General features: G+C 41.5%; 1 protein-coding gene across 7 annotated transcripts; it reads left to right on the plus strand.

The window, feature by feature from the left end:
* The first annotated feature begins 17,591 nt into the window (after nucleotides 1–17,591).
* On the plus strand, nucleotides 17,592–48,235 carry FoxP (forkhead box P). 7 transcript variants are annotated; one of them, XM_065219339.1, is made up of 5 exons: nucleotides 17,592–18,620; nucleotides 18,674–18,768; nucleotides 18,833–18,934; nucleotides 19,203–19,286; nucleotides 19,344–19,797. In XM_065219339.1, exons 1-5 carry the CDS (start codon nucleotides 18,005–18,007, stop codon nucleotides 19,560–19,562), a joined length of 1,116 nt encoding a protein of 371 aa, XP_065075411.1. In that variant the 5' UTR covers nucleotides 17,592–18,004; the 3' UTR covers nucleotides 19,563–19,797. The 7 variants fall into 7 exon arrangements, with proteins under 7 accessions (XP_065075411.1, XP_065075410.1, XP_065075405.1 ...); XM_065219338.1 differs by lacking the exons at nucleotides 19,203–19,286; nucleotides 19,344–19,797 and adding an exon at nucleotides 47,638–48,235 and having other exon boundaries at nucleotides 17,592–18,632; nucleotides 18,692–18,768; XM_065219333.1 differs by lacking the exons at nucleotides 19,203–19,286; nucleotides 19,344–19,797 and adding an exon at nucleotides 47,638–48,235 and having other exon boundaries at nucleotides 18,833–18,943.
* Nucleotides 48,236–72,089: the final 23,854 nt, after the last annotated feature.

A 72,089-nucleotide genomic window follows, 5' to 3' on the forward strand; every position in this document is an offset into this window, starting at 1 on the left:
GCAGGAGTCCCGCAAGGCAGTCTGCTGGGCCCCTTGCTTTACAGCATTTACACTTCCGACATTCCTCCCCTTGGAGACGGTTGCGTGTTTTTCCTGTTCGCAGATGATACCGCAATAGCCGTCAAAGGAAGGATGCCTCGCGAAATAACGAACAAACTTCAAAGATGCCTTAACGCCTTTGCTGATTATGCCACCACGTGGAAAATCAAAATCAATGCTTCCAAAACACAAACAATCATGTTCCTCCATCGACAATCACCCAAACTAAAACCGGCTCCCTCTTGTACTGTAATCATGGATGGCACAAGGGTTGAGTGGTCCGCCGAAGTAACCTATCTCGGGATGTTGTTTGACGAAAAGCTCCTATTCCGCTCGCATGTGGAGAAAACCGTAGTCAAGTGTTCCGCCTTGGTTAGGTGTCTGTTTCCGCTGATTTGCCGCAGATCCCGCCTCTCAAGGGTGAACAAACTGGCCGTCTACAAACAAATCATAGCACCTGCGATCCTCTACGCAGCTCCGGTGTGGGAATCATGTGCAAAGACTCACAGGAACAAAATTCAGGTAGCTCAGAATAGAGTGCTGAGGATGGTTCTTGATCGTCCTTTCGACACTAGAATAACAAATTTACATGAAGAGGCAGGCATTGCCAAAATAGATTCCAAAATTAACGAAATTAAGACTAAATTTACACAAAAATGTAATTTATCAGAACATGCTTTGATAAGCAATTTGTATATAGTAGGTTAGGTGTACATAGTAGTTGTAGGTTAGTTGTAGTTGTAAATAGTAGTTATAAGTAGTCTCCTTTTTCCAATTCAAATTAAACCAATCCCACCAAGGTGGTCATACTATAAAATAGGCCTGATAGGACTAGGAACTGTAAATAATAATTAAAATCTCAAATGTACTAAAGTTGAAAAGACGCATCTGTGTCACTTGAAAATTCATACATGTAAACCACACAATCACAAGAAATAAAGATCATTTAAATGGCAAATGCTTCGGCTTATTGATTCTTTGATCGACTGTCGAGCTGTTCAGTCCGTATTTTCGCTCGAGTTCTCGATTCGATTTTGTTTCGTTTTGTGCTGTCGCGTTGCGCCGTGAAAGTGTCGCCACCTTCTCGTGTTCTGGCAAGTTTAATTGAACTTGCAAACACGAAACAAATGGTGCGTAAACGTGCCAATGAGTCAGCAGCGGGCCCTTCAAAGAAGGTGCTAATCAGGCCCAGTGCGTCGCAGGATGACGCCGGAAAACCAGTATGCAGTACTTCCGGAAGAAAATGGCGATGGTGACGCCGTTCCCATTGCAAGACGAGAGCGGATTCCCCCGCTTTTCACGCCGGTGAAGGATGTTGCCAAGCTGGGTGCTGGACTGGCAAAACACAAGCTGCTGCCTCGCTTCAAGCTTTGCAGCATCGGTATCAAAATCATGTGCTCCAACCTGGAGGAGTACAAACAAATAGGAAGTTTCCTGAAGAACAACAACGTGGACTTATTCACACATGATCTGCCATCGAGCAAGCCACTGAAGGTGGTTTTGCGTGGATTACCGTCGTTCGAGGCGACTGCGGTGAAATCCGAGCTGGAGCGGTTCGGGCTCAAGCCTGAGGCAGTGTACCCGATGAACCGGCGTCCCAACCAAAACACCAGCTTCCGTGATCAGTTGTTCCTGGTGCATTTCACGAAGGGATCCACCAGTCTTGCGGCTCTGAGATCCAGGTCATCATCAGTTGGGAGCATTACAAAAACCAACATCGTGATGTTACGCAGTGTATGAAATGCCTCTCATATTATTATTATTATTTAGCTTTATTTAGGAGGCTTTCAGCCTTAGGCTGGTTCGCCTCCAATGCCTCTCATATGGCAATGGCACCAAAAACTGCCACATGAAGACAAACTGCGGCAAGTGTGCTGGAACTCACTCAACTGCGTCCTGTGAGCAAGTCGATGACATCGAGCCAACGTGTGTCAACCAGGGCGTCACAATATCAGCTTCAATCGACCAAATCGATGCGACGAAGAGGCTGCTGGCTTTCTTTTTCTATTAAAGTCGAACAGCTTCGCAGCATTCTAGAACCTCAGTCGGCGTGCACAAACAAATGTTCAATCGCTTCTCTCTCTCTCTCCCGTCGCTCCATTGGTCTTCCTTTCAAGCTTCGGTGAAACGGATGAGCGACTTTGATAGTTTTCTCTTTCATGAAACACATCAACAGAGGTTTCATGACGTATATGACGGAAAATTAATTTACACATTTAAAGCATTTCTCACGTGAAAACACTTGAAGATTACACGTAATATGTTTTATTTATCTTCCATCCACATATTTATCTAAAAAAAAATTAACGAAAACGGGACATAACGCGTTTTAAGCAAATTGAAAGAGCGGTGATAGAGTATTCGTGAAAGGGGATTGAAAGCCATAATGAGGTTTCGTTTAACTAGAAAATCGACGTTACTTACATTGAAAGCGATGAGCAAAGCAACGACGAGAAGATCCACAGCCAGCGTTTCCTTCTAAGCGTTCTACTTTTTCATTATCATTTCTTGCTAGGCGTTATAGAAATGAACACGTTTGTATGAGAGAAACAAAACTCGAGTTCATTTTAGAGATTCGAAAATGTAGAGCCCAGCTCAGATCATAACGTATGACTCGCCCCCTCCCCCCAAACTATTGTGGATGAAAACGAGAACCGAATCTCTCGCGAGCTGCAATGCAAAAGATATCAATAACAAACTAATTTAGAAATGGGCTTCAACATATAACATTTTCTAAGACTGATCATGTTTAAAATATTGAATATAAATAATGAGAAATGTATGAAGAAAAGACGATCCCGAAAGAACGTTCCCTAGCAATAAAACTATTACTCAATGCTAATCTGAGCTATTTCAAAATGGGAATTCACAAACAACATGCTCAGAAACTATACCCGATCTCAACAAACTCTACCGAAATCAGAATAGCTGAACTACTCGGTAAGATTTTGACATTTATATTTAATTTTTTAAGCTACTTTATATCGAGCTCTTTTCTAGAATTGCAACATGTGATTCAACATGATGCAATAGTTGAAGTTATTACACTATTAAATATTCTAGGTACTTTTGTTGATTATATATGAAAAACCTAAATTTGTCCAATGTCCGCTGAAAATAAATAAATCTATTTTATGACTTAAAGTGCAATGAATGAGTATTAGTTTCGGGATCATTTTAGTGTTAGAGTTATGTTAGTCAGCCCTGCCGGCCCCTCCAGCATTAGTTTCAGGCAGTGGTTGTTAGATCATGCGACACTGTAACAACTACTGTCAACGGGCATTCAACCGTCTACCTCGGCTAAATTGGCTGACAATGGTGGATCTTCGGGTTCAGTGGGTTTGCCAGCGGACCAAGGATTGCGACGATCGAAGCGGTCGATCAAACCTCCAGAGAAGCTCAACCTTTAATGTATGAATGCAGTTTATTTTGCGGGGAAGAGTTGTCATATACAAGCAGTGGTTTGGGCAGCACTGCAAGCTGCCAACAACGACACTTGTGCCAACATAAAACAACAACTTCGGTTTCCGCACGGTATGAGTAATTGCGTCGTAGCGTACGTATCACTTTTATACGAACACATATTATATTCGGCACGGTAGAGGAATAAACACGTTAAGAAGTTGTTCCTTGTGTTATTATTGTTGCGTCTCGAGGTTCCGGATTTAATTCCCGGTATTGATCCTGTCTAATTCATAATAACTACTATGTTAGATGTATGATTAGTCAAGTTTATACAACTCAATATTTCAATTGAGATAAATTATTTATCTTATAATTACAAAAGCAAACTAAAAATTACAATTATATTATAATGCAAACTAAAACTTGACAAATCATCGTCAATCCCCTTATTCTTGGGCAGGGCCTGACGATGTGATCAGTGAACGGGCACCATATGGTACATTCTCTCACTATGAACCTGTCATTTCTAGCCTATTTGAACTATTTCTTAAATGGAAACCATAACATGGGTTACTATTACGCAGTAGTCAGTTGGACGGGTGAATAGAGACTGATTTTATTCATTAAGCTAGGTAAATACATAGTGAAGGTAATTTCATCAAAGCCAAGCTATGTTTAGGATGATAGGTTTAAGCATTTCCAGAACATCTCCCTTTTCATCTTCTTTAAGAAAGTTAGAACATCTCGAAATCTTCAAATCTCTTCGGAACCTGTATGACGCGCCATGGTCGTGTGAACCTCTCAACGGTTGGTGGAGGTCTTGGTGATTACTGCTGGTTCAAAGATGATTCCTCCTTGATACGATGCGACGAGCCTTCCATCCATCGTTTGGGTGCGTTGGTTTAATCAATGTATTATCGCGGCGATACTCCCTGTCTCCAACAGCAACTATTGATTCACGGTCGGTTCAATCACTGTTGCATTTTTCCCCTCCTTGTCATCTGGTCTTAGCTTCACATATACTGGCTGTCCGATTTCGAACGATGGAAGTTTCCTTTCTTATCGTAATACAGCTTTGCTTCCTGACGGTTTATCGGTATCTTCTCCTCAACAGCTTCTTCGATTCTCGGGATATACTTCTTTTTGGCCATGGGTACACCAAATCGTGTTCTTATGTTCAGTAAGCGTTGGACAGGAGAACTGTCAAACTTGTTCGGAGTGTTCCACAATTGTAGAAGCAGGTCCCAAAAATCCTTCTGCGACTCGTGCGCTTTCTTGAGCAACAGCTTTGCTATTTTGACGGCGGACTCAGCTTTGCCATTAGCTTGCTGGTGATACGGTGCTGACACAGTCTACTGCAAACCGCTGAAATTCTTCGCTGATACACTGCACTCCGTTATCCGTCGAAACAATCTGTGGTCTTCCAAATCTGGAGAAGTTTTTCTTGCAGGCTTTGATGATCGTTGCAGAGTGCAACGATGTTAGATCATCAATATCAAAATAGTCGGAGTAATGGTCAACCATGATGAGATATACGGTTTCCTTTCCTCCTAACTCAACACCACAAATGTCCATACTCAACTTCTGGAACGGATAGCTTGGTATCTGGTGGCTATGCATTGATTGTTGCTGTTGACTAGGCGAGAACTTGGTACAAATGTCACACTATTGCACCTTTTGACGAATTTGGTCGTTGATGCCAGGTGCTAATTTCGAAATTGCTTCAATTCCAGAATGTGACTGATGCAAACGTTCTAGAATATCTCCTCGAAGGCTTCTCGGAATATGGATTCGATCGTTTCTGAAGACTAGTCCGTTATGAGTTCTGAACTCTTCTTGAGACGGCCAATAGACATGTAGTGACTCTAGTACTTCTGATCCACTCGGGCAACCGTCGATCACGAATTGGATGATAGTTTGTATCTCTGCATCTAGCTTTGATTCCATTTTGATGTGTTAAATTCTATCATCGGAGATTGGTATGTACTCCAAAGCGTAGACGTCATGGATTTCCTTGCTTGTATCATCGCCGTCGGCGATTGCCGCTCGACAAAGCATATCGGCTATGATGACTTCCTTACCAGGTGTAAATCGTAGGGTATAGTATCATATCGCTGAAGTGCTGGAAGCATTCGTTGGATTCTAAGAGGAGCTTCAACTAATGGCTTCTGAAAAATTCTGATCAGTGGTTGTTGATCTGTCTGAACGATCACTGGCTTACGGATAATGTACATTTCAAATTTTCGACAAGCGAAGAGAATGGCCAGCGTCTCCTTCTCTATTTGTGCATACTTCCGCTCCATTGCACTCAGAGTCTTGGAAGCCTACACTACTGGATGTCCGTCTTGCAGGAGTACAGGGCCGAGTCTAACGGTACTGCTGTCGCATTGGATAACATCGTCTTTCTGCATATCAATGTATCGTAGAATGGGTGCGGACGTAACCATTAGACTGATGCAAAATTTGAAATTTTCGATCCACATTGCTCAAACGGTTCCAAATCAGGTCCTTATTAGTCTCACAAAATTTAAACTATTTTGGTAAGAAACTGACGTGGCACAAACCATTTGAAGTTTATATGGAAATTACTATGGGAAAACCAAACTATTTCCATATTGTACTGTTAACAAGAACTATCGCTATTCTTATGGGAAATTTTCTAAGCTACAACTTTGCAAAAGTTTGTTGTTTCAGCCAAACGTCAAATTAAATAATTATTAATTGTTTAAGAGATTGATAACCTTATGGCAAGATTAAGCAACTGTATTGTGGGCAACACTGTATTCTGCAGTGCGACATAGTAGCCATGATTTTTTTCCTCTATTCTACGCGCCATAAACACCAATGTTGCCTGCTGAACAGTTGATTGAGCATAATCATAAGACTTCAGTGACTTGAATAATTAATAACTTTTGTTCCTTATATTTGAAACTAATGTTCTGCCCGACAACAACTCAGCAGCACGAGACTTCTTGAACTGTGTCTCAGAGTCAGCGCACTACCCGAGCAAAGTCGGTTAACAAAATGAAAGCAATTCGATATTAAAATTTGCAGTTTCTATCATAATGAAAACTCATTTTGATTTCAATTGTCGCGACATAAGTCTGATATCATATTGTGATTTCATTATGCAGTCAAAACTTTTTAAATGAAAGCAACTTAACTTGAAGTTCTGCTCTTAACGTCTTGTTTAAAATTTAATTTAAGTTCATCGTTTGTTGAACTAATGATTATTGTTTATTTGTTTTGTTTAACACATTTTAGATTATTCCTGACTTGCCCGGGGTGAGATTTGACTTATTCAACTTTTCAGTCTTTCAGCGTGAGAAGCATGGATGCTAACCATTTATGCCAGGCCCGTATTCAGTTAAACATTATGAATGCAAAATGAGTAATCAAATTGATTTCATTGAAAGCAGGATTAGTTTTCCGTTTGCTTCAACAGTGTAAAATTTTGCTCTCATTTTTGCTGTGTTAACCGTTAAGTCAACCAAAATGAGATCAACTAGAGTATTCAAAACAAGTTACATCATAACAGCAAATTTTGATTTCAATTTGATCTTCAGCTTTGCTCGGGTACTGGGCAAACTTGAGGGGCTACGCGGATGAAAAGGCACTCAAGCTTTCAATTAAACTAAAACACAACGCGGATCAATTTAAACACTGTATTTTCTCCAATTACCGATAGTGTGGATTGTGTGGTGTTGTGTTCGATTTTCTTGGCACATACCCTTGATGACGATGGCGACTACGACGACTGCAGACCAGCGAGCGCTCGCTGTGGTTCCGGAATGATCCTTAAAGGCCGATCTTGTCGGCAAGATAGCGGTACCACCGCTCGGTGAAATTCCGGTACAACTCCGACAATGGCGGACGAAGCGAGGCTGACCGAACGTCGGCTGTAGTGCGACGGCGGGTTGGTATAGCGGTTTGTAGAGATGGTTCCGATGCACAGGCGCTTCCTTCTGATGAAGCCGATCGACGACAGCAAGGCCGCTCTCTGTTGAACCGGGAAGAATTCTCCTTGGCGTTTAGGGCCTTCAGCCCGAGAACGATGTCCTTTACGGTTAGGCCAAGGTAACTAAATGTCACATAGACCGTAGCGTGCAATGGCGGTCTTTGACTCGCCAACCAGAAAACCATTTGATTGTCCTGAATTAGCTGAATTGGTGATTTACACTTCACCTTGATTCACTGCTCGCACTGTATTCTGTTAAATGTATTCCACAGACACTTCTGGTCTACACGCTCGCCTGAGATAAAGTGAACGATGGCCGTTCTCTAAGCATCGCAGAACCCTTCAGCTCATCACCCGTGACTCCGTGTGACCATTTTGCCGCGGCCATGCGCGCCTTACTCAGCAGTCGGCCGTTAAGCATGGCAGTATCGTCTGCTCAGTGGGTTTCACCGCAAAAGTTACACCAATTTATTTGAATGCTCGATCACATGGTGCATATTTAAAATATTGTATTGGACCTTTGTAACAGAACGGTTACATATTTGATTGAAAAGTGATCTTGAAAAAAGTTGTTACTGAGAAAATTTTCAACAAACACAGCTATCATTTTCTAAACCAGAGTGAACTGGTGAATTTTGAGATAGATATGAACAAAAATTTTGGTTTTCCCATATTTGTTTCCATATAAACTTCAAATGGTTTTTTGCCAAGTCAGTCTCTTACTAAATGGATTCTAATTTTGGGAGGCTAATCAGGACCCAATTCGGAACCGTTTGAGCCCTGTGGAGCGAAAATTTCAAATTTTGCATCAATCTAGTAACTATACACACTTAGAAAAAAATCATGTAAATTTAGGTGCTCTGAGACTGACGTATACGAGCGTCAATTTTGACTTAAAATTGAGTCATAACAGACGCGACATTCAGCTCAATCAACCGTACATTTGGACGAGTAACGAATGTTTCAGTCTCGGAGCACTTAATTTTACATGAAATGATTGTTTACGTCTCACCCTTTAGGTCAAAGATGGATTCCGTCACGTGTAAAATTATTTATTTCTAAGTGTGAACGCTTCAGTTGTTGGTAGGATTCATATTGTTCATGAGTCCAATCCCACGGTTCATCCTTGTTAGTTAGACGACGTAGAGGTTCTGCATCGCTAAACTAGGTAAATAGTTGGTCAAATATGTAATCATCCCAATGAAACGAAGAAGGATCCATTTTCAAAATACTGTTAACTTTTTCTGGATCCACTTTTACCCCTTCTGAGGTAATAATGTGCCCAACAACTTCACATGATCTTGGCACAACTTAACTTTGCGCCATTTAATTTCACTACTCGTTCGTTCATTCGCTGAAGGAAAGCCTTCAGGTTATTATTGTGATCACGCATTGCTTCTTGAACTGTTTCGCCGCAACCGTAGATTAGCACATCATCTGCAAGTGCTCGAACATTGCGTAGACCATGAAGTTTCTTTTGGAATATTTCCGGCGCTGGTGATATCCCGAAAGGCATACGCAACATCTGTACCGTCCAAACGGCGTCCAAAAAGTGGTTAGTCTAGAGCTATCATCATCCAAACTCACTTGCCAGAAACCGTTCTTCGCGTCCACGGTTGTAAACACTTTGGCTTTGGACAGCTCTGGCAACAACTCGTCCATTGTTGGCATTTGATAATGGGGACGTTGCAATGCTTAATTGAGGATGATTGGATCGATACATATCCGACGATTATTGTTTCGCTTCACTATTGTGCAACTTATCTTGTGAAGAGCTTGTCCGAAAGTGAGTGGAGAGTTGCCCGTGTGTGTTTATGATGCGTTGCCATAGATACCTCTGTTTACCAGCACACATGGCTTGCTGACTCGTTAAGCGTCAAGTTAAGACCTGCTTACACTAGCGCTAATATATGCCACACATCCGGAGTGATTTGAGATTTGGGCGTAATTGTATTTGTAAACAAACAGGTCAATCGCCGATTCCTCGTGAATTGAAGCTCAATTTTATAAACAAGCTATACAAAATGAAAGAGGAATCATACCTCTACCTCATAGTGTTATTAGTTTTAAAAATTGAGCTTTTATTCGCGATAAATCGCCGATTGACGTGTTTGTTTACAAATACAATTACGCCCAAATCTCAAATCACTCCGGACATGTCCCTCTCTCCTCATAAACAAAAGAATTTTACCCGGTTTTCCTTTTCAGCCGTGACTGCACCATTGCTATGACATCATTATCATCATCATGAAGATCAATGGGAACGCTGGTAGGGAGCTTAGGAATCTCTCGTTCGGAAATCGAAATGGATGATTTTTCAATTAATCTCATAGTTGCTCGGAAAAAAATTGACCCGATTGGATTCTGGGACTTCTGGGGCGCAATGTGGGATGTTTGCCGTATAACAAAATGTTGGTAGACTGTGTACTGGTGAACTGAAGTCGCTGTGTCACGAAAATGAAAAGTGGACGCAGGCCTTGTTTTCTCTGCTGAGATCCCTCTAGTTGGAGCAGCTAGAGTGTGTTTCGTGGTTGATAGGGGTTAACGCTGCTGTGAGGAACGAAAGGCGAGAGTGCTGTTTTTAACACCTGTTGAAGATATAGTGGCAGCATATCTATGGAGCTCTTAGAAATCTGCGTGATTAACGTGATATCATGGATTTCTTGGTAACATACCGGGTGATATCATTCCTTTATTTTTCTTAACTTTCATTCAATTATTATATGAAACATTAAATGTTGTGGACAGGACGGACCACCAGGACACCCGATTGACGCAAAATGGATGGGGAGAGTCGAAATGCCAACTCCCTGTCGTTTACATTTCGTGAAAAGAAGGTGGGCTCTTCTCCCCCACTCATTGGGACATCCTCCTGTTGGATGGCCTGTTTTTTGACCGGTTGTATGATCCTGTTGTTGGAAGGAGATTCTCATTTATTCCGTGGATGCAAGTGGGCGATGTTGCTCACGGATTCACATAAACCGTTTTTGGCCCTTCATACAATGGCAGGTTGAATACAATTAGAAGCTTCGGTATTCTTCAGCTGCTAGATGGACGAAGGCAGTGCAAAGCGGCTGCTTTTCAACTTCGCCAGCTGACCAGCTTCACGGCGGATCTTCTGCGAGGACACCGGTGTGGAGAACATTAAGTTGGCCAGATGGTCGTTCACCAGCATTTTGTCGTTGGATAGCGAACGGACCTTCAGGGCACCCTTGATGGGGGAGGTTGCCTTCCGTTTTTTTTTTGAGTGCCACTGTCCATGACGTCGATTTCCTGTGTCAAACGGTCCTGTTGGTGCATACGTACTGATATGCATTAGATAATGCTGGTAAAATGTAAAGTATGCGTTATTTTTTGTTTTGTAATAGGGATTGTGGCGTCATTTTCAAGCAATTGAGGCCAATTGATTTTTTTTTTGCAAAAGCGTCGCTTTGAAACGATTAAGGCTTTTTTTTATTTTATGGCGTCGTTTTGAAACGATTGAGGCAGATTTAGCAGTTTATTTATTTTAGTTTTTTTCGCGGTGGCATCGTTTTGAAACGATTTGAGCAGATTTTGTGTTTTATGTAATGGCGTCGTTTTGAAACGATTAAGGCAGGCTTGGTAGTTTTTTTCTCGTAATGGCGTCGTCTTGAGACGAATAAGGCAGATTTGACGTCGTTTATAAACGAATCAACCGGTTCTAGCAGTTTCCATTATTATTATTTTTTCCGGTGCGTGAAGGCTACGGTTATTCTAAACCGATTGATATTAGCGTGGCCTCTTTATGATAGAAAACCAAATGAGCTTATGGAAGATTCCATATGGCTTAGTTAAATCTGGCAGGATCGCCAATGTGCAACTTACCTTGTGAAGAGCTTGTCCGAAAGTGAGTGGAGAGTTGCCCGTGTGTGTTTATGATGCGTTGCAATAGATACCTCTGTTTACCACACACTTAGAAAAAATCATGTAAATTTAGGTGCTCTGAGAGTGACATATACGAGCGTCAATTTTGACATAAGTCATAACATAACAGACACGAAATATAGTCCAATCAAACGCACTTTTCGTCGACCAACGAAATTTTCAGTCTCGGAGCACCTAATTTTACATGACATGTTTGTTTACGTCTCATCTTTTATGTCAAAGACGGATTCCGTCACGTGTAAAATTAGTTATTTTTAAGTGTGCAGCACACATGGCTTGCTGACTCGTTAAGCGTCAAGTTAAGACCTGCTTACACTAGCGCTAATATATGCCACACAACTATTACCAGGTTGCTCACGCAGTCTGTGTGTTCCTTCTATTCTGCGATTATACCTTGCTGTTCCATCTGCTCCAAAACTTGACGAAGTTCCTCACGAAGTGTAATTGTAATTTATCAGCACACACCCTGGTCGACCACTGTAAACCAATCTGCCGTTAAGCGAGTGTGTACCTACTGAAACCTGGCCGTAGGCCTATGCTAGACCGTATAGCATAACGACCTTCTTCCACTAGCAGGCCTGTTTCTGTTTGCACAGACAGTCCCACTAGTTTCCGATACATTTATAGGGGGTAGTAGGAGATTAAAAGAATGGAGAAGAGTTATAAGAGGTTTTTTTGTTATTGTTTTGCTGAAAAGAGAGAAACAGAACTAAACGAAATTACACTTGCTGAAAAAGATAAGTCTATTATTTTGGTTAGTGATCGTTTAGATTTTGGTCACCCCACGTTGTGTTTAGGTTAGTATAAATAAATAATACTATATAGTCATATAAATCACCACAGCTAAATATAAATATAAATCAGAGTATATAATTAATAATATAATTAATAATAAGTAATGTGAGTATTATTGTACAAATTACAATACAGTGTAGTAGTTACCTCATCATCTTCAGCGCCATCAGTTTTGTTTTTGGATCTTTAGTTGCCTCTGTGATATACTTACTTGCGGGATGCTATTTTGGGAGTGTATATGAGCGTGTACCATGTACGGTAGCTCATCTCTCATCGTGATGGTGGGACATAGTAGACAAATTAGAGAGAAAACAAGGAGGTATTAGTATTAATTATATGTAAACAAACAAAACAAAAGAAGATAAGAGGAAAGAAGAGCAGAGAAATAAAAAGGGGATAAAGTAGATAACAAAGAAAAGAAACGTAGGCAGATTATTAGAAAAGGCATTATCCGAGACTCAGCAATCAAATGTCACTCCCGCCGAGATCTCAGCGAAACCCTCCCCGCCGAGACCCGCACAACTGAGCTCGGTAGAAAAAAACTAAGTGTGTAGATAGATAGATTAGTAGGAAAATAAATAAAACTACTTTATGACTCAAAGTGCAATGAATGAGCGTTAGTTTCGGGATCATTTCAGTGTTAATGTTAGTTTTAATCCGTAATCAGCCCTGCTGGCCCCTCCCACATTAGTTGCAGGCAGTGGTTGTTAGATCATGCGGCACTGTAACTACTACTATTTTAGAGGTATGATTCGTCAAGTTTATACAACTCAATGTTTCAATTGAGGCAAACTATCTATCTTACAATTACAAAAGCAAACCTAAACTTACAATTATATGCAAATGCAAAATGAAACTTGACAAATCATCGTCAATCCTCTTATTCCAGGGCAGGGCCTGACGATTTGAATCTAATTTTTATCAGTGTACGTGCACCATATGGTAAATTTTCTCACCATGAACCTATCATTTCCAGCCTATCTGAACTATTTAATAAATGGAAGCCATAACATGGGTTACGCTCCCCCTAGGCTCCGCATCCTATCTCTGTCTTATCTCAAATACAAAATGCCAATGGTATGAATGTATCTATATATAACTTGGAAATGACGTACAATCAAATAAATCCGTAACCCATTCACTTGGCCAAGCTTCAGAATCGTCCAGCGGGCAGTGCGGTCTACACTCCAAGTTCCCTTTCTCTCAAATTTACCGAATATTTGAGTGTTGATTAATCACAATGAAACATTGTGACAGAGGTTGAGGTTACTAGTGTATTAAATAATCTAGGTCCTATTTAGGATTATATCTGAAAAATCCAAATCTGGCCAACGCCCACCCTAAACCTAAACCTGTTCTAATCCACCTGAAATGACTAACGAATGGAAGACTTTGACTACCCAGCCATGCAATAGCCTCATTCCGTGCCTTATGGCAACTTGATGATTATATTGCTTCTATTGCGCTCATCTTCTGGCACCACCCAGGGGAGACTTGGTCCTGTACCCAATGCTTAACTTATCTCCATTCCACTCAGCTACTCGCAATTTCTTGTGATATAGTGCGCGGAATATTATTATATGAGACAATTCAATGCAGACGTCTTTCCAAATTTGGCAGATCGACAGGTAATCGGTGAGTTACCACGACAGTTGCTATTCAACAACTCGACAACGTCCCATCGTCAACGCCTGCCATGAGAATTTCTCATTGCAGACGCCAACGAAACGACGTCATCGAGCTATCGACCAACTACCCTGGTTATCGCCTGGTACCTTATAGCACGATGCTAGGAGGCGAACCGGAAGAATCGATGAGCTACCTCACCCAACGAAGTTCCTCACGAAGTGTTACCGCAATTCTTCTCGCCTGCTGTATCACTGGCTTGATGCTGGTGTCGATCTCCAGATGCACGTCTCCCTCCAATCTACCGAGGCCTTCAAATACTGCCGGATATTCATTCAAAATCTGCCTAGCTGCATCCGGTGTTTGTTGTTTGCAGACGCTGTAGCAAACTTGAATCAACTTAAGCTGCATACACGTGTTCTTGGACAGGAGTGGAGGTTGGTCAAAATCAACAACGTGGAAAACTAGCTTGTATTGCCCACCGCTGTGAGTACACGCGGTGCCTTCCACCAAAGGCTTTAAGAACTGCTCGCTGAGTTGCAGTAGATTCGTTCCAAGAATTTTCATGGCGTTCTTCTTCCCGATGAGGTTGCATGATGCAGTTGACTTCGAACGGATGTTTCTCCAAATCGAAAAAAGTAATGATTCTCTTCAACATTGGATCTTCACTGTGCTTGATTCTGTACAGATATTGCACGATGATTACAGATTCGCTGCTGTCGTCGTTTACACTCTGCCTCTCACTGACAGTATGTACCTACTTTGCCCTCCGGCCCGACGACTTTGTGGTTGACCGCTGCTCGCTTTGATCCTCCTGCTTCTTCCGGCACACCACGGCGTAATGGTTTCTTTGCTTGGAGTAATTACAAACCACTCCACGGGCCGGACAGTCCGTCAGGTTTTGGTGATATGTCTTGCCACAAAATGAACATTTTTTTATTCGTTTCTTGATGCCACCTACCTTGTTTATGGATTGTGTTGATGGGCCCGGTTGGAGCAAATGTTGGCGCTCCATCTCTGCTTTAGTTGGTTCCTCTGTTCGACACTGGTTGATAACCATCGCTGGAGTAAGGTTTTGCTCTCGAATGAATCGCTTTTTCAAGTTCACGTCGAGGATTCCGGTGATAATTTTGTCTCGAAGCATTTCGTCCTCCAATGCACCGAAATTGCAATCTTTGACGAGCTCCCATGCTCTGTTGATAAAGTGCGACATACACCGGCGTCACTGTAGGACTGCTGTTGACATTGGTGAAATTCGTATTGTGCCAATTTCATATCTCTCTGTGGAACCATGTACCGTGACAAAGACGCAAGACAGGCTGCTACCGTATTTTGCTCTTCCTGCCTTGAAAGTTGCAATTTTTAGGCTGTGAACCATTTGCCGAGTTAAATTCAACTCGTGGTTAAAAGTGACATTTCGAAAGTTATTTTCTATGTTCGAAAATCCCCGTGCTGTCGATCGACCGGTTTTCGAGCCAAGGTTGTCAAAATTTAACTTCTTGTCGGTCAGAAATAAACATGCTTGGATAGCAGGGTTAATCGATAACTTTTCATCTGGCAAATTTTACCCAAATGTTAAAATAATCCACCAAATGGTTCAGAGCCTTAGGCTGTAGGATGATTGGTGTAAGCATTTCCATAACAGTTATGCTCCCCCTGAGTGGGCCCTCCACATTCTATTTCTACTGTCTTATCTTAAATACCAAATGCCAATTCTTCAATACACGACGTGTAAATATTTACATGATTGACAAATCTCAGGTAATCATGACATTTTGATCTTTGAAAACAATGCGCATGAGAAAAAGAGACCTACTGAGTCAGGATCTGTCATGATTACCTGAGTTTTGTCAAAAAATCGTAAATATTTACGCTGTGTGCAGCGAAGAATGGGTTGAATGTATCAATATACAAATTGGAAATGACTTTCAATCATATAAACCCATAACCCACTCAATTGGCCAGGCTTCAGAATCGTCCAGTGGGCAATGCTCCAAGTTCCCTTTCTTTCAAATTCACAACAAATTTGATATTTTACCCATTGAGTGTTGATTAATCACAATGAAACAATGTGACAGAGCACAGACTTGAGGTTACTAGAGTATTATATAATTTAGGTCCTATTTAGGATTATATCTGAAAAATCCAAATCTGGCCAACGCCCACCTATTGTATTATTGTGTTAGAGTAGAAGAATTCAAATATATGAAATTCTTACGGAACACAAATGTGATCAACCAGAGTTAGAAGATGCTAAGTTAGGCAAAACTTACATTATCGGCATAGAATAATATGTAATATTTTTTCTCTTTTCTTGAAATACATTTCCATGAATGAATGAGTGCACAAGCAGATAAAATCCCTTAAAAAACATAACATATTAAATTCAATGTAAGTAATCATACAGATTTAATTAGACACGTAAGGTTCATGTGATTTTGTGGTGTGATTTCCAATTATGAGATCACATGGAAGTTATGTGAAATGCACATGAATATTTTCCACTAGTTGTGATTTATTTTATGATTGTAAATGCAGCAAAACAATTAACCTCTCCAATTCCATAAATTGAATCAATTCACAGCACAATACAAAACAGTATCAAATTCAACCACTCCGGCAACTGGATCACACTGCATCCGAACTAATCAAATTTCAAAGGAAAATTTCTTGAAATAGCATCAAATGCAGGCCGAAATTGGTTCTCCGTCAACGGAAAAGGTGTCGTTTCTTTTCTTATTCCAAAGTGGGTGCCACCACAAATCGATAAAAATCAACACATTCAACAAGACACTCGAGATTCTTTCTTATTGTCCCATTCAACCAAGTGGTATTTCACCACAAAATACGCGCATTACGAAGGGAAACACTCCCCTGCAACCTACTTCTCTCACTCTCTATCGCTCGAACCGTGTTCCATTTTCCTCCACAAGCGACTAGTCCCATTGTTTGTGCTTCCATCCATCAGCTCGAGAATTGGTGTTATGTTCGGTAGCTACCGGTAGGTAGAAGGTTTTCCCATTCTCTTCACCGCTGTTGGCTGTTGGTTGTGCACAATAATTGACATCTAATTGGTGTGTCACCCTGCCACCGTTCAAGCATCCAAGGCATCCAAGTAAGCCAGCCTCAGCGGCATGCTGGCTGGGTGCACTAAATAAATGTGCTTTTAATGTGTTGCGAAGCAACGGACCCTCGAGAGACAGAGAGGGTGACTTGGATTGCAAAAATTATACACACACAATCTTTTTCTTTTGCTGTGTGACCCTCTCTCATCCTACTACTGGTGTTGATGATTGTTGATGGTGACGAATTAGGTTGGTGTTTCTATTATTCCATTGTGTGACATAATGACAAGCGAAAATAAACACATTGCTTGTCAGAAAACATGAGTGGTTTTTAATTGGATGCTTCTTCAGCTCGGTTGTGAAGTAGTCATTGTTATTTGATGGAGCTTTTAATAAACTGTCTAGGGTTTTGCTGTGGATTGAATGAAATGTTGGGCATTTTTTTTTCTGATACAAGGTCGATTGCTATCCATACAAATCATATAAACAGAGTCGAGCAATTTTGCAATAGGTAAAATCAGGAATAGGAACAGGTGGCGCCATCTTCGAACCGATTGAGCACGAAAGCTCGGAATCGATCCAGCAAAGCTCGCCATGAAGACCTTCCGTCATTTGATTCAGCAGAAACTGCATCCGCCGCACGCTTGCTACGATGGTTCCACCATCCATAGGAGAAAGCTAGGGCGCTAGCAGACGCGTGACTTGCGCAGAATGCACGTGGCAGCGGGAGTAGCGAGCAGGGGTGGAGATTTCTTCGCAACCAGTCTGCTGGTCAGAAGCTGCAAGGATTCCGTGACGATAGGATGCAATTTTCTGTTGTTTGCCAAAATTCTAAATTGGAGGAAATTTGCTGAAAAAAGTGTACTTTTGTGTTGATTGAATTGGTTGAAATTGGTGCCACAATTGTGCTGTTCGGTTCTAGTTCGCGGAAAAAGCCAATCGGTTGCCTGTTTTGAGATGGAAGCTAAGAATTGGTGTCTCTCTTTTCAGATTGGACCAACCCAGACACGCCATGATGCACTTCCGTCTACATTCAACATGGATGCACCCATTTTTCCTATAACTTTTTTTTTAAATTTTCTCTAATTTCAGCGATTCGAAGAAACGCAGTTTTGGCGAATATTTTATCTATATCTAAGTGACTCAGATGCAAGCCTTTATATATTTTAATCGTTAGGCACTTATTTTAGATGATTTTTCATTTACTAACATGATCTTTCTCCCCCACCCTCCAGAAGACATCGCTCCAAAATCGGTGGTTCACCCTCTGTTTGGCGGAGGTGCCTGCCGTTGGCCTGGCTGTGAGCGGATTTTCGACGATTTTGACGAATTCTACAATCACCTTCAGTCGGATCATATCAACGGAGACTACTCGGCCGCGCAGGCTCGCATCCAGATGGAGGTAGTCTGCCAGTTGCACTTGCAGCTGCAGAAGGAACGCGATCGATTGCAGGCGATGATCCTTCATCTGAACAAGAAGAACGAGATGGCAGCACGGATTCCGATGGCCGGTGCCAATCCGTACGTACCGCAGATTCCACCGCCACCGCCACCGTACGATTTGATCGCAGGGCTGCGTTTTCCTCCGGCTGGGCCAGCCGATGGAGCGATGGTTGAAGCGGCGCTGCAGCTGACTAGCAAGCAACAGCAAGCCTTGCATCACCATCAGCAACAGCAGCACCACCATCAACAACAACAACAACAACAACAACATCAGCAGGCTGGCCGAGCGTCGAAGGGATCGATCCGGGCCAAGTACTTTCCACCATCGCAGGACGCCGATGCCGGTGGTTTCAAGGAGGTCCACTTCCCCGATGTGCAGGATGGTGAGTGTATGGGTGTGTGAATGTCCAGTGAACTAGTGTTGATTTATTTGAAGCCCGATTTGCGTTTGCAGATGTTCAGAAGAATCGGGAATTCTACCGCAGCCACGACGTGCGTCCACCGTTTACTTATGCATCGTTGATTAGACAGGTAGGTGCACAACGACGTAAATTTCCACGATCCAGGACTCATCCAAACATTCGATCCTTTTCAGTCAATAATTGAATCGCCGGAGAAACAGTTGACTCTGAACGAAATTTACAACTGGTTCCAGAATACATTTTGCTACTTCCGACGAAATGCAGCGACATGGAAGGTAAGGAAGGTAACTCCTCAAACTAGCTAAAACCTTTTAAATCTCATATTCTGCACTCGATTCGGGGCACCTTTGCCACCGGTAAAGAACCTAATAATTCTTTGCAGCCCATTTTTGCCCAAAAAAAAAAGCCTTATATCCAGATCACTGAGCTCGGATTCCCCTGGTCAGGAAAATTCGAGTTCAGCGATCGCACCCGTTGTCAAGCAATCCAAGTAACCCGATCGCCTTCCCTCTACCACGCCAAAAAAAAAAAAAAAAAACGAAGAACGCCGTCCGCCATAACCTGTCGCTGCACAAGTGCTTCATGCGGGTCGAGAACATCAAGGGAGCCGTCTGGACCGTAAACGAGGCAGAGTTTTGCAAGCGTCGCCCGCAGAAGCTGGGAATAATGCAGTTTAAATTTCAGAATGCCACCACCAGCGCCGGGATGCTGCAGTCAGGCGGCGGCGGTGGGAAGAAGAAAGCATCGCTGGGGGGAGTTGTCGGTCCGCCGCACCCTCCTCCTCCTCCTCATCATCCTCCCTCGTCGTCGGTTGCCGCCTCGACGATGGCTCTGAAGCATCCGCCGGTCGGGTTCTACTATAAACGGTTCGTAGTAGGCGTTTCCGCGTTGCCATGGCTTTAAACTTTGAACATCGTTTGCCTCATCTTCGTGTAGCGTGTTTTATCCAGTCCTTCTACTTTGAAACTTTCCTTCACATAATAAGTGCGATCAATATTGGATATGTTTTATACGGTTGTTTTTGAATAATCCTTTTGAATTCTGTTTTTTCTTCTATCTTATATGAATAACCACTGCCTGTAACATAGGGTTTGATTTTTCAAATGACAACTGGGATTTCCGCAGTTGATTTTCGGTACACCAATGGACGACTTATTCCAACTTCTTTTTTTTTTAGCACGGACTGATTTATAAACCATGACTTCAATCACCGATTTCTCGTGAATTAAAGCTCTATCTTGCAAACTAACAACACAATCAGGTTGGTTGTAGTTTGATTAAAAATTCGAGCTTTTATCTGCGAGAAATCGGTGATTGAAGTCATTGTTTGCGAAACCGGTTGCGCTCAAATCTCGAAAAGTGAGGATGTTTATGCAGAAAATCGGTTCACACTGTTTAAATCTAGCTGCTTAGGGTGCAAATGGCTTTGACATATTTTCGAAAAATTTAAACTCAGTTTTTTTCGGCGGATCTTTTTATAATGCAAAAGGATCAATAGCAAAAGGAATCAAATGCAAGATTAAATGATGCGTCGAGAAACATGGGTTTGAATTTTTGGACATCGCACCAAAGTATCTTGCATCTTAATATTTGAACAAATCAAACCTATTTCTAACCTTTTTATACTATGAAAGCTTACATACTGGAAATTGTTGAAAGCCTGCTTAGTAATAGAAGTTTAGAATGGTTACACACAATCTTGAATGGTTTGATTGAACTTATTTTCAATATGATCCGGCTTAAGTAACGAAGCGAGCTATCGAATCTTATCAATTTATAGAATATCAAACCCTTCAAATTATTTGTAATTTTGGTACGATTGATGATTACTACATTAGGGTTCTTCATTTGTGGCGAAGAAGATACTTGATTGGTGTTAACATCAGACTCAAAGGGGAAACCTAATGCCCCGAAGAAAAAAAAACGTTTTGGTTTTTTCTAAATATAGAGCAGTTCCACGCGAAATGACGAATCGAACTTCTCCGATTTTGCTCCACCAGGCGTACATATTCAAATCGACGTATCTGAATTTGTAAACAAGCTACCAGTTGCCACAAATCGTCTATTGAAGTGAATGTTTACGTCGATTTGAATAGTTACGCTTGAATTGATTCTAATTCAGGTCCTAATCATTCTCCCAAAATTTGAGTTTGTTCTCGTCGTCGTCTTAGCACTACGCTTTTATCATTTACGGAAAAGTTTTCTATCTGCTCTTATGTGAAAATTAATCAGCTACAACTTTGCTCAGATCGCTTTTTGATCAGACTTCAAGGTTATTAGTTATTAATTGATTTCCAAGCCGATATCCTTCTGCTTTGATTAATCGACTGCTTTCAGGGCAACACTGCATCTTGCACTGATAACATAGGAGCCTGGATTGTTTGCCCTATTCTTCACGCCAAGCACACCAATGTTGCCTGCTGAGCAGTTTATGGAGCATGTCAGAAGAATGTCATCTTCCTCATTAATCAATAACTAATTATCCTGAATTGCAGCTGAGAAAATTTTCCATTAGTAAAGATAGCAAAGATTTTCGCAGATCATAACAGCGAAAGGCCTTTTCCGTAGTAGTTCCAATGGGTAATGGGTAAGTTGCATGAACTTCGGGTCACTTATGGAAATTTCAGGACAGTTCAATGGTTAGTTTCGGGAACTTCCTGGCAGTTCCATCAATTTCAGTAAAATAGCGGGAACCATCAAGAAGTTCCGAAAATTTAATGATAGTTCAAAACACTCTAGGGGAATTTTAATAACTTTGAATTAATAATAAAGCTTACTGGAAAAATATAAAAAAAAATCAAATCTCACCAAAGAATAAGATCACGCTTGATTTTCGTAGACAAAAATCAATTAGCAAACAACTGCATGCGGTTGATATTGCAAGCTGTGATGTTGCAGCACGGAATATCAGGCTAACAAAACTCACCAGATGTAAATCTAACCAAACTGTGGTGAGATTGAGTTTCATGAATTTTGCTTTATAGCCGAACGCAAACCGTACCTTCCATATCGGCTGGGAGCAGTCGCTTCTTGTCTGCCATCGGTGAAGAGAAAAAACTACAAGGGACAGCCCTATGGGCTGAAAGTACTCATTAATGAGTAAAAAAAGACCCATTTTGAAGAAAAGTGGCTTAACTCATTAATGATTAACAATTACTCATTAATGGGTAACAGATACTCATTAATGGGTAAAAAATTTACTCATTTAATGAGTTAAGCCACTTTTCTTCAAAATGGGTCTTTTTCAACCATTAATGGGTACTTTCAAGTTAGCGTGTATATGATAAATCTTATTTGTCAACTGCAGCAGGAGCTTGTGTTTTGTGTAGGAATAGGAATTTGAGCGGGGTTCTCTCTGTTTATGATCTTTAGTATGACGCGCTAGACATAGATGACTCACAGCGACTCACGTTGGGAAATACATATTACGAACGGCTTGAAAATAGAATCATAATGAGCATCTGCAACATTGATCAACATGGTTTTTTGCAACAATCAGGACTTATTTTGGAGCAGGATTTCATAGACATAGATTGTTAATAAACTGTTATTTAAAACGCTGGCTTGAGGAACACGCCAAAAACTTTAGCTGAAATTGTTGGAATTCCTTGAAATTGTAGAAATTTCCTTGAAATTGTTGGAATTCCTTGAAATTTGGTGGACTTCCTTACAATTCGTGAAATTTCCATAAAATTCGTTGGAAATTCTTTGAAGTACATAGGAATTTTATTGAAATTCGTAGGAATTTACTTGAAATTCGTAGGATTTTTTTGAAATTCATAGGAATTTCATTGTAATTCATAGGAATGTCATTGAAATTCGTAAAATTTGTTGGAATATCCATAATTTTCGTTAAAATTTCCTTGAAATTCGTTGGAGTTTCCTAGAAATGTCCTTTGAATTCGTTGGAATCTCCTTGAAATTCGATGGAATTTCCATAAAATTTGATGGAATTTCCTTGAAAATTGTATTAATTGTTATAAATTTCGTTGGAAATTGCTTGAAATTTTATGACATTGCATTAAAATTCTTATGAATTTCCTTTGAGTTCGTCGGAATTTCAATTAAATTTGATGGAACTTTGAATTTCTGGAAATTCTTAAGAATTTTCTATAAATTTTGTAGAATTTCTTTGAAATTCGGTGGAATTTTCTATAAATTTGTATGATTTTTTTTGAAATTCGTATGAATTTTCTTGAAATTTTTGTTGGGATGCCCTTGAAATAGTTGGAATTTGTTTGGATATGTTAGAATTTCATTGAATTCACTGGGGTTTTTTTTTAATTTGAAAGATTCATAGAAATTTCCTTACAATTCTTCGGACTTTCGTGAAATTCTTTGAAATTTCCTTGAAAATCGTTAAAATTTCTTTGAAATTCCTTAAAATTTTATAGATTTTTCCTGAAATTCGTAGCAATTTGCATTTTGTGGAATATATTTGAAATTCGGTGGAATTTTCTTGAAAGTCGTATGAATTTTCTTGAGATTGATGTAATTTCCTTTAAATTGTTGGAATTTCATTAAATTCGTTGGAATTTCGTTGAATTCGTTGGAGTTTTCTTTAATTTCCTTTATATTCGTAAAAATTTCCATGAAGTTGAAATTTGTTGGAATTTCCATTAAACTGCTGGAATTTCCTTGAATTTCAAAAGAATTTCCTTTGAAATTGTTCGAATTTTTTTCTATAACTCGTTACAAATTGCTTGAAAATCCAAGAAATTTCCTTAAAATTCTTAAGAATTTCCTTGAGGTTCGTTGAAATTTCTTTGAAAATTGATGGAACTTCCATAAAATTCTATTGAATTTTGATGAAGTTCTTAGTCTTTAAAGTTTGAGGAATTTCCTCGAAATTCAATGAAGTTTTCTAGAAATTCGTATGAATTTTCTTAAAATTTTTGTTGGGATGCCCTTGAAGTTGTTGGAATTTGGTTGAATATGTTAGAATTTCATTGAATTCATTGGGTTTTTTTTTTTTTTTTTCTAAATTTGAAAGATTCATAGAAATTTCCTTCAAATTCTTCGGACTTTCGTGAAATTCTTAGGAATTTCCTTGAAGTTCTTTGGAATTTCCTTGTAGATCGTTAACATTTCTTTGAAATTCCTTAGAATTTGATAGAATTTTCCTGAAATTCGTAGCAATTTGCATAAAATTTTGTGGAATATATTTGAAATTCGATGGAATTTTCTTGAAAGTCGTATGAATTTTCATGAGATTGAATTAATTTCATTAAATTCGTTGGAATTTCGTTGAATTCGTTGGAGTTTTTTTAATTTCCTTTAAATTCGTAAAAATTTCCATGAAGTTGAAATTTGTTGGAATTTCCATTAAACTGCTGGAATTTCCTTGAAATTGAAATTAAATTCCTTGAAATTCGTAAGAATGTTCTTGAAATTCATAGGAATCTCCTTGAAATTCGTTGGAATTTCCTTGAATTTCAAAAGAATTTCCTTTGAAATTGTTCGAATTTTTTCTATAACTTGTTGGAAATTGCTTAAAATTCCATGAAATTTCCTTAAAATTATTAAGGATTTCCTTGAGGTTCGTTGAAATTTATTTGCAAATTGATGGAACTTCCATAAAATTCGATTGAATTTTGTTGAAATTCTTAGTTATTTTCTATAAAGTTTGAGGAATTTCCTTGAAATTCAATGAAGTTTTCTTGAAATTCGTATGAATTTTCGTGAAATTCTTGAAATGTCCTTGCAATTGTTGCCATTTCCTTGACTTTGTGTGAATTGGGTTGAATACGTTAGAACTTCATTGAATTCATTGCAATTACCTTAAAATTCATTGGAAGTTCTTTGAAATTCGTTTGAATTTTCTTGAAATTCGTTGGACTTTTTTTTTTAATTTGTTCCCATTCCATGTTGTCATTCCCTGAAATTTGTAGGATTTTCCTTGAAATTCGTCGGAATTTCCTTAAAATTCGTTGGAATTTCCTTGAAATGAATTGGAATTTCCTTGAAATTAGATCGAATTTCCTTAAAACCCGTTGGTATTTTCTTGAAATGCGTTGAGATTTTCTTGAAATTCGTTGGAATTTCCTAAAATTTTTTGGAACCCCTCAAGTTTCTGCCCTGAAGTGCTAAGAACTTTCCTAATGCCGTATGATATTTTCTACAGATCTGTAAACTTATCAGAGCATTTCTCGGAGTTCAGATAATGTGCATAGACTTTTATTTAAAACGCTGGCTTGGGGAACATGGCAACAACTTTGGAGGCATTAAGAATTCTATCCACAAAAAAGTTACAAAATTGTTTTTATTCGCATTTTTAATAGAAACTTGGCGATCGATTTAATCACTCATTGTGAATAGGAATACGTCAAAAAGAGTGTTGTGAGCAGACATTTATGCCGTGAGACATAGGAAGCGAAACAATTTGACGATGACAATCATTCTTTTTTGTTTTACAAATCATATGCTTCTGGTTCTGTACTGCTCAAATACATACGACCAGTGTTGGCAAAATCAGAAATCAATTGATAGTTTGCCGCTCTCATGCGCTCGCAATATCACGCGTGCTATTGGAACAAAATATCATGCTTGATATTGATTTTACAAGCTCCTTTGATATTGCGAGACTATTCACAATGTGCAAAAATCATTCCATTGTACATCGTTTTTTTAGAAAGAGAAAGCATAGTTTGCTATCTCTTTTTAATCTTCACCGATGGCAGACGCGAAGGGACTGCTGCAAGCCGTTATGGAAGTTTCGGTTGCATTCGGGTGTAAAGCAAAAATCTTTAACCTCAATCTCACCACAGTTTGGTGAGATTTGCAGTTGTTGAGTTTTGTTAGCTTGATATTCCGAGCTGCGATACCACAGCTTGCAATATCAACCGCAGTAGTTGGCTTGTTGATTTTTGTCTACGAAAATCAAGCGTGATCTTGGGCGATGGTGAGATTTGATTTTTTGATATTTTCCCAACACCGCATACGACACACGAAATAAAAAAAAAGTTTCATAAACTGATTATGTACTGTACATACTACTGAGAATCAAACCGATATCAGTCGCTTGGATCACTGGAGTTTCTATGTCGTTAATACTAGTTTTGTCGTTGGACGTCGCGTGTCCGGTTTGGCGGGCGTGCGATAATAAGATGCATTTTAAACTTTAATTTTATTTGCAGTACATCATTTCCGAATTCGCCCTATTCAGATAACACTTCTGAAATTTGTGAGTTTGACAGAACCACCAGCACCAAATTTTCGGGGTACAATGGCAATATACTGGAGTTGTCAAGTTGCCCCCGAGTTGGCTGCTAGTGACATTTCTTTTGATTCAAAAGATTTTTCTAGTTTTGTAACAAGCGTGTGAAGAGCTGTTACTGTTGATTTACCAGCTTAATATGCAAACTGATATTTACTCAAAGGAATTGTAATCGTGTACGTTGATTTTATATGCTGATCTATAATTTTCTCCATTATTTTTACAAAATGGATGATAAACTGATCGGTCTGAAGGATTTATCCTTTTTCATCCTTTTTATTAGCCTTCGGAATAAATATAACCTTTACTTGACACCAAGTTATCAGAATATAACTTAATCTTAAGCTTGCTCTAAACAAGCCTGTTATAATGGGTGTCAAAGCTCCTTTTCCTTTCTGAAGTAGTTTCTAAATCAGTTAGAAATGTTGATGTCAAAACCGCATAAGAATAATTCTCATGAGTGCTTGATCATTTAAAAAAGACAAGATAGCTAATGATAGGTAGTTTCGTCTCGTGATAATGAGAGGACCTGTTTTCTCACTGTCACATGATGGCTGTGATCAGTGTTGGCAAAATCAGAAATCATTTGATATTTTTTCGCTCTCATGCGCTCGCAATATAACGCGTGATATTGAAACAAAATATCATGCTTGATATTGATTTTACAAGCTCCTTTGATATTGCGAGACTATTCATAACGTGCAAAAATCGAACTGAGATTTGACTCGAGACAAAAATGATTCCATTGCACATCGTTTCCTAAGAAAGGGAAAGCATAGTTTGCTATCTCTTTCTAATCTTCACCGATGGCAGACGCGAAGGGAGTGTTGCAAGCCGTTATGGAAGTTTCGATTGTTTTCGGGTTTAAAGCAGAAATCATTAAACTCAATCTCATCACAGTTTGGTGAGTTTTGTTAGCTTGATATTCCAAGTTGCGATAACACAGCTTGCAAAATCAACCGCAGTAGTTTGCTTGTTGATTTTTGTCTACGAAAATCAAGCGTGATCTTGGGCGTTGATGAGATTTGATTTTTTGATATTTTCCCAACACTGGCTGTGATATTCCCAGCTCTGGCTCCAACATCACTCATGATATTGAGAGCGTATGAGAGCAGAAAAATATCAATTTGCCAATGATTAAGCTACACAGAAGTTCACGGAAGTTCCATTAATTTAAGGACAATTCCAGAAACATCATCAGGAGAATAGCGGGGGAACATAAAGGAAGTTCCGTGATCTCCAGAAGAGTCTGAGCTTTAGGAAAACTGCAGGAACTTTCAATAAAATCTGAGAAATTGTGGGATGATGTTCAGAGAACTTTAAGTCAAAACACTTTCAGAGATGTGGAGATAACTTGAGGAAAATTGTGAACACTTTAAAGAAGTTCCAAGTACCTCAAACAAACTAGATCTAGAGAGCTTTAGGGAATTTCAGAGACCTTAAGGGCAGTTCCGAGAACTTAATGAAAGTTCAGACTTTCAGGGAAGTTTGAGGCTGTTCATAAACTACGTAGACAGTTAAGGGTGCGGGGGGTAGAGTAAGTTCCGATAAATTCTGGTTAATCCCATAAACTACAGAACAAAAACTTCGAGAACCCAGAAAAATTAAGAAGACTTCAAAAACATTTAGGGAACTACTTGACTAGCCTATTGGTCCCAAGCAAATCGATTAACGTACCGCATTTTATCCGAAATTCTATTGCCGTAAAACGGGGTAACATTGATAATTTTTTATAGTATATTCTAAATAATTTTTGCAGCAATGAATATTTTAATTTTTTTTTTTAAACAAGTAGTGAGGATCCAAGAGTTAATTCGTTAGTTATTTGTTGAACGGGAATTAAAGCATTTGCACTATTTTTTTTAGTTTTGTTACCGAACATCATTATTTTGATTTGGGGTTACTTTGATAATGTTCGATGAATGTAGAAAAAATGCGTGAAACTCAAACATTTTAGTTCTTCAAATATGAAACTTTGAATGAGTATATAATCAGAAAACATCATAGGCAATAAGATTACAACATTGAAACACTGAAATACATAGTCAAAGAGCACGTAATATTGTCATCAACTTCAATGACAGTTGTCCAGCAGTGCTCCCATGTTATTTAATGAACAGCCCAATGCCTATGATATTGTGCCGAAGGTGTACCGAATCTACTTTCGGAACACTGTGCTGAGTGCAGGCAGGACAATCATTTACATTCATTTACATTCATTTACTTCATTTGTCTCTAACTTTTTTCATCAACAGCTTTCCGCAAAATGATGTACACTGAAGTCGCTTTTTACGCGGGTGATACGTCCCGCGTAAAAAAAAGCCGCGTAAATTCCGGAATCTGCGTAAAAAAAATCGCGTAAATTCCGAAATCTGCGTAAAAAAAAAACCGTGTAAAATCCGAAATCCGCGTAAAAAAAACCGCGTAAAAAGCGACTTCAGTGTATAGAGCTTTAGTAGGTTTTGTTATTAGCTAAAACTTTTGCCCTTAACTCAAATCTGCATCTCTTATGTATCACGAATTAGAGCGGGCAGAACTCGTTAATGTTGTTCAGTGAATGTAAAATACATTCACTGAAAAACAGTAGTGGATTCTGTTTGCTCTGGTTTGTCATGCATAACAGATATGGATTTGAGTTCTTAACGTTAACCTTAACCTACAAAAGCTCCATACATCATTTTGCGGAATTCTGTCGATGAAATAAGTTAGGGGCAAATGAATGTAAATGAATGCACGAAATGAATGCAAATGATTTTCCATGCCTGGCTGAGTGACTTACCCCTTGCATTAGACTACAGTCGTAAATTCTAGATTAATCGTAACAAGTGATTTCAAACAAATCGTGAAGAAGAAGAATCTTTTTTCGGATGTTTCGATTTTCACATTCGGATGATGCCAATTCATGTATGTAACTTTTCAACAAGTGATTTAAATGAAAATCGCGAGGCACTAGGATCTTTTATGGGAATTTACTACTTTTGTCGAAAAATCATTCCTGGCCGAGTTATTGATCTATTTATTTTACATTGCCGAGCAACACTAACACTTTTTGCTCGGGCACCCACGAATATTACCAAAGCCCAGCAGGGTAACAGCATTGCTCAGCTGTTATGATCCTGCTACGCCTTCCGTTGGATCGTGATGTAGGTACAGGATCTTTCTTCTTTTTGAATTTTTGGAGGCGAACCAGCCCCAGGCTGAAAGCCTCCCTAATAAAGATAAATTAATGAATTAATTCTTTTTGAATCCTTGAATTTTCAGCAGCTTCCGAATGACGGTAGTTCACTCAACGGTGATGGAAGCTGCCAATTCCTTATAATTGATTGCTTCCAACAGGCAAAATAAACAATATTTTGGGTTCCTCGTTCACAAGTAAAAGCTAATTTTACTAGGTACCGATCCGAGTTTCAAACCTCTACTTGATCCACCATGACAAATTTTTCGGTTTGGAGTTGGAAAACAAAAACAACAACGAGTACAGTCACTGTTTATGAGCAGTCTCACTAACACTTGTGCTTCAAAATTTCACCTTTGATTGACAGAGGCGCTGTTATCAGTGACGTTTGAAATTTGTAAGGGAGATGGGAACAGTTGCCAGTCTCCTTGATTTATAGTCTTCGATTTTAGTCAACATGGTCTAAATAGCAATGGAAGATTCATATTACTTCCTGTTGAAAACATAACGTTTAAATCGGAAAGATTTGCGTCAGATTTTAACTTTTTCAGGAAGATTTAAAGTGGAACTGCTCTATTGACATCTGACTACCATCCCGGAAAAAAACGTTTTGAATTTTCTAAAAATATTCTTATCTATTGTCTGAATATTCATAACAATATTTTGAATTTTTTTCTTCTAGAACCACAAGAAAAGTAGCCAAAATTTGTGCGTTTCATAAAAAAAGTCCAGTTTTGTGAAATCTGCTTAACGAAATGGTCCATTAATCGTACTGTCGAGCAGTTTTGAGAAGACCTTCTACCAGCGTTGTCTAGAAAGTGAAACATTGAATTACATATATTTTAGCTTAGCATTTTCTAGATAATTCTTTTGTTTTAAATATTGTTCCTCGGCAAACTTCGAGTAATAGGAAACCTAGATAGAGCTGGAATTAGGGCGTAACAGTTTTTGTAAACAATGACTTCTCTCGATGATTTCTCGGAAGTCATGGATCTCCCTGGCAAATCGACATCACATCTTGATTAGGATCTGGGATAGGATTCCACTGCTTGTGGTTTCGTTTCTTCAAAACAAAACATTTGAACTGTCAAATTAACCGGGTTGCCAAACATACCATTAAACAAGCAAACAAATTCAGTCTGATGACCGACACTCTCGGCACAGCTGACCACCCTTTGCTGATACCACAGGAATCCTTTTTAAGCAGTTGTGATCAGTATCTGTTTTTATCACACGCAAAGAGTAGCGCTTCAATTCACTCCAGTGTATTGCAATTGTTTTGAAAATCTTTGCTGTCACGTACGAGCGAAATGAACAAATGAGTTCATTATACATCAACGAATACGCGTTTGATGATATTACCCAGTGCTTTGTGCTGTAAGGCACAAATAAGAGAAAGCCTAACTGGTTTGATGGAGTAATGAACAACGACTGAAGATAATTTATGATTATAATGCTTGCTATGATTGAATGGATACTTATTCTAGGTTGCTTCGTTGTATGCAGTTTGAATCTGCACTCAACACTCCTCCTCAACGAAGTCAACGATTGCCTTCCAGATTTCCTTGGACGCCAATCGCATTTCGATGTCTTTCCAGCTTCACCCGGTCCAATGGTCTAGTCATCAGATCGGCTTCCATCTGAGCGGTTGGTAGATACCGCAAATCGATAATCCCTTGTAGACGTAGGTCTCTGGTAAACGCATGCTTCGTGTCAATGTGTTTCGACCTCCTTTCCATGCGATCGGACTCGACCATCTTGATGCAGGATTGGTTGTCCTCCCACACAACGATTGGATCAGCTTCCACCAATAAACTCGGCTTCTGTTGAAGAAACTGCAACTCAAGACTGCTTGTGAGTGCCCCAACTTATCAGCCGTCCACCGAATTTGAGCAGAAAACCAGAGTTGAATTTTCAAAAACATTCCAAGCCTTCATTTCCAGATCCCAGATGTAGGGAAAATCCTTGGTTGCCTTGAGATATGTCAGCACCCGTTTCGCCTCCGTCCGTCCCATGGATATGTTGGTTTGTGTAGGCGTGCCTTGAATTCCGAGAAATCAACAAAAGAAGTCATTGTTTCCAAAGGCTGTTACGCCCTAATTTCAGTTCTATCTAGAAACATCAATTTCATATTCGTGAACCACAGCCGGGAACCATAGTTCACGGTTTATATTTGAGAAAATTTTGTTCTCAATAGTTGGCCGTGATTTTTAGTTCACGGTCCGTTCCCTTTTTCGGGAATGGATTTTTTTCCAAGATCCATTTTCCAAAAATATCCTTCAGACCACGGTCTAGGATGCCCATTTTTTTTTACAAGCTCATATTTTCGGGTTAAATTAATCGAACTGGAAAAGGTCTGTTATGTTTGCGAACACTTTTTTCCCAAAATGAAGCATCTTATTATTTACATTCAACTTAAGGGGAAAGAGGACGTTATTATTTTGGAAATTCAAAAGCAATTTTTTCGTTTATGAATTTAAAAAATAATGCCGACTTCTTTCACCCCTTGTTCGATGGAGATGCAGGCTACCCAAGCAAAGTCCAGCATCATAATGACAGCAAATCAATATCAAATTTTGGTATCAACATCAAACTGAAATCATAATTTGATTTCAGTTTATGCGATTGACAAATTTGATCTCTGACTTTGCACGGGTACTTGATCCCTTCAAGACTTGAAATAAGAAAGATTGACTGTATACAGTTAATGGGAAATTTATCAATTTCATAGTTTTGTCATTATTGAAATCATCAATCAAACCCAAATCCAGTGCAGTGGTTATTCTTTTAACATTCAATTCTCCTACCAGGCATGAAAGCTAGATAGCATAAAATTGCACGCAAACCACCCCATGCAACACGACGATAACACGGCAAATGAATCTAACTCATATTTTAATGCCATTCACTTAAATTCGCAAAAGTGTAGCTCACTCATATTTGAGCAACAATTTACTCATTATATGAGTGACCAACGCTTTTGCGAATTTGAGTAAACGGGATTGAAATATTATTTAGATCATTTCAAGCAGAACATTGCATTAGGTCCTAAGTAACATTGACAGATTCTCTTTGTCAACCTTCTCTTTGCAGCCTCACGGCCAGGTGAAGACATTCTCAGCTATTTTCAGCTCACAGATCGTTGAAGGAAGCTACAAGAAACGGTTCTATACCCAAGTTATTAACGAAAGAGAAAGTCGATGAAGAGAATCGATCAATGTTACTTAGGACCTAATGCAATATTCAGCTTGATTTGCCGTGCAGCAAATGTGATAAACACGACCGTTGTATCCAACTCAAATTTAAGTTTTGCTTACTCGAACTCACAAATACGCATGTTACTCATAGACTGAGTAAATTTGCCTAGATTTTCCTCGAATATCTGTTCGAAAAATGAAGTAAATCGAGGATTTTTTTTTAGTAACAGAGTAAAATTTTTCTCGATTTTCCTTAATACCCCGTTCACATTACAGCGTATATCACGTGATATACGCTGTTTTGCAATGAGCACTCATACGTGCAACAAGTGTGGTTACTCTGTGAGTGAGTACAGTTTTTCTCACTTTTCCGGGAAAACCCGCTTGAATGTAAGGAAAATCGACCAACATTTTACCCAGTCCAGTAGTATATTACCGGTACAGTTGAAAACCGGAAAACCCCACACGCAAAAATCTTGTTCTGTACGTTGAACATAGTGTCGGACATAGTGCGCTATAATGCGGACTATGCCCGATGTTATGTTTAACGTGCAGAACGAGAGTAAACTCGAATGTCACGTGTGGGTTTTTCCGGTGTTCAAGTTGACCGACAGTACTAATAGCCTGAGTGAAATATCTCTCGATTTTCCTCATATTTTAGATATTCCTAGAAAATTGAGAAAATTTTTACTCACTCACTCAGAGTAACCCATCTTTTTGTATTTTTAGTCCAATTCTTAGTTGACTCAACTTTAAAATTTGAGTAAATGGAACTCAAATTAAAGTTGATCTTATCGGTCGTGTATACACATGAATCTTACTAATATTTGAGTACCTTTCACTAAAAATTCGCTAAATTGTAGGTCACTCATAGAATGAGTGCCATTTACTTATATTCCTAGCTGAACAATGCATTAGGTCCTAGATAGCATTGATCGATTCTCTTCGTCGCAGTGGTTAATGTCCACGACACGGGAACAAAAAAGAATCTGTCAATGTTTCTTAGGACCTAATGTAATGATCCGCTAGATTGGAGTAAAAATTTATTCATTCGATGAGTGACCAACGCTTTGGCGAATGAAACTCAAATTTGAGTTGTATTCAACGGCCATGTACAGAAGAACCGATGATGGTGGATGGTTTGCGTCTGTGCTGCTGTTCTAGCTTTCAGCACGTGACGCGTAGCACCAGCTTTGCATCTACAACTGCAAGAAGAATGCAAAGCTTGTTACCACCCTACACGCTATTTCTAAACAACCCAAATTTCAGTAGGATCTACTCATATTCGTCAAAAGTAAGGCTACCCAAAATTGAGTAAACAAAGCTGGGACTGACAAGATGACGAATAGACAACATTGACCTGAATCCGAACAATGTGGTTAATTTGTCATCTTGTCAGTTTCAACATTGTTTACCTTATTTTGGGTAGCCCTACTTTTGACGGATATGAGTAGCTCCTACTAAAATTTGAGTTGCTTAGAAATAGCGTGTAACGTGCAACACACAACATCGATTGCACGGTCGTTCAGACCGACACAATTTCGGCAAAAGTGAATTTACTCACAATTTTCTGGCCTTTTCTAGGGAAAACTCAGTTGATTATTTTCCTTCTAAACTCCTAACTAAAATTTTCATGGATGTTCCTCATACTCGAGAAGTTTTGTTTGGTTTTCCCACGGCCAATGACATCAATCCAATCGCAAAAAGTGCAGGAACTCAGCGAAGAGTAAATTTGTCTCATGTTTTCCTGTGGAAAACCTTAAAAATCTGCCGGACAATGCGGAAAATTGACGAAAATTGGACGCAGTCTAGGAGTAATACCAATAGACTGAGTGAATCCAATCTTTACTTTTTTCGTAGTCGGGATTTTTTTTCCTGAAAAAACATGAGGGAAATTTACTCATCGCTGAGTTCCTGCACTTTTTTGTGATTATGAGTAAATTGAACTCAAATTTGGGTTGATCTCATTGGCCGTGCACGGCTTTTTCCCAGAAAATTCAACTCACTTTTGAGTAAATCCACTTTTGCCGAAATTGAGTAGACTGGACTCAATTTTGAATTGGTCAGTTGTAGCTGTCGCGCTACAAAGCATAGTAGGCTTCGTGCCGGTTTCGTTGAATGTGTGTTGCATGTCAACCAAGTGCCAAGTTGAAATTCGTGAAACGTGGGTTTGAATCGTTGTCACGAATTTCAATTGAAGGTTTCACTTTTTGGAACGATACCAACGAACTTTGAATCAATACAGAATGAAAACATTACCGTATGTTTAAAAAAAAAAAGAAACCTGTAGATTGCTTCTTTTCAAGATCTATTTGCTTATATCTCGAATAAATCATGAGAGGTTGACCCTTCAACTGGTTTACTTTGTAAATGATAAGTGTTTTTTGGTGGATTGTAAATTTTTGTTTGCAGCAAACGTGCAACAACGTTTGAATGATGTTTCTTTTAATCAGCTCATAACTATTTTCTACTTTATGTATGCATTATATATAATATCCCGTACAGACTATGGCTTATATCATGTAATATAGGCTGTCTTACAATAAGCACTCATACATAGGATTTTAGGTGCTCATTGCAAGACAACCTATATTACATGATATAAGCCATAGCGCTAATCAATTCATATAAAATCATTAGTTTTCAGTAGTGTTCTCCACCGAAATGCTTTTTGTGAAAGTACAAATGAAAGGAGGGAAGTCGAAAGAAAACATTCATCTGTTAACGCAAAAATCCCACATTGCTCAAAGTTGCCCATATTGAAGACTCAGATTGGACAAACCATACAAAACAACTTTCTCCAACACCGCCGATTGATTCGATTTGCGTACAGATAGTTATTAATCACTTAGTGTTCAGCATTTAGTGACCCCCAAAATTGAAATTATGGATTGTCAAACTAGACAATATTGAGGAATGTGTGAATTTTTGACTAGCAAATGTTCCTCATTTCTCGGTTTCCAAAGCAATTTTCTTGTAGCTTCACAGTATGCATATTGGTGGAGAAAACTATTGAAAATTAATGATTGCATATTAATTGGGCAGTGCTTTAGTACTTCTTTTAAATGTAATTAATTTGATTTGCCTGAATAACTCATGACATATGAAATAGAGAACATTACTTCCATAGATAAAATGGCACAACTTTATGATAAAAAAGGTTTTTAGAACAAATCGATGATGGGAAATTGCTACCAGAATATGTTATTGACAAAACTTGGATATTTAGAAGCCTCCATTCACAAATCTTACATATTTCATAAACTGTAAGAGATAGAGATTTGATGTTTTGTACAAAAAAGCTTGATATTGTATAAAAACTTTGCCCAAGACACCAAATGTTTATTCCATCTTCCTGCTAGATGGATTAATCAGGAAAAAGTTGGGTTCAAACTTCTCCAAAGACACTGCATATCTAAAACAATCCGATTTCGAGTAAGTAATAAAATGCACATTTTACCGTTTTTAAACCACTGCACTTGAAGAAGTTTCTAGAACTTCTAGGACATTTTTAAAGCTTCAGGAATATCTTAAAATTTCAGAAGAAAAAAACATTAGGGGCTTCAGATCTCCTCTGTTCAGGGATGTACATAGATTTTAAGGATACTTCCATGAGTATCATGGTAGTTGTTACGGAGACGATGAAGTCGTTCGGAACTCTTAAAGGCAAACTCGTATGTTTGTTTGTTTAGAGTTAGCTTTTAGCTGTAATTTTATTATTTTTTAGTTTCAACGCATGTTTTTAGCACATTTTAGGTTATTTACAATTTTAATCCACTTCGTAAACAATTATTCGTCTGTCGTAACAATAGTTTATGCTTATTCGTTGAGTTCTGGTTAATGATATGTTTCAATTAGTATTATGTGTTTATTTTAAAGCAAAATGTACTTACAATTACAGTTATAATTAACAAATTTATAGTCCAACTTTTAACAATTACTAACTTTTAGGGTGTTGTATGTTCTGTGTTGATCTTGGTAGTAATATAACAATGATAAAGAAATTGATAACTGACAACTCAAGCTGACGACTTCTCACTTGACGTTGTCCGGTGACGTTATCATTTAACCGTTAGTTCTACAGGGTATCGTCAGCGTTTGCTGTTGACGGGGGGTCTGGTACCGTTCCGCACACACTCCACCCCGTATTGCTTGAAGTTCCTTCAGCCATATCAACTTGCTCAAGCACGTCCAGTACCGCCAGCTTGGTCAACGGCCGCTGAAGTACACCCGTCGCAGTCCTCACATTTGCGCTTCGTATGCGTCCATCTTTCTCCGGATACACCTTCTCAACGACTCCTCGCTCCCAGCTATTCCTCTTTGCCTCGTTTACGACTACGACCAAGTCTCCAATTTGGATCGGTTCCACTTCCTGGAACCACTTCGACTGTCGTGAGATGACTGGAATATATTCTTTTATCCACCGATTCCAAAAGCGGTCAAGCATGACTTGAACGTGGTTCCAATTCGAACGTATAGCCGATTTAATATCCGTTGGAGCTTAGAAGTAAGAAGTGGTTCGGGGTAAGTGCTTCACTTTCCTTCGAATCCAGCGGAAGGTAGGTAAGAGGACGAGTGTTCACCATCGACTCTGCTTCCGCCAACGCCGTGATGAAGGTTTCTTCGTCCGGATTCCTTGACATCTCCATGGCGGCCAAACCAGCCTTCACCGAACGCACCAATCTTTCCCAGATGCCGCCCATATGCGGAGCATACGGAGGATTCAGCTTCCACTGCGTTGCTGCATTCGTGAACGTTGAGGCCAGTTCATGAGTAACTTTCTTGATTTCTTGCTGCAGTTCCTTCCGAGCTCCTAGGAAATTTGTTCCCTGATCCGAATAAATCTCCAGAGGTGCACCACGCCGAGCGATGAATCTTCGCACGGCTAACTTGCATGATTCCGTAGACAAAGTGAACGCAACCTCCAAATGAACTGCCCGCGTTGTGAGGCAGGTGAATAATGCCACCCAGCGTTTCACGGTACCACGCCCAAATCTGACAGTAATTGGTCCAAAATAGTCCAAACCAGTAAAGGTGAACGGCCTGACGTATGGAGTTAGACGCGCTTCCGGAAGTTGGCTCATACGGGGAGGCTGTGGAATCGTCTTGCGCACTTTGCACCTGCAACACTCCTTTACCACCTTTCCTACCGCAGCTCTGAGCTCGGACACATGGAACTGTTGCCTGATCTCATTTACGATCGTCTCTTTATTTGCATGCCCGAATTTTCGATGAAAGCTGTCGATGATCAATGCGGTCACGTAATGGGTTTTGGGTAAAATCGCAGGATACTTTGCTTCGAAGGTCAGCCAGGGAGCAGCACCGATCCTCCCATCCTTTCGGATTATGCCATCAGCTCCGATGAATGGACACAACTTGTAGATCCTGCTACTCTTCGCCACTGCCTTACGTTGGATTAGTCGGACTTTATTGTTGGATTCCAACGAAGCATACTCAGCACCGTATGTTCAGCTTCCCGGAGCTCTTCGCTGCTCAGAATCTCAGGATTCGGAAGTGGCAGCTTGTTCTTCTTCCTCAAGCAGATGTCTCGGAATCGCCACACGTACCCTACAGTCCTAAGCAATCTTTCCCATTTCGAGAATCGGTCAAACCCAATTGTTTCACCTGCTACTGCTGTGCGATGGATGTTGACTGCCCGTATCTCCTCAGAAGTTGTACATTCCATTTCCTGTTCTGGCCACTCTAGCTCATCCTTGTAAAGGAATTCCGGGCCTCTGAGCCACCTACTATTTACGGTAGCATTCGGGCCGTTTCCCCACTTCGTGGCTTCGTCCGACACGTTCCACCTCGTAGGCACATTTCTCCATTCGGATACGTCAGTAATTTCCAGAATGTCACCGACCCTGAAGGCTACAAATTGATGAAACTTCCGTTGATTAGATCGAAGCCAAGCCAGGACAGTGTTCGAATCGCTCCAGAATATCTTCCTGTTGATTGGAATGGTGTGGCTGGCAATGATGGTTTTCATCAGCCTTGCACCGATGACAGCAGCTTGCAGCTCTAGTCTCGGTACAGAGAGTTGTTTGAGTGGTGCAACCTTGGTTTTGGACGCTACCAGACAGCAGCGGATAGTTCCACGATCGACGATCCAGAAGTAGGCAGCTGCCGCATAGGCAGATAGACTTTCATCCACAAAAACGTGTAGTTCCAGAGTCTCGAAGGCTTCGGGACCATATCCCGGGAAATAGCAGCGTTCTATTCGCACATGTCTCAGATCTTGGTGTGCTAGAACCCACCGTTGCCACAATGGGAAGATTTCCCCTGGAATTTGTTCATCCCATCCTATACCCGATCTCCACACATCTTGCACCAACACTTTGCCGTGGATCACGAAGTTTGCCACCAGCCCAAGTGGGTCGAATACGCTCATGACTAGGCTGAGAAGTTCCCTTTTGGTAGGATAGGATATTCCATTCAACAACTTCTCGAGGTCGCTTCGAAAGTGTATCGCAAAGGAAAATAATTCTTCTTGGGGTAGCCAGATCATGCCCAAAACTCGTTCTGAGCCGCTACCTTTCCCCACCACAAAGTTCTTCGCCGATTCGGTTGGTTCTTCACCAATCTTCTTGAGTACTTTTGCAGAACTAGACAGCCAATGTCGAAGTTCGAATCCTCCGCGTTCATGTACAGTTTTTACCTCCTTTGCCAGTTGTACTGCTTCTTCTATTGTGTCAACGCTATCCAAATAGTCGTCGACATAATGGTTTTCCACTACTGCGGCTGCAGCCCTGGGAAACTCCGACGACTGCTCACTAGCGTTTAAATTCTTCACGAACTGGGCAGAACTTGGTGAACAGGTTGAGCCAAAAATGGCCACATCCATCACGAAGACTTGCACCGGTTCCAAGGGTGGTTTTGCCAGAGAAACCGCAGTGCTTGGCGATCTTCGGGCCTAATGAACACCTGGTGGAACATCTCCTTTATGTCAGCGTTGATGGCTACCTCCTTTTGTCGAAATCGGCACAAAACGGTTGGAAGCGACTGAAGCAGATCCGGACCTTTAAGAAGAACGGAATTCAGGGAAACACCGTTCACCGTTGCTGCGGCGTCCCACACTACACGAACCTTCTCTGGATTTTTGGGATTCATCACTACTCCCAGTGGTAGATACCAAACCTGGCTTGGATCGGTCTTCTTTAGCTCCTGTTCCGTGGCTCTATGAGCGTAGCCTTTGGCTATGTAATCAGCCATCTGCTCCCGCACCTTCTCGTACAGCCTTGGATCCTTCGATAACCGCTTTTCCAGGCACTGCAACCTTCTTTCCGCCATGGGCCTGCTGTCAGGAAATTTCACCTTGTTTTGCTTCCATAACAGGCCTGTTTGGAACTTTCCTGAATTTGTACGCACTGTAGTGGCTTCCATCAACTCACGAGCTCGTTTTTCACTGGTTGACTCGACAATTTGGTTTGCACCAACGCCTGCACCTTCAAAGGTGAAGAAGCTTTTCACCATCTCGTGAAGCTCGTCATTCGTTGGACGATTGTAGACGTGCATAACTCGGTGGGATAAAGTAACATTCCCATCTCCTGATCTCCCATACAGCGTCCAGCCTAGACGAGTCTTCACCGCGACCGGTGCATCCGCTTTACCTTCCCTAAGTTTGAGAGGCGTCTTCAGTTTGGTGTTATCCAGACCGATCAGTAACCCTGGTACAGCATCATCGTAACTTGTAACAGGAAGCTCTTTCAAATGAGGAAATTTGGCCTGCAGTTCATTGAAGTCAACGGTTTGATGAGGTAAGTCCAAGCTGGATACTGTGTGTACCCCACGCAATGAGAAGCGCTTGTTAGGGTTTGTTTCCGGAAATCTCCACTTGCACTCGTCGGGAATCTTCCTCGGTACGCTTTACACCGTTGGTCCACTGCATGCACAGCGGAAACACCGGTCCCGTGACACCAAGCTCCTTAGCTATAGAATTGATCATTTTGTCAAGCTTCTGCATTCATGTTCCATCAGATGTCTCAGCTGTTGTTTACGGTGACATCTATCGGAAACTAGACACAATCTGTTTTCCTATAGTTGTTCACAGAGGACACTGCAGTGCAAAATATGTCTGGTACCTCTATATATGCATTTAGATTATTATTCGAAGTCCCTCCTTTTTTACACAATCTGCACACAAAATAGCTCACCCCTCAAAGAATTTCCCGCCGAATTTTATTTATGGGGCGGGGCATAAAGTATCTTTTGTGCAGAATATGTAAAAAAGGAGGGACTTCAAATGTTAAAGCAAATGCATATATAGAGGTACCAGACATGTTTTGTAGTGTCAGGTACTCTATTTTGTAATCTGTGAAAGGGAAATCACAAATCGAGTGTCAACAAAATACATGGCATGTTGAGAGATTGAGCTCGTGAGAGAGAATTTCTCTCTCAAATTTGAATTTTTTTTGGCTCTCTGGGTACTGGTAGTAAAGCAGGTAAAATTGTATGGCGAAAAATCATTTTTATTTAATTGTAGCTTGCTTAACAATAATTTCCGGGAAAAACTGAACGACAAAGTCCCTGATTAATTTCTTTAGGTTGTCGTTCACTTTTTTTGACCTGAATATGCACCGAAAGCGAATTATTCCCACTTCTCTCAATTTCTATATGGCGATTTTTACCACTTCCTACCAGCGGAACAGCGCCATCTCTGTGGAAAATGGTCGAACAAAATGATTAATTCTCCAGCAACGTTGAATCTGATCCCCCATCGAGAAAGGCGAACGTGTTAACTGTTTTTTTTCCGTTAGCGTGAAGTGAAACCGGAATGATGCGGAACAGTATCCTCTGATGTTGATGTTGATGAACCGTCACTACGCCTTTGCTTGTTGTTGTAGCTAACCTTCTGAAATTTTCTCCATCTTGTGGATTCCCCGGATGTAGGAACCTGTGATGATGTTCTTGGCAACCGTCAGTTCCGCATACTGGAGCCTTGCACGGCCATTTACCGTGCGGATATAAGCACCGTTTGCACAAATGTGCTTCCTGAACTGCCTTCCAACAATCATCGAGGTTCTTCGCCTTGAAGGTGGGACATTCCTTAGGCTTATGTCCAGGGGTTTGACATACTGCACACGGCCGTACATTAGAAACCGTTGGTGCTTGAGATTCACCCAGTTTGTCATCATTGTTGTTGTTTTTCTCGGAGCTTTCTGGGTTGGTCTCGGAGCGAACCGAATTCACAAACGCCTTTCCTTTCTGTCGATCTGGTTTCGTGCATTCCGAAAATCCACTGCTGACACTGCTAGCGGCGTTGATGATGGTGTTCATGTAGTCAGCAAAGGCGCGTAAATCCTCTGCCAATACAGATTGCTTGTGCATTGCCCATCCCAATTTGATATTGGCTGGCAACTTCTCCACAAGCTCTTGGAGAAGTATAGGATTAGCCAAATGCATCTCTTGTCCAGCTGACACCAAATGAGCACAAAGGTTGCGAACTACCAATCCGAAATTTACTAGAGTCTCTAGCTTTTCCGGTTTCGCTGTAGGAGTGCTGCCAAATTCATTGAGTAGCATACCAATCAAGACCAACAATTGAAATGGCCTTAACTCCATTTTGTAAACAAACCTTGTAAGGCCATTTACTCGTGAACCAAAACCTTCATTCGCAAACCTAAACCACAATCGGGTAGAGGAGAATTTCCCCTACCTGTGTATTATGTTGGCTTGCCTTTGCGGAAAGAAAATGGCCTTAAAAGGTTTGTTTACAAAATGGAGTTAAGGCAATTTCAATTGTTGGTCTTGCAATGATAGCATCTGGTCGGCCATACAACATACGAAGGGTTGATACAATCTTGCCAACGTTCGATGGATGTAACAAAAAACTGCTAACCGCTTTTCTTGCATCGCCTTTCAGACAGCGCTGCAGTCTCAAAAGATTTTCGGCATCCGTGTATCCACACATTTACGTCGAGGTTTCGAAATTACTCCAGAATAATGGCCACTCCACAGGGCTTCCCTCAAACGATGGAAGATCCTTCGGAACCACATGACGTGCAGCTAATTGGTGGGCGTCTGGTCCTCTGAATGTATCTTGAGGAGGTGGATGATCCGTGTTAGGGAGGTTAGTTACTCTGGAATTGTTCACCGCCATACGCGTACCCGTTGGAACTGGTTGCGAATAAGACATGGCAGGCTGATTAAATTCGTGACCCAGAATTTCTATTCTGTCCCCAATTCCATCCGAATATGACACAGGCAAAGGATTTGAATAACTGGCTTGCTGTGTCACAGACGATGGCGGTATATAATGGTTAACGGAAACCCAAGGATTTTGTACAAAATTTTGATTTGCTCCTCGCAGGTCATGCACGTGACATCGATTACTCACCGCCGTCGTTGGGGGAGTATACTGACCCACTACAGGATTGACCGCCACGTTTTGGCCGTTGTACATACCCTGGTAAATCATCGAGGCTGATGGTTGCATACCCGAGATGATCGGCTGCGTCATATTAACCACACGTCTTGCTCCTAGATGCTCCTCAAGCGGTATGCTTCTTGGCGTTGAATGGTAAGATGGTGGTGGTATAAAATACGAAGGCTGCTGCCAAACGGACTGAGCTGCACCTGACTGCGCATACACCGGTACTGAAGATGATGATACCATGGGCATATGTGGTGGTATTGGCCAAGCTGACGATGACGATACCTGCGATTGTAGTGATTGGTACGAGGTAGACGATAGCGTAGCAGGATACTGCGTATACAATGGATAAGAGGCCATCGGTGGCAGTGAAGGCAACGGGTACGAAACAGATGCCGTCGTTGTTGGTGAAATCACGAACATATTACTGACATTCGTCGTGGACCTGCCTTGGTCTGCCTTGGTACCACTGTATCACTGTTGTTGATATTGGTGGAGCTGGCACCGGTTGCTGAACGGACAATGGCGGCTGGACCCTCGGCTGGACCATCGCACAGTGCACTGCAGTGCAGTGGTGCCAAGGGTATCAAAACACGCGCTTTTTTATTTACGCTGAAATGGTTGAGTAAAGGTACTAGGTGTCTTCTGAGAAGTTTTTGGGTTACAACACTCTTTCTTATGGTTAAAGAAAATTAAAGATTAATCCACCTAAAAGTGAGACGCGAAATTTTTTTTTTAATATGATAAGATACAAAATAATTGTGTTGCGCAAAGCTGTAGAAAACATGACTGTGAATAGCTTTGCCGAATATTATAACTTTCTAGCTTTTATAACTGCTGAGATATAAAGGTTACATTGTGGAGACATTGTTAAAATCAACTTTGTAGCTGTAACTTTTTCTATAATATTTCTACATGTCCGGCATGTTCTACAAAGATGTTAGAAATAGCAAATTACATATCTTTTCAGAAGACTGCAAATTGCTATCATTAATATTTGAAAAGTTACTTACAATTTTTGGTTGAAAATTACCCAATTTCCAATACTAATAACTTCTAAACGGGCAAAAACGAGCAGGCCATTCTTTGACCAATTGAAAGTACAAGAAAATTCAATAAAATGGTGAAGAAACCTGGCCGCCCCCACTTGACCCTTAACCGAAATACTTGCATTGAAACTTATCACTTTTCAGAATTTGAAATAGCGATTTTGTGAAACCACGGGACTGCTATCGAGTAGGTGTGAAAAGAGGCATACAAATGGATAACCTAGAGACGGTGTATAATGAGTCACGCCAAGAGAAAAACAGTTGAACTTGCATCACGGTTTTCGAAAGATTCCCTTTCTTTTCACTTGGCAACAGAGGACTGCTACATCAACTTCAAATTACTTCTAGCGAGCAAAAAAATAGCGTTTGTTGTAAAGGGTGATACGGTCAAAATTTGGTCAATATCAACTTGACGTATTTCTTTCAATTTTGCATTTAAAAAACCTGAACACCCCTCATTTTGAAGGTGTGTGTGTGTAGAATGTTGCTCCTATTTTGATTTTGGAATTCACTCTTCAGTTGTCAAAATGCCGTCCAAGCAAGAAGAGCAGCGTATCAAAATTTTGCTCGCGCATCGCGAAAATCCGAGCTACTCGCACGCAAAGTTGGCAAAATCGCTAAAAGTTGCCAAATCAACCGTTACAAATATAATTAAAGTGTTTGGGGAACGTTTGTCGACAGCCAGGAAGTCTGGATCGGGGGGAAATCGAAATCCGGAAGCCGCTGAGACGACAAAGAGAGTTGCCGGTAGTTTCAAGCGAAACCCTAACCTCTCTCTCCGAGATGCCGCAAATAAGCTGGGTGTATCGTCTACAACCGTGCATCGAGCCAAAAAACGAGCCGGACTATCGACTTACAAGAAGGTAGTGACTCCAAATCGCGATGATAAACAAAATACGACGGCCAAAGCGCGATCCCGGAGGCTGTACACGACGATGCTGACGAAGTTTGACTGCGTGGTAATGGACGACGAAACCTACGTCAAAGCCGACTACAAGCAGCTTCCGGGACAGGAGTTTTATACGGCAAAAGGAAGGGGAAAGGTAGCAGATGTTTTCAAGCACATGAAACTGTCAAAGTTCGCAAAGAAATATCTGGTTTGGCAAGCCATCTGTACATGTGGCTTGAAAAGCAGCATTTTCATAGCTTCCGGGACTGTCAACCAAGAAATTTACGTGAAAGAGTGTTTGAATAAACGTCTGCTGCCTTTCCTGAAGAAACACGGTTGTTCCGTACTGTTTTGGCCGGATTTCGCATCTTGCCATTACGGTAAAAAGGCCATGGAGTGGTACGCCGCCAACAACGTGCAGGTGGTTCCCAAGGACAAGAACCCTCCCAACACGCCAGAGCTCCGCCCAATTGAGAAATACTGGGCTATTGTCAAGCGGAACCTAAAGAAGACCAAAAAAACTGCTAAGGGCGAGCAGCAGTTCAAGGCAAACTGGCTTTCTGCGGCGAAGAAGGTGGACAAGGTGGCTGTACAAAATCTGATGGCAGGGGTCAAGAGTAAGGCCCGGCAATTCGGATTTGGAAAAGCGGAAGCCTAACTGAATATTTTTTCTGAATTTTATACTAATTGAACTTGAAAAAGAAATTTAATTTGATTTTTTAAATAAACGATTTCACCGATTTACACGCGTTTTCCCTTGACCAAATTTTGACCGTATCACCCTTTAAATCATTATATCAGTGATTTTGTCCAATCATCTTAACAAAAAATAGTAGAAATTCTCATTACTGATCGTTACCAAACGTATCATATGACAATTTAATGCTCACTGCCTGTATATGATCATTTCTTCGATCATATTTTATATTGTATTGCAATACCTTTCGTGGACCTTTCATAGCATCGTAATGTTTGTTTACTTTGCACGATAGGTAGCCGGTTTGACAGTTCAATAGGTAGACTTGGCTTCACTCTTGGCGTGACTCATTATACACCGACTCTAGGATAACCAAGCAACCTGGGCTATTTCTAGTGACTAACAAAATGACTCGAGATCTAAACCAGACCACCCCCAAACGACCCTTGACTGAATCGGTTATGTACTGTAAATATTTTTCGATTTTGTCAACAAACAATACCAACAATATTATTGAGAATAACATACGCCCTTTCAAATGCCGTAGAATTTTTGTTTTGCCCCAACCAGAGATAGTAACATTTGAAAAGTGCATATTTTTAGTATAACTCAATAACTCTTGATCGGCGAAAGATATTGACAAGATTTGTGCGGCCAATTTAAGAAATACAAAAAAAGTTGTTTTCTACAAAGTTGCTTGAAATTAGCTCAGCTATAACTTTGCCCAAGAATGTATACCTTAATTTATTCAAACAAATAAGTTAGATTTTTGATTTTAATGATAATAGGAACCATCCTAGAATTCATTGTCATAAAAATGAGGGCATAACTATAATAAACAACTTTGTAGAAGAGACTTTTAGTCTAAAGATTCAATTTCAGGCTCAAAACATATCATTTCACATAATTTTGCATTCTGGACCACTGTGCAATGAATGAATGAACTTGTTGGGTAAGTTTTGCCACTGAGGAAATCGCGCAGGCCATCGTTGATCCAGTAGATCAAACAGTCAGAGCTCCTGGACAATTTGGTGAATTTAAAACAAGTTGCAACCAATCAAATCCATCTAGAATTGTCAAATTGTGTTTAATTAACATAGCAGTGCAAGCTCCGTTGCTAAAGATATCGCCGCTGTCGAGATTAAAGTCTGTATTCGTTAACATAATAACTTCATAAGGATTTGAGGATCTAGGCCTTTGAGTTTGGCTATAAACGGGTGATTTAATATTTTTTCACTACTATACAGTCACACCCACCTTTGCAACCAATCATAGAGCGAGGTCACTAAACTGATGCGAAATTTGAAATTTTTGCTCCACGGTGCTCAATCGGTTCCAAATCGGGTCCTGATTAACCTCTCAAAACTTGAAATCATTTAGTAAGAAACCGATTTGTCACAGACCATTTGAAGTTTATATGGAAATTACGATGGGAAAACCAAATATTTGTTCATATATATCTTATCTTCACGTTTTTAGAATTATGCTTTGAGAATTTCAAATTAGAATAGCTATACATTTTTTTAACCGCGCAATATTGTTAAAAACCTAGAGCCAATGAACAACAAGTTTGGTTGTCCCATAGTAATTTCCATATAAAATTGAAATGGTTTGTGCCAAATCAGTTTCTTACGGAATGAGTTTAAATTTTGGAAGGGTAATCAGTACCCAATTTGGAACCGTTTGAGCACTGTGAAGCGAAAATTCTAAATTTCGCATCAGTCTAGTGGCCATACCAAGCTGAACAATGCATTAGGTCCTAAGTAAAATTGATCGATTCTCTTCATCGACTTTCTCTTTCGTTAATAGCTTGGGTACAGAAGTTATTAGAAGCTAGATAATAGCTTCTTTCATCGTTCTGAGTGCTTAAAATAGCTGGGAAGGTCTCAACATGGCCGAGAGGATGCAAATAGAAAGTCAACGAAGAGAATCTGTCAATTTTACTTAGGACCTAATGCATTTTTCAGCTTGATATAGGACCACGTGGGCTCGAAAGGGTTTAAGGGGCTTAGCTTAAAATACATATATAAAAAAGTAATTTTTGTGGAAATTGTCTATCCTATTCTGTATTCCGTTCGAAATATATTTTCCATGCATTTTTTTTGTATAGGAATTCCGTATCGATCGGAATAGAGAATAGGTGTGTTTGTTTCTGGTCTTTCCATTACTGCGTGTAACAGTCTTTGTTTTGTGATTCCGATAATGGACGAAAATTTGCTGACACTATCAATTATTCATGACGATGCACGGTCATAATGCGTTCAATAAATCAACTGCTATAATAATCCGGCCAAGGTCACCTGCTTTTCCCCCAAAACCAAAAACTGCCACCCGCCCCATTTCCCCATTCCGAACATGCCTGCATAGTCTACAAACATTACAGAACGCAATCCGGACGAACCTGTCGCTGCACAAGTGCTTCGTCCGGTACGAGGACGACTTCGGTTCGTTCTGGATGGTGGACGACAACGAATTCCTGAAGCGGCGCCACCTGTCTCGGGGGAGGCCTCGCAAATACGACATCGCGATGCCGCTGGACACGCCGGTGGACGGACTCAACGATGGTCAACCCGTTCGGTCGGGCTCGTCGGCGCATTCGAACGCCGCTCCCGGTGGAGGACTTCAAGCCGGACCGGGAGACATTTCACCGCTACTGGGAGCAACGCACTGCTATGACGACGGCAGCGGTGGTCTACTGCGATCACCGAAGAAAGAGTTTCCCCGACGGTAATTTATGTTTGACAGATGATTGTTTAATGAGCCATGTAGAATAGCTTTGCAGAGTACGTTTGAGGGGGGGTGGAGCGAACAATGGTTATATTTCATTTTGAGGCGTCGATGGTGCACAATGTTTTGGGATATTTCCAATTTCGCTTTCTAAACGATTAATAATTAAATTATCCTTTCACAGTCTAGGAATCCACCGACTGGCCTGGTCTGGATCGTTCAGCTGCCTAGGTTCCGTTTTTCTATTTCCTTACAGCTTTAACAATCAGAAAAATATATTTCTACAGGACTAGATTTAAATTTTCTGAATTTAATAGAGAACGCTCCCACTGTTTCCCACTCTTCTCCGATAATACCGCTGAAACCAAACCCAAATTCCGTCCTCACGTGCTGAAAAAGCCATTTGAACATGCTAGAATTCAATCCTCACAAAATTGCTCGCAATTTCGAACCACCACCGAACTCATCAATATTCAAATTGACCACTAAGCGAGCACTGGCGACGAGACGACGACGACGACGACGACGACCGTGTGTTACGCTTCCAATGCTGCTGCTGATCGACAGCGACGACGGTGATGCTACTCAGCAGCAGATCACTTTAGTCCTCGTGTCCGGAGGAAAACCTAACCCCAAAAATGCAAAATCATTCCATTTGCCGTCCCCGATACTGTGAGTAAATCCAATTTTCCTCCTTCCATTCGAAATTCCATTCGAAAACCTTTTTTTTTCCTTTCTACTCCCAGAATCCACTACCGTAAGTGTAAACCATCACTACTTGGAAAGAGAAAAGCCACATCACTGTCCCCTCGCCCCGTTCCCTACCATTCCTTTTCCGAAGGCTAATCGATCTCTCCTTTCAGAGTAAATAGGTGGGTACCTACCTGGAAATCGTTTTATCTGATTGCTCTTTTCTCAGCCTGCAGTCGTCCACCTCAGTTCGGGAAAACTATTCGGGCGGAAAAAAGTTTTTATCTCCTTCTCGACGCTTTTTCTCCCGAGCACTGTCTCTCACTTGTTGACTGAGCATTCGCCTGCTGGTTGCAGCACTACAAAAAAAAAGGCGGAATTAGTGAGCACAAATGGCTTCGTGGTGTTGCTGAAAAGTGAACCGTCCGACGAAAGGGGGATGCGAGGGCAGTGGTGAGAGGTTGCCCGTGTCAAGTCGGTTGACCTGTTGCTGATTTGTATCTGCATAATTAATGGAGCTTGAATTTCTTTCGTCTGAGTCTCGCTCGGTGGCTCCCATTTTCTCCGGCTTGGTTGGGGTGGAATGGGAAGACAAACAGATTTTACTTGGAAAAGCGGGTGTAAGCTTTGTCAAGTCTAAAACTGAAAAGCTTTCAACCGCTTTACAGAGAGCTGTTAGTATGATTGATGTTGTGGTGAAATTTACTGAAAGGAAATCATTTTCTGCTCCGGAGGTTGGGAAGATTAAGAGGATAATGAAAATCATTTTGTTTCACCTACGAAATTACTGGAGTTGCTTGGCGTTGTTTGTTAAAGGGAATCAATACTGAGCTGATGTCCGTTAAGACTACATGATTTTTTGATCTGTTTGTCAAACGATCAACGCCGCTGTTTTCCTGTGTCGAAAGAGCTGTCAAATTAGATTTGGAAAACAAAACTGTAAAAGGAATCAAAAATAAATACTTCCATCATGAATTACCGGAGAATTGCTCTAGCTTCGGTAGGCGTATTTGCTTTTATTATTTTAAATCAGACGAGAAGGAGAAGGCGAACTTTGTGGAGTATGAAATGGTTGCTCAGGAGGAACACCGGCAGGGATCTGGCTCATCTTGTCCTTCAAGAACTGTGATATGAAGACGAAAACGGGTTTCAAAACTTCGCCAGGATGTCGATACCGCCTTTCGACAAGCTAGTGGGATGATGTCCGTTTTTAGGCATATTTGAGTTGAAAACCTGTCAGAGTGTTTCTGACCACGCATCAATAGGGTAGGATGGTGCAAAACGCACCCTTTAAGCAAAATCGTCAATGGCTGGCGAATGGAAGCTAAAATCAAGAAGAAAGTAATGGCGTTTGGTTCATTACCATGTTTTCTACAAAGATCAAGTGATTTAGAACTACAAAAGGATGATTTTCCATGACTTTCAAGGTATTTTTTAAATTGCTTCCAAAATGATAGCGGGGCAAAACGCCGGATTCATGATGCAATATGCACCACAACATTGGGACAAGACGCACGACAACAATGGCTAAAACGCACCACAACATTGGGGTAAAATGCACCCCATGGTAAACAAACCATAACCCCTGCAAGTAGATAATGCAAAGGGATGCGGTATTTCAAATGATTATTTCTTTATGTTACATCAGAAATAAGGTCTCAAAATCTCAATAGAATGTTAAACTGTGATTCATCAAGTAAAATATCTAAAAAATATACGAAACGTAAATTTTTTAATTTTTTTTTGTGATACATGATGATAAAAGCTTAATTTACAGTCGATGATTTTAACAACTGTGTCCTGTATTGCACATAATGCAATTTTTTTTAAGGAATCAGTAGGTCAATACATGATTTTATGATCAAGAATTATTTGTTAAACCTCCAGTTGAAAACAATCACAAACCGTTACCCGGAAAATGCATCTGAGGAAAAGTTATCGCTGTTTTTCTATAAGTGGGCATTTTACCCCAGGGGTGCATTATGGGCTGTTCTCTCTTACTTATGTTTTGTGATATTGTGATTTTTTTTTGGAAGCTGGATTCAAAGGGAAAATCCACCGAACATTTTGACGTAGGACTACGTCTTTGATTTCTATATGGGGGTACACTTTGTGAAAACCGAAAATGGAACATGTAACAAATTAAGAAAGATTTTGAACGTTAATAACTCAGCTGCCCCTGGTCCAATTTCAATAATTTTATCACCAATCGATCAGAAATATGGCTACGCATCGATAACAATACTTCCGAATGTTGATTTTCAACAAGAAACTATTGAAAACTGGTAAATGCCCAGCATTGTCCAAAAGCGTTGAATTAACTAACAAATCCACCAATTACCTACATGCATATGCTGCTTCCCCAGCACAGTCGTCAGAGAGTAGTAAGTAGACGAAACAAGTCGAAATGGCATTTGCCTCCGATCTTCGGGCGCGTGCGAATAGGGAGGATGGATTTGCGTAATATTTTGCATATCATCGCCATATTCAAAACCAAACGCAAATTCTTCGAGATAACCACCATCCGTCATCTGGCTCGCCGTGGCGGTGTCTGACGTATCTCCGGTCTGATTTACGAGGTGTGCTGAAGGTGTTCCTGAAAAATGAGATCCGTGATGCTGTCACCTACACTAAACACGCCAAGCGTAAGTGGCCATGGATGTCATCTACGTTTTGAAGTGACAGAGATGCACTTTGTCTGGTTTCGGAGGTTAAATCATCCTTGGCAACAAAACGGCTCTTTTCAGGGCCACCAAGCTTATTACAGTAAAGAGTAGGAATAGAATTCATCTGCCTGTTTGTCCATATTTAGAACCAACGACCACGCTCATGTAATCAAACTGGAAGCATGGGTACAAATTATTTTGCTCAACCTTGATCAACTTTGAATCGCCACGGGCGGATATTTTCAATGGAAGAAGCAACAATCTAGCATCTAATTCGACGAAGACGGCAGGAAACATTTGTGAAGCCGAGTTATTTACGAAAGAGAGTGTAGATGTTCGATGCTCCCACACCTGGACCCTATATATCGACCCATCAACTCATAAACAGGGGATCAACGGCTTTACTTCCCGAAGGAAGGTGGGATCAGATATGCTATGCCTCAGAACATGCCGGTGCGACTGAGATTGAACCCAGGCCTGCTGGGATGAGAGTTAATTACGATAACCACCGGCGACGGTATCTTTCAAGGTGATATCACGGCGAATGAGATCGACCCAAATTTGAGTTTAGTTATCTCAAAATTAAGAAATAAAGTGCAGGAACTCAGCGATGAGTAAATTTGTCTCATGTTTTCCCAGGTTTTTCCAGGATTTTCCAGGTAAAAATTCCCGAATTTGAGAAAAGTAAAGATTGGATTCACTCAGTCTATTGGTACTACCCCGAGACTGAATAAAATTGTCGTTAATTTCCTCGTTTTCTGGCTGATTTTTTAGGTTTTCCACAGGAAACCATGAGACAAATTTACTCACCGCTAAGTTCCTGCACTTTTGGCGATTATGAGTGAACTAAACTCAAATTTGGGTCGTTCTCATTCACCGTGTACGCAAAAGGAAAAGAGCCAGTGTCGCTACTTGATAGCAAACTACTCATAATGGGAGGAGTCTTTGTAGCTTTTATACCACTTCGTTGCACATCATTCTGCTTTAACCTGAAAAGATATAAAAGAGCGCTGCTGTATGGCATTAGCTCATCATTCTTTGCTCGACTGTCGAGCTGTTCAGTCCGTATTTTCGCTCGAGTTCTCGATTCGATTTGGTTTCGTTTTGTGCTGTCGCGTTGCGCCGTGGAAGTGTCGCCACCTTCTCGCGTTCTGGCAAGTTTAATTGAACTTGCAAACACGAAACAAATGGTGCGTAAACGTGCCAATGAGCCAGCAGCGGGCCCTTCAAAGAAGGTGCTAATCCAGCCCAGCGCGTCGCAGGATGACGCCGGAAAACGTGTACTGCAAGCCAACCAGTATGCAGTACTCCCAGAAGAAAATGGCGATGGTGACGCCGTTCCCATTGCAAGACGAGAGCGGATTCCCCCGCTTTTCACGCCGGTGAAGGATGTTGCCAAGCTGGGTGCTGAACTGGCAAAACACAAGCTGCTGCCTCGCTTCAAGCTTTGCAGCATCGGTACCAAAATCATGTGCTCCAACCTGGAGGAGTACAAACAAATAGGATGTTTCCTGAAGAACAACAACGTGGACTTCTTCACACATGATCTGCCATCGAGCAAGCCACTGAAGGTGGTTTTGCGTGGATTACCGTCGTTCGAGGCGACTGCGGTGAAATCCGAGCTGGAGCGGTTCGGACTCAAGCCTGAGGCAGTGTACCCGATTAACCGGCGTCCCAACCAAAACACCAGCTTCCGTGATCAGTTGTTCCTGGTGCATTTCACGAAGGGATCCACCAGTCTTGCGGCTCTGAGATCCAATATCCGGGACCTGTTTCAGGTCATCATCAGTTGGGAGCATTACAAACCCCAACATCGTGATGTAACGCAGTGTATGAACTGTCTCTCATATGGCCATGGCACCAAAAACTGCCACATGAAGACAAACTGCGATAAGTGTGCTGGAACTCACTCAACTGCGTCCTGTGAGCAAGTCGATGACATCGAGCCAACGTGTGTCAACTGCGGTGGAAACCACCAAGCCTACAATCGCGGATGTCCCAAGCGAGTGGAGTTCATTAATATCCGTCGGAAGGCCACAATCAACAACCAGCTTGGTCGCCTTCGTAATCATCGTTCGCCTCCTGTACTCACGGAAGTCCAGTACCCAGCTCTCCAGCCCCATCGACATGTTCCGAACCTAGCACCGCTTCCGCTCAGCAACCAACAAGCCAATTCTGCGAGTATCCAAATGGTTCCTAACAGTCGGACAGTTCAGCATCGTCTCGCTGCTGCTGCGGCCCAGCCAATTCCAGGTTCATCCACCGCCCCTGGTTTATCATACGCTGGTGCTGTCTCAGGTGAACCTGTCGACGATTCTCCGTTCACCTCGGAGGAACTTGTGACGCTCGTGACCGAGGTCATCATCATCATGCGCACCTGCAAGACTCGATCTGAACAGCTTCATGCTGCCTTGTCACTCGTCACCAAGTATGGACCGTGAAGCTAATGAAGGGAACTTCATTATCGCTGGCGATCTGAACGCAAAACACCAAGCTTGGGGCAACGGTCGGAGCAATAGAAACGGCATCATCCTCAATGAAGACCTGCAAGAGGGCCACTATACCATCTTGGCCCCGGACTCTCCCACCCGGTTGAGTCGGTCTGGGGTCCATGCGACCATCGACATCTTCGTAAGCAACATGGGACACAACATCTCGCAACCTGTGGCATTCCAGGAGCTGAGCTCGGACCACTACCCTGTGGTGGCCGAAGTTGGATCCTCGGTTAACCGATTCGAAGCTTCCCGGCGCAACTACCATCGAGTCAACTGGGCGCAATATCAACACTGCATCGACACAACCATCGACTACGATGTCCAACCGGGGACGTCCGAAGATGTTGACAGGTGTCTACAAACCATCGAGGAGGCGATTTCCCGGGCCAGGGAACAACACGTGCCAGTATCCAGACAGGTGAGTAACACTCTGAACCTTGACAGCCCTACCAAAGATCTCATTAGACTCCGTAACACCATTCGTAGGCAGTTCCAGCGTTCTGGCCTGCCTAACTTGAAGACCAATTCTAATCGATTAACAAAGATCATTCAGGCCAGGTTGGTGGATCTCAGAAATAACGATTTTGCTAGTAAGATCCGCTCTCTCCCAGATTGTGCTAAGCCCTTCTGGAAACTTACAAAAATTCTTAAAAACAAGCCTAGGCCCATTCCCCCACTGACCCCACTGGATCGTCCCGGCGACCCAGTGGTTCATCTGATAACTCCTGAAGAGAAGGCTGCCGCGATAGGTCAACACTTCGTCAGCTCCCATAATCTCGGACAAAACATCATCAGCCCTCATGAATCTGAGGTAGCTGAAAATGCAACCAATCTTCTTCAGATTCCTAACATTTTTCCAGAGGAATCCGAGATTACGGCTGACGAACTGTTGGCCTATATTAAATCATCTAAAAACATGAAGGCCCCAGGTTTCGACAACATCCTGAATCTGGAACTTTAACACTTGAGTTCCAGATTCTACAACCATCTGGCACTGATTTTTAATCAGTGCCTCAGACTTGGCTACTTCCCCTCGTGTTGGAAGTCAGCTAAAGTCATACCCATCTGGAAACCTGGGAAGGATCCGTCCTCTCCTTCAAGTTATGCCTTGTTCAGACTACAGAGTTATAACATGTTATAGGGCTATCTTGATGGTGGTTTCTGTGTTGCAATTATTTGACAACCGCTATAACATGTTATAACTCTCCAGTCTGTACAGCGTTTTATCGACCAATCAGCCTTCTCTCAGGGTTGTCAAAACTGTTCGAAAGAGCAGTGTACCACCGGCTCCTAACATCTGCCGATGAAAACAACTTGTTACTCGAGGAACAGTTTGGTTTTCGGAAAGGTCGTTCGACCGTCCACCAGCTGACTCGAGTAACAAACATTCTCAGACGGAACAAGTATGTTTCGAAAACATCTGCCATGGCGTTGTTGGACGTTGAAAAAGCATTCGACAATGTCTGGCATGATGGCCTGGTGTTCAAATTGCAGCAGTACGTTCTTCCAATCTTCCTAGTGAAGATCATAAACAACTATCTATCAGACAGGACGTTCCGAGTCTCTCTGAATGGCATCTCATCGGATGCTTTCAACATCGGTGCCGGGGTTCCACAAGGAAGCATTCTTGGCCCCATCCTATTCAACCTGTTCACCTCCGATATGCCGGCTCTCCCTGATGGTGGATCGTTGTCTCTGTTCGCAGATGACACATCCATCGTCTACAAGGGTAGGGTCATCGGAGCTCTGACTGCCAAACTTCAGAGAGGTCTGGACGTTCTGTCTGAATATTTCAACAGCTGGAAGATCCGTATCAACGCGGCAAAGACCCAGGTCATTATCTTTCCACACTCTAAATCTCCTAGACTTGTTCCGTCGGAGAATAACAAGATCTGCCAGAACGGCACAGTGGTGGAATGGTCCAAAGAGGTCGTGTACCTCGGGCTAACACTAGACAGCAAGCTTCTTTTCAGGGAGCACGTTGACAAAACAAAAACCAAGTGCAACATCTTGATAAGATCGTTGTATCCACTTATCAACAGGAAGTCAACCCTGTCCCTGAAAAATAAGCTTGCTGTCTACAAACAAATCATCCTTCCTGTAATCGAGTACGGTATGCCAATCTGGGAGAGTTGCGCAAAATGCCATCACCTTAAACTCCAAAGGATCCAGAACAAGATCCTTAGGATGGTCCTAAACAGTCCCCCGCGGACTAGAAATTCTGAGATCCACTTCCTGGCTGGAATTCAAACATTAGAAGAACGGAGTGTATTCATCCTGGAAAGGTTCAGAGACACCTGTCTGAGATCAAATCATCAGATCATACGTGATCTAGCACGTTGGGTTAAGTTATACTCGTAGTTTGTTACCGTTTGGGTAGTTTACCCTATATCACCAGCACTGAGCAATGAGAGTGAGTGTAGGTATCGGCAATCCATACTGCTATTAAGTATGAACGAGCAAGGCCGACTGTTGCTAACAATAGTCTATTGAGTTATCTATAATATTAATCTATTTATTTAACGGTTATGCCGAAAGTTATTGTTTATTTACTTAATGTTCTATGTTATAAAACTTAATTTATTAAAAACAAATGAAAATATGTAAAGAAATAGCAGAACAGATTAAAAATACCACTCCAAAGAAACGGTCAAATTAAAATTATCAGAACACAATTTGTAAAACATAAGGTACACTTCCCATACAGACACCACAACCAGGATCGGTTAACACTAGAGGGAAATAAATGAAAAGTATGACGGGTGGAAACAGGGAGTATGGTCAAATAGGAGGATACTACTGGGTCAGATCGAATGGGCAAGTTCTTTTCCACTTCAGCTCTTCTCGAAGGAGGTTTGGATCATAGTTCACAGACTAGTATCGGTATATTTACAACATAGTCCAAGTGTTCAAACATTTCAAGTCGAAGTGAATTTCCAGTTAAGTAAAGTGGAAATAAAAACCTCAGGAACGCGTTGATCAAAGAATCAGGTAACATACCTAACCCAACTGCCCAGTAGTTTCCATATAATAAGACCTCCCATTGTTTTAACCCAAGGACCCATTGTCCTTAGTTTGAGTCTCCGCTGTTCAGCGTTGAGCCACCGAACGCTTTCCAGACCGTCGGAGCGGTCAACCCTCTCAGCGAGCGTGAAGTTCCTCGCAATCACTGGCGATCAACCGAACGCTGTCTAGACCGTCGGAGCGGTCAACCAAGCGAGCGTCGGGAGACCCGAAATCGCGTCATTCCTAAACTAGCAGATCATCCGCTGGGTCATCCGCCCAGCGATCCACGATCCAGCACGCCGGCCGGCCATTCACACACCCACACACACACACACCCTATTATACGTAAGTAACGTGATATTCTAAATAAAAAGTGCCTAAAAGAAGACCGAGTAGAACGTTATTTGCGCCCTGATCAGCCTCACCATCTCACTCTTTGTCGAGATACGACCTGGGGAAGAGTCGTGAGCTAAGCCAACAAAAGAGGCTGGTGGAAAGCCCACCCCGTTGGTCCCCGTGGCTCTAGACCAGGGACCTGGGGGATTGCCATAATAGAGAGCTCTGCTCCCACAGAAGTAACAAGTTAGGTAGGTTATCACTTTTTTCAATTCTAATAAAACACATCCCCAAAGGGATATTCTGTAAACTAGTCGAAAAACGCAAATATTAAATTAGAATATCAAATTAAACAAAGATGAAGAGCCAAGTAGGCTAATCAATTAAAATGATAAATCAATGTACTACCATAATCAACAGAAATAAACATAATTTTACTACTACTACATTAGCTCATTTTCGCTTCGGACGGCGTGGTGAACAGCAATAGCAGCAGAAGAAACAAGCAACAATTGACTGGTCGTGGCAAAGGAGGAAAAGATCTGGTAAAGGAGGCGCCAAGCGTAATCGCAAAGTTCTTCGAGATAACCGCCAACGGTCGTCTGGCTCGCCGTGGTGGTGTCAAACGTATCTCCGGTCTGATCTACGAGGTGTGCTGAAAATGTTCCTGGAAAATAAGGTCCGTGATGCTGTCACCTACACTAAACACGCCAAGCGTAAGTGGCCATGGATGTCCTCTTCAGGGCCATCAAGCTTACATCAGTAAAGAGTTGGAATAGAATTTATCTGTGCTTGTTTGTCCATATTCAGAACCACAAGCCCCCAAAGACCACACAAAATGCTCTCCAGAGTTGTAATCTTGTAACCAAACTTGGAAGCAGGGGTGCAAGTGATTTTGATTGATTCTCGTAATCAACTTTCTCTTCGAAAAAAATTACTACAAATTTGGTACGCCTACAATTAAAAAACAGAAAGAGCTGAGATAATAGATAATTGATCAATTAAAAGAACTAAATGCTCTTCACATTTATTCCGTCCACTAGCGGTCCTACGTCAAGCTTCCGTTCGTGCCCCTAGGCACAGACCCTGCTAGTTTTTTTTTTCAGTAGCGGGGTGATGCACGTTTAATATCCAATCACCCCCCGTTGAAGTTCTCTCAGCTGTCAACTCATATTCAAAACAATCTGATATAATTTTGATTATAAAGGTAATTATATACAATTTTGATTATAATCAGCACGCATTAAATTGAATTCTCCTGAAAGCAGCATGTGTGATGAGCGAGCTGAAAGAAACGAGCAGACTTCCAAAAAGGATGAAGCCAGCAATGACCCGGACGACATAAATTTTGTGGATGTTGAGGTAATGGATCAGAAATCGCCGAGTTTTGAAGATGGAGCACCCAACTCAACCCACGACGATATAACATCTGAAGGTTCCCAGGATGCTAGCATTGCACCTGGCTCCGAGCCTGGTTCAAGTAAACATGGGATTGGCGAAGACAGATCACGAATGAACGTCACCATCAACTTATCGGCCAACGAGTTTAAAAATGCTCAGTTTCACTTCACTGATTGTTTGTCCGATCTTTCAAGACGCAGCATCTGGCAGACCCTGTGTTTTCAACGAACATATTTGGCAGCTCCATGACGGGCTTACTCAAGTGCCTTTGGGAGAATGTTGAGCATTATATCTCCCGAGAGGTAGTTGTTGAGTCAGTAGACACTGAGAAGCATGTAAAATGGTCCTACAAAGATTCTCCTGACATAACTGATTTGGCGAAATTCGTTCTTTTGAAGCCCGAGAAGACTAAGAAGATGTACACGATGGACGAGATACAAGAGAACTCTAAGCTGCTACCAAGTTCGATTATGCCCCACTCTCTGTGAGAAATAGTCAACAAACAATTGCTACATCCAGGAAGTAAAGATAGGGCTGGAGCGCCATCGACGGAGGAACTTTTCGATTGTGTGGACCACTTGAAAGATACACACTCGCATTGCACAGCTCTGTGGTCATCGTGGGAAAAATGGGCTATTTTCATCTTGGCACAGCCTGGTGATCAGAGAGACAAGCTGATGACTGAAGCCCCACCAGACGATTATCTTCACTTGTTCCGAGCACCAGCAGTGTCTGAAGCTAACCAACTTCGGGGCTGAAGATTGCAGACAACATCAATGACAGTCTGCTGGTGACAGTAAACAAGTTATGTGAGATAGTTGATTCCTTGGTAAAAGGTGTATCTGATATTCAAATTCAGGTGCACGAGTTGAAGGCGTAAATTTGCAACTCAAGATCGCTCTTGGAGGCAATGCAAACTTCTTTTCCACTTGAAGAAACAGAATTCAGCCGTAGGCTCGCCTCCCGAGTGACCGATTTGGCTGACGCCAATATCGCTTAACCAATCCAAAAGCGATCTCGATGGGATTATAGAAGGGGCAATACGCTGGCAAAAATATTGGTATGATTCCCAATGATCTTAAATACAAAATTATGTTCTTATCACAATGAATACGGCCCCATTAGACTGATGCGAAATTTGAAATGAGCGCTCCACAGTGCTCAAACGGTTCCAAATCGGGTATTGAATAGCCTCTGAAAGTTTTAACTCATTTGATAAGAAACTGGCTTGGCACAAACCATTTGAAGTTCATATGGAAATTACTATGGAAAAACCAAACTATTCGTTCATTGTCTTCTAGCCTTTTCCATATTATACTGTTAACATGTTCTATTACTATTCTTATGGGAAATTTTATCAGCTTCAACTTTGCAGACGATCGATTATTAGCCAAGCGTCAAACTAAATAGTTATTAATTATTTAAGAAATTGACAATCTTATGGCATGATTAAGCAACTGTACTGTGGGCAACACTGATTTTTGTCCTCTATTATTCGCGCCAGAAACACCAATGTTGCCTGCTGAACAGTTGATGGAGCATAATCATAAGACATCAGGAACTTGAATCATTAATAACTTCTGTTTCTTACATTTGATCGAAAAGTGGTCTTCAACAAAGTTGTAGCTGAAAATTTTCAACAAGCGCAGCTATCATTTTCTAAAGCAGGTGAATTATGAAATATATATGAAGCGAAATTATGGTTTCCCCATAGTAATTTCCATATAAACTTCAAATGGTCTGTGCGAAGTCAGTTTAAGACGAAATGAGTTCAAATATTGGGAGGCTAGTCAGGATCCAATTAGGAATCGTTTTAGCACTGTGGAGCGGATTTTGCATCAGTCTAGTGCCACATCCATAATCCACACCGAGTATCGACCAGGATAGTTTTCCATAACACCACTTAGAAGAGCCATTTTGCGGCAGCACTCAAAAAACTTATGTCTCGTAAAAGTTCCCTCAGTTTCGAACGACTCAACAATGCCTGCTTGTCCCAGAAAGCATAGATTGGAGACCCGTGGTTTTCTTCTAAACTCGCCACGATAAATTAGGCTCTTTCCCACCATCCCGTAGCCACGATCACGTAACATTTCACGGTTTGCAAAGGCAACTTCGTCCAGAACCAAAAGTTGCTCAAATACCCACATAAAGCTGGCCATCTCACTTGAATAACGAAGAATATCATCCTCACGGATCTGACGAGCTCGCCGTTCCAGGGATTTCCGGGACATGTTGAATGAGAATTTTACATATGGAGGAGGCACTGATGGACACACCGAAATGGTTAGTAAGTCGCTTGCGGGTTTCATCCAAATATAATATAGGACACTTTCTGTACAATTCTACTATCCAATTACACTTATGCTCGTCAAATTTGTGAAACACTTGAGATCGTTGAGCTGTTGACAGTGACCCATCTCCTTCGTAGGCTGAAATCCATGATGCAATGGTCGTCTTAGATTTATGGTAAATTACGGCAAGTTGACTTCGAGATAGGCCCAGAAAGTAATGCCCGTAAAGGCAATGATATTTAGTGTTGATACTAGCTCGTTTTTGCTGGACATTTTCCAGTATGGTATTATCCATTGTAGATTGAAAGATGAATAAGTACGTGAATGGCAATTAACTTCTTGTAAATAAACAAAATCGTTTGAATAAATAACAAAAAACCGCTGAAAGCTCCAATGTGACAGATCCAGCTTGACAGATTTTTATGACGTTTAATAGAACGGATCTTTGAACGACCGTTCTAGCGAACGGCGATTTCGAACGGTCGGGTCCATTAAGGAAATCCACGCACAATACTATGAAAACATTTCGGTCCGGGTATTTGCAAAGACAAAATATCAAAAAGACTGACAACTTTGCCTGAATTCGAGGCAACGCATAGAAAAATGAGCAAGACCTTTCTTCTGAGGATGGAACCTTTGCTATCCAATTCATTCGGAGCATTTACCATTTACGGAGCGGCAGATGACGCGATTGTGCCATTAATGGACTTTTAAACTTATTGAATCATGAATTACAGGTACTTTTGGTCAGCCTTTAAGAGAGGAGCGGATTCAAAACAAACTGCCTTGGCAACCTATGCCTGGGTGGTTTCTAACAACACTGCCAATGCAATCTGGCTATGACAGTTCATTTGGCTCAAAACCAGACAGTTCGCTCCTCTCTTATACTGGACCCTCTCTAGTCTAAACGTACATTTTCATTTTTATTCAGTTATGTTTTTATTTTGTCAAACGTAAGAAATCACCTCTTTGACGTTAAAACAATATTAACTGACAGAACCCCATGCCAACAAAACAGCGTGTCGATTAATGGTTGGCATGGCTGGCTCTCGACAATTGGACCTATTGTTGGTCAGTCGGAAAGGGGAAAACTTTTGCGTGGAGGCTCTGCAAAAATTCAGAATTACCGAGAAATGGTCACTTCCTGAAAGTAGACCTACACGGATAGAAATCTCCTAATACCTTTTGGCAAATTTCTATTGCTGATTATTCATAAAATGTATAAGTCAAGTAATAAGCAGACGCCTTGCAAAAAGTTAATGAAGATCATGTGTCAAATTAAATGTATAAGCGGTCACACGTACCTTCTACACACTTAGAAATTTTTACAGAAATCTCAACAGCTGAACGTTCGGTAAACAGTTTCGCAGATTTCCTGTAATTTTTCTCAAATATCTGTGATTTTTTCACAGATATATGTAAATAATTACAAGAAAACTGTAAAATTGTTTACCGAACGTTCAGCTGTTGAGATTTCGGTAAAATTTTACAGAAATCTGCAAAATAATCTTAGTGTGTATGCATTCCTATAGGACCTATGTGGTTTGTCTTTTGGAATGTATAAGGCTGATGTTTTGGCAAAAATGTATAAGTGAAACACATGAATAAAATAATTGATTTTCGTTTCGTGTAGAGATCTGTGATTTTTTTTTTAATAAATTGCATTCAATCTTGAATATAGAAGAAATATGGCATCACTATATCGATTCTGTTGCCGGATGGCTAGAAAACGGTCCTCTGCCATCGAATTTAGTGAAATTAATGTTAATTGATTTCCAGGATGTCACTGGTACCTCAATCAAAAAAAAAGTTTTTTTTTTAATTTAACCATTTTTACAACCCGTCTAAGGCGGGACCAGACAAAAATCCTGGCGCGTCACTGCCATGAACTATTCAAATTTTGATTTATCAACTTCATCAACTCTGCTGAGAAACTTCTTGAATGTTTAAAAAAAAGTTATTACATAACAATCATCCCAGGAACCTCAGCCAAAAAGGAAAGCTCGTTTAACAAACATAAAAAAAACCCTCACCTCATCGCAGTTGGCCCAAAAAAAAAAAGAAACCATCCAAGCCAGCTAACATCAAGGATGCACATTCAACTCATGTCGTCAGGGTAGATCCACACCGTGCTCACCACCATACTTTAAATCCTCATCGAAAATCCACTTCAGCTGATGCTCTCTATCTTTGCCTCTGTGCCAAAACACGAAACGATAATACATTCTTCATGAGACATTCCGTGCATACCATTTTCGTTTGCCTCACGCCCACTCTGTTTGAACCGTCGTCTGCCTGCCTCCCCCCTCACCCCGCATGATCTCTCTCGAGGAAAGAACCAAAAGACAAAAGGATGGGTAGTAAGATATTTTAAATTAACTTAAAATGCAATAGCGAACTGAAATCTCATTCCCTCTGGCCAGGACCACGCGGCGGCGGCGGTGGAGGTAGCGGCAGCGGAGGTCACATGTGAGCTTTCCCAAAAGGGGCCATCCATACATTACGTCACGCATGCACACAGGACTATAGAATTGGTTATAGAGTGAAGGCATGATACTCACTCAAATGATTTTTTTCGCCCTCAACTATTCACAACATGTAAAATAGTAGCTACGAGTTGACTCAACACATATATGATTCCGTTGCGAATCGTTTTTTTAGAAATAGAAAACATAGTTTTCTATTACTCTTTGCTCTTCGAGCGTCACAAGTTTCTCCGAGGTGAACGGAGAATCGTCTACAGGCTCACCTGAGACAGCAGCAGCGTATGATAAACCAGGGGCGGTGGATGAACCTGGAATTGGCTGGGCCGCAGCAGCAGCGAGACGATGCTGAACTGTCCGACTGTTGGGAACCATTTGGATACTCGCAGGATTGGCTTGTTGGTTGTTGAGCGGAAGCGGGGCTAGATTCGGAACATGTCGACGGGGCTGGAGAGCTGGGTACTGGACTTCCGTGAGTACAGGAGGTGAACGATGATTACGAAGGCGACCAAGCTGGTTGTTGATTGTGGCCTTCCGACGGATATTAATGAACTCCACTTGCTTGGGACATCCGCGATTGGAGGCTTGACACACGTTGGCTCGATGTCATCAACTTGCTCACAGGACGCAGTTGTGAGCACACTTGCCGCAGTTTGTCTTCATGTGGCAGTTTTTGCTGCCATGGCCATAGGAGAGGTAGTTCATACACTGTGTACCATCACGATGTTGGGGTTTGTAATGCTCCCAACTGATGATGACCTGAAACAGGTCTCGGATTTTGGATCTCAGAGCCGCAAGACTGGTGGATCCCTTCATGACGTCCACCAGAAACAACTGGTCACGGAAGCTGGTGTTGTGTTTGGAACGTCGGTTCATCGGGCCGCTCTAGTTCGGATTTCACCGCAGCCGCCTCAAACGACAGTAATCCACCCAAAACCACCTTCAGTGGCTTGCTCGATGGTTGATCATGCGTGAAGAAGACCACGTTGTTGTACTTCAGGAAACATCCTATTTGTTTGTACTCCTCCAGGCTAGAGCACATGATTTTGGTACCGATGCTGCAAAGGTTCAAGCGAGGCAGCAGCTTGTGTTTTGTCAGTTTGCACCCAGCTTGGCAACATCCTTCACCGGCGTGAAAAGCGGGGGAATTCGCTCTTTTCTTGCAATGGGAACGGCGTCACCATCGCCATTTTCTTCCGGGAGTACTGCATACTGGTTGGCTTGCAGTACTCGTTTTCCGACGTCATCCTGCGACGCGCTGGGCTTGATTAGCACCTTCTTTGAAGGGCCCGCTGCTGACTCATTGGCACGTTTACGCACCATTTGTTTCGTGTTTGCAAGTTCAAGTAAACTTGCCAGAACGCGAAAACGAAACAAAATCGAAACGAGATCTCGAGCGAAAAATACGGACTGCACAGCTCAACAGTCGAGCAAAGAATCCTGATGAGCAGAGTCAGGAAAGCAGCGCTGTTTTATATCTTTCAGGTTCAAGCAGAATGATGTGCAACCAAGTGGTATTCGTTTATGATGACTGGGTTTGGGGAAAACGATTAGTTCATGAAAACAGTGATAAAATTATCATTTGCGCATTTTTCAAAAGTGTTTTGATTAAAAATTGGAAAAGTATTTATTTCAGCAGATTTTTTAAGTAATATCCTATCGATTGGCGTATTTGGATTTTAATTTCATCTTTAAATGACAAAGTTACAAGCGTTCAAAACCTAACACTATTTCACCTCACATATTTTTTGATTTGTACCCCAGTATAGTCGACAAAGACGTAGTTCTACGTCAAAAAGTAAGAGGTTGTATCCGAGACACGACCGTAGATTTGACGTAGGGTTACGAAAGGTAATTATGATGTCATAGCAAAAGAATTGTAAATATTAAATTGAACTCGTTATCATTGAAAAATTTCGATAGGTTGAAATTCGGAAGCAATTTGAGAGTCCTGTTTGTGAGGTGCTCTGTCGATGTTCATGTAGTACAAGCCAATCCTGGACGATATGTCTTGGATTCAAGCTCTTAAGGGTCACCCATATTAGATCCGTTTGCGTTGCGTTGACAGTTAGATAATAGATTTAGCTGTCACTTTGCCGCACCGCGTTCGATCCGGATCTAATGTGCGTGGGCCTTTACTCTTTAGTTTACTCTATTATTAGTCATTTGTGGTCCTGAAAATGACCGATGGGTTGGAAGTTTGGAAGCTAGTTAAGAACAATAATGTGGAAATTTTTCATCGATGTTTTTGGAAATGATAGTAGTGCGGAAATGAAATATGTAGGGTAAATGAATGTTATGTCGGCCTAAATGGCCCATACATAAATTCAAAAATCGACTAAATTTTCAATGGCCACCAAAAATATCCATTAGTACCGTCCCAATGACGCGTTCACCTAGATACAATTGAAAATAGCAGATTTTTAGCGATGGGTCTTAGATCCATAAGCCAACATTAGAGCAATTTCCCCTAATAGGGAAAACACATCAATCACAGAATATGAGCCTACCGGACGGTGCCTACGTTTATACTTTTTGATGCATATTTTAAACCCCTTCTATTAAGAGACATCGGCAATCCCACACCAAACTCTTGATTCGGCTCAGAAATGTTCGTAGACGCCAGTTCCAGCGGACTGGGGATCTGCAGCGTAAATACGAAATGGTCGATCTGAATCGGCAGATCGCTTCCAGAATGGTCTCAATCCGGAACGAGAGTTTCGGGTGGCTCGTTCAGAACCTGGACGACCGTTCCAGACCATTCTGGAAGGTTGCCAAGGTGCTGAAGTCTCACCCCAAGCCCATTCCACCACTTAGAGTCAATGACGAACGGCTTATCACCAACGAAGAGAAAGCCAATGCGATTGGGGAGCACATTGCCCAGTCGCATTTGCTTGGCTCCAAAATTCCAAGTCCACTTGAGAACCAGGTTGCGCAGTGCGTCCAGACGTTAGATGCCTCCCCTTGTGCCGTCCCTCCAGAAGAACGGATTACAGAGGAACAAATTTGCTCAGCGCTGAAATATAGTAAAAACATGAAGGCTCCCGGGTTTGACGGAATATTCAACCTAGAGTTGAAAAATCTCAGCGCGAGGGTGCACTCGCTGCTGGCTGCCATCATCAACAGATGCTTGGAGCTGCACTACTTTCCAAGCATCTGGAAGGTGGCAAAAATCATCGCGATTCGCAAACCTGGGAAAGACCCTTCACTACCGTTAAGCTACAGACCGATTAGCCTGCTCTCAGCGCTGAGCAAGCTATTCGAAAAATTGATCCTCAGCCGACTAAACAAGTTTGTGGAGGAACATGACATTCTTCTTCCGAAACAGTTCGGGTTCCGCAAGGGGCATTCCACCAATCATCAGCTAGTGCGGGTGATGAATAACATCCGAAGTAACAAAGCTGTATCCAAGTCCACAGCCATGGCCTTGTTAGACGTCGAAAAGGCGTTTGACAATGTCTGGCACGACGTACTTATATACAAGCTTTGTAACTCTAACTTTCCACCATACCTTGTGAAAATCACCCGTAACTACCTCCAGCAAAGGTCGTTCAGGGTGTCGTTGAATAGTTCCCTTTCGGGACTATTTGCATAGTGAGTGAACTTCGTGTGGCTTTGCTACTAGTGCTATTTCAAGTCGTAGTTTTATTCGTTATTTTTCGTGTCTTATCTAGTCAAAAATATTTATTTCTTGACCAAGTTTTTCGTTTTAATCATCCGGACATTATTGTTAAAAAATTGTGCTCGTAAAGTAGTTATTCGAAGTACAATTTAACTGTTTTTTGTCCGCGCTGTGCTGTGCTATAGAGTTGTTTTTGTTCATTCTTCACCTACTGTTGAAACTGCACTCAATCATCCTGAGCTTGTTTGTCATTACCGTCCTACCGCCAACTTTTGTTCCTGCAAGAAGTCTAATTAAAGGCGTTTGACCGTTCAACTGCCAGCATGGAGACAAATTGTGCCAAGTGCTCGTTGGAAATTACTGGCATTGAGTATGTGACCTGCCGAGGATACTGTGGCAGTGTGTTTCACATGACGTGTTCCGGAGTGTCTCGTGCTCTGTCTGGTTACTTCACATCCCATCGGAAAAACCTCTTTTGGATGTGCGATAAATGTGCGGAACTTTTTGAGAATTCGCACCTCCGATCCATCACCAATTTGGCAGTTGAAAAATCACCGCTGCTTTCTCTCACGGAAGCTATCACGAATTTGCAGACGGAAATTAAACAGTTGTCATCAAAGCCTGTCCCGTCAATTCTGCCACCTGCTGTCAACCGATGGCCAACACTTGAAGCAACTCGACCATCAAAACGATTTCGTGGATCCGACTCTGTGGTGCCTAAAACATCTGAGTGTCAGTCTGGTTCAAAACTGTTGGGTCAGAACGTCATCTCTGTACCTACATGTGAAAAACCGGCGGCAAAATTCTGGCTCTACTTGTCCCGTATCCAACGTGATGTGAGCAACGAAGCAATCTCTGAAATGGTGAAAGCCAACCTGGAACTCGAAAATGAACCTGATGTTGTGAAATTGGTCGCCAAAGGAACCGACACCAGTAACATGACCTTTATTTCATTCTTAGTCGGTCTAGACCCAGCTTTGAAGAAGAGAGCTTTGGATCCGTCATCTTGGCCCGAAGGAGTTCTATTCCGTGAATTCGAAGATCACTCGGCTCAAAAATTTCGGAGACCATCTGGTGTGAATCTAACACCCACGCCAGTGACACCGCAGACGACGTTTGTAGCAAATCAACCGATGGATGGACCCCGGAACGCGCAAAAATAAGCATTTTGGAAGCCTCTTATCCACTCAGCACAGTCGCGCCGATAAATGATGAATGCAGTCGAAGTCGTCCCGGCCCTGTGTCTGATGTGCGAGAAGAGGTCTTCCAGCTTGCTTGTCTAGGCAAGTATCAACATAATTTTCATAATTTCCTGCCTGATGATGATTCCCTCCTCAGATCACAACTTGTTCTGCCGGGAGTACCTCCAGCCAACATGGACAACGCCTTGAACGTCCCCTACCTATGTCGGGACGCGCTGAAAATTCCTACACGCCGGCATCTCGTGACAACAGTTGTGGAATTGCTGGTGACAACGATGTTTGGCTTTACTTCCAAAACGTACGTGGTCTAAGAACCAAAATTGACGACCTGGTTGTAGCGGTATGTGATTGCAATTACGATGTCATCATATTGATAGAAACGGGCCTTGACGACAGCATCAACTCACTGCAACTTTTTGGTACTGACTTTAATGTATTTCGCTGCGATCGCAGTGCTCGTAATAGCCAGAAAGCGAAGTTTGGAGGAGTGCTTATTGCCGTGGCCAGCGTTTACAAGTCTGTTGAGATAAAGACTATTAATGGTAGTAACCTGGAACAAGTAAGTGTGTCTGCCTGTATTCGCGGAAAGCGGTTCGTGCTTTGCGCTGTATATATTCCTCCAGATCGTAGTCGGGACGTAGGTGTTATTGATGCCCATTTAGCTACTCTTCGTGAATTACGTGATGCAACTCCAGATGGTGACCTTTTGCTTGCTTGTGGTGACTACAATCAACCACACATAGCATGGGATTGTCTTGATGATGGAATCTTAAACCTTGATCCTTCCACGACGTCTGCTGCCAGTGCTGCTCTGATGGATGGAACGAGCTTCCTGAATATCCGGCAATACAACTCTATTCGCAATCACCTGGGGCGCATCCTAGATTTGGTTTTCTGTGATTCCGATTGCAACATTGTAGTAAACGAAGCGGTGTCCCCATTGCTGGCTATTGATTTGCATCATCCACCGATTTTATTCTCCTTACCAACTCAATCCGATTGTGTTGACCGTGTGGAATCCCTTGATGCTGGTGAACATACGCTCGACTACTCAAAAATCGACTTCGTCATGCTCAACGAGTTCCTGATGAGCTGTGATTGGAGCAGTATTCTGGCAACAAATGACGTCAACGATATGGCAGCACAATTTTGCAACATAATTTGCAATTGGCTCACCGATAACACTCCAAGACGAAAACCTCCTATATCTCCTGCTTGGAGTTCTCCTCTCCTGCGGCTTTTGAAACGCGATAAAAATTCCTGGCAGCGTAAACTTCGCCGACATCGAACTTCTGAAACGAAACGCAACTTTCATCGCGCTTGCAACGCCTATCGTAAGCTTAATTCAACCCTATACAAGTCATATGTCTTGCGTGTCCAGACCAATTTACGTAGAAATCCCAAGAGCTTCTGGAAGATTGTGAACTCCAAGCGAAAATCGTCGAATATTCCTTCATCCGTATTTTTTGGCGATTTGGAGTCTACTTCCATGCTCGAATCGTGTGATCTATTTTCCCACCACTTCAGTTCTGTTTTTTCGGATTCAGCCGCCAACGCAGATGAAGTAGAAAGAGCGGCTTGCAATGTTCCTGAGGGTCTCATCGATTTGCGTACATTTGTGGTTAGCAATATGGATGTCGTTAAAGCTGTTAGGAAGTTGAAGAAATCTGTTTCACCGGGTCCTGATGGTGTACCTGCAATCATTTTTTGCCGCTGTGTTGCTGTTTTAGCTGATCCCCTAGCTCGCATCTTTACCGCTTCGTTGCACCAAGGAGTTTTCCCCGAAATATGGAGACATTCCTTTATGTTCCCTGTCCATAAGAAGGGCGACAAACGTGACGTGACAAATTATCGTGGCATAACAAGTCTATCTGCAGCTTCAAAATTATTCGAGATCATTGTGAACGATGCTATCTTCTTTCATGTCAAGAGCTACATTTCAGCAACGCAACACGGATTTATGCCAGGGCGCTCAGTTACATCAAATTTGCTGGAGTTCACCTCAACATGTATAAATCACTTGGAAAATAGGGCTCAAGTTGATACCGTTTATACCGATCTGAAAGCGGCATTCGATTGCATCGATCTTGGTATTCTTCTTCGGAAAATGTCTCGCCTGGGAATTTCGGATGGTTTGGTTGATTGGCTGAAATCATATCTTTCCAACAGAACACTTCGTGTCAAGCTGCGTTGGTGCACTTCATCACCATTTGCTGCAACCTCCGGTGTTCCCCAGGGCAGCAATTTAGGACCATTGCTGTTCACAATCTTCTTCAACGATGTGACGCTCCTCTTGCCGAGTGGTTTTGTGCTCATATACGCCGATGATCTCAAACTATACATTGTTGTCAAGAACGTCGAGGATTGCCGTCAGCTCCAAGCAATGTTAGACCAATTTGTTGATTGGTGCCGCTTAAACAAGCTTTCCGTCAGTATATCAAAATGTGTGGTCATGACATTTAATCGCACAAGAACGCCAATCGTATTCGATTACTCAATTGATGGATTTGTACTAGAAAGAGTAGAACAAGTAAGCGACCTAGGTGTAATGCTGGACCCTAAACTTACGTTTGTCTTACACCGTTCAATGGTAATCACTAAGGCTAATCGTCAGCTTGGTTTTATATCAAGAATCTCAAGAGATTTTTCGGATCCGTACTGTTTAAAAGCACTGTACTGTTCACTCGTTCGTCCGATTATCGAGACTGCATCTGTTGTTTGGACTCCCTACCAACTTTCCTGGAACATCAGAATAGAACGTATCCAAAAAACATTCATTCGTCGAGCATTAAGACAACTTCCTTGGAGAGATCCACTAAACTTACCTCCGTATGCTGAGAGATGTCGCTTGCTAAGCATGGACACGTTACAACGACGGCGACAAATTCAACAGGCAACATTCGTCGCGAAGTTATTAAGTGGTGAAATTGACTCTACCCACTTACTCTCTTGCTTGAACTTTCGTGCGCCAAGCAGATTTCTACGCTCAACGTTCCTATTGCGTCAAGACTCACACCGCTCTTCTTTTGGACAACATGAACCTGTTACGAGTATGATTCGCACGTTTTCTACAGTTGAAGAGTTGTTCGAGTTTGGGGAACCTGCTGCTCAATTCCAGAGACGTATTATTAACTCCAGATACATTTAATATTTGTTATGGCTTCTGGTTCATTAAGACTTATTGTCAGATGGATGTATTAAATAAAAATAAAATAAAATAAAATAAAAATAAAATTTCCGATCCCAGCAGGTGTTCCGCAAGGGAGTCTGCTGGGACCACTGCTTTACAGCATCTACACGTCGGACATCCCTCCTCTAGGAGACGGTTGCGTGTTCTTCCTGTTCGCAGATGACACCGCGATAGCCGTCAAGGGTAGGATGCCTCGTGAAATTACGAACAAGCTCCAACGATGCCTTGACACCTTTACTGATTATGCCACCACGTGGAAAATCAAAATCAACGCCTCTAAAACCCAAGCGATCATGTTCCTTCACAGACAATCGCCAAAACTTAAACCGTCTCCCTCCTGTACCGTAATAATGGATGGTACAAGGGTCGAGTGGTCCGCTGATGTTACTTATCTCGTGATGTTGTTCGATGAGAAGCTCCTGTTCCGTTCGCACATAGAGAAAACCCTAGTTAAGTGCTCCGCCTTGGTTAGGTGTTTGTATCCGCTCATTTGCCGCAGATCCCGCCTCTCAAGGCAAAACAAACTGGCTGTCTACAAACAGATCATAGCCCCCGCGATCTTCTATGCCGCCCTGGTGTGGGAATCGTGCGCTCAGACCCACAGGAACAAAATCCAGGTTGCACAGAATAGAGTGTTGAGGATGATCCTAGATCGTCCATTCGACACAAGAATAGCAGACCTCCACCAAGAGGCAGAAATTCCCAAAGTAGATTCCAAAATTGAGG

This window comes from Ochlerotatus camptorhynchus, unplaced genomic scaffold (assembly GCF_037179485.1).
Source record: "Ochlerotatus camptorhynchus isolate MF236.1 unplaced genomic scaffold, CSIRO-AGI_Acam_v1.1 ptg000102l, whole genome shotgun sequence".
NCBI classification, from domain to species: Eukaryota; Metazoa; Arthropoda; class Insecta; order Diptera; family Culicidae; genus Ochlerotatus; species Ochlerotatus camptorhynchus.

What these genes read in the sequence shown, in the direction of transcription:
- FoxP (XM_065219332.1), top strand. Translation starts at nt 18,005, where the DNA reads ATGATCTTTCTCCCCCACCCTCCAGAAGACATCGCTCCAAAATCGGTG. An exon ending in ATGCATCGTTGATTAGACAG is followed by an intron (nt 18,769 to 18,832) that starts GTAGGTGCACAA and finishes GATCCTTTTCAG; the next exon opens with TCAATAATTGAATCGCCGGA. An exon ending in GAAATGCAGCGACATGGAAG is followed by an intron (nt 18,935 to 19,202) that starts GTAAGGAAGGTA and finishes AAAAAAACGAAG; the next exon opens with AACGCCGTCCGCCATAACCT.